The following is a 69,538-nucleotide window of genomic DNA, read 5'->3' on the forward strand; positions in this document are numbered from 1 at the left end:
GCACCAACACCGTTGAATGTGCCCCCCGTTCAGTCACTTGGGGTACACACACTCAGTTCACACACTCAGTTGTGTCCTACTCTTTGAGACCCCATGGACTGCAGCACACCAGGCCTCCCTGTCCATCACTGACTCCCAGAGTTTACTCAAACTCATGTGCATGAGTCAGTGATGCCATCCAACCATTTCATTCTCTGTAGTCCCCTTCTCCTCCCGCCTTCAATCTTTCCCAGCATCAAGTCTTTTCAAATGAGTCAGTTCTCTGCATCAGGTGGCCGAAGTATTAAAGCTCCAGCTTCAGCATCAGTCCTTCCAATGAATATTCAGGACTGATTTCCTTTAGGATGGACTGGTTGGATCTCCTTGCAGTCCAAGGGACTCTCCAGAGTCTTCTCCAACACCACAGTTCAAAAGCATCAATTCTTGGCCGCTCAGCTTTTTTTATGGTCCGACTCTCACATCCCTACATGGTTACGGAGAAAACCACAGCTTTGACTAGGAGGACCTTTGAGCAAACGTTATATTCCTCAGCTCAGAACTCTCCACCAGAACCACGCGCCAAGAAACTCAAACCAAGAGAAGCGATGGGTCCGCCATTTTCCCTCTCCCTTCCGGTCCCCAGCGCCCCGCCCCGTGACGCAAAAGGGCCGCACCAGGCCATTGCGTCATCGCCGCGCGCCGCTTGAGCCCGGGAGCCTAGGGTTGGTCATGGCTGAGGTTGGTAGGGTTGCGGTGAGCGACCCGGGTTCGCGGCTGCTCCCGGGCGGCTTTTGGGCGGCGGTGACCGTGTGGGTGGAGAGGCCGCAGGTGGCCAACAAGCGGCTGTGTGGCGTCCGCCTGGAGGCCCGGCGGAGCGTCTCCTTGCCCCAGATCGGGCACACCCACCCAGGGCCCAGTGCAGGCCCCGAGCCCGAGAGGCTTGCGGAGGCGGGGGGATGTGGGCCCGACGCGGGGCCGGGACCCGTCTGGCGTTCCCTCGACGCGGGCCCGGGGCCTGGACCGACAGCGAGCCCCGATCAGGGCCGCCAGGAGGCCCAGGGCCGGCGCCAGCCAGAGGAGGAGCCCGGGGAAGCCGCCGCCGCCGCCGCGACTCAGCTCTCAGGGACCCCCGGGCAACCCGGCAAGGCTGCAGCCCGGGAGGGCGACCTCCCCGCCGCCGACCTGGGTGCTCTCTGGGACGTCTTCGCTCAGAGCCTCGCCGGCGACAATCGAGAGGTGCTAGCCTTCCTCACCCGCTCCGGGGCAGGATCGCCGCCAGAGGGTCGGCGCGAGCTCGACTTGGTGCTCAGAACCGTCATCCCCAAAACGAACCTGCATTGCCCGCTTCGTGGTCCGAGAAGAGAAATGGTCCTGCAAGGTACAAAGAGTGTGTTTCCGATAGTGGCAATTTGTCAAGAGATTCCCCACAGAGGCAGGCACAAGTTACGGTGGCAGGGATGGGTTTTAATTGGTGATAGGATGTCAGGCGCTGGAGTGGGAAATGGCAACGTCCTCTCCAGGATCCTTGCCTGGGAATCCCCGTGGACAGAGGAGTCTGGCGGGCTATACAGTCCATGGGGGTCTCAAAGAGTCAGACACCGATTGAGCAACTGAGAAGGCGCAGGCTTGTCATGGTAGGGAGGAGAGTCCAGCGTGAACCTAACTCCACTCTGCTTAGTGCAAGAAGTGATGGGGCGTTTTACAGGGAGTGTGAAAGAAGAGAATGGGGCAGTGTTGTGAGGGAGGTTAAAGATTAACAAAAAGCAGGAAAGGTGGGGGATAGGTCATGCAGAGCCAACCGGGGGTTTGCTAACTGGTGCCTTCTGAAGTTAGGTCCTCCCCTCCCACAGAAGCTGGGGTCATAGCAACCCCATCTTCAGGTATGGGCTGGAACAGTCTGTTCTTCTGTCAGCCTTGCGTTTTCCCAAGTGGGCACTTCAGGGGGCCCAGCATCACGCTCGGGATGTGGCCTTGAGTTCTTGGGAGCAGTGACCGTGTTTGTTCCCGCCTTCATGGGCCATGGCTGAACCCTAGAGACAGAGGAGCATGCCTAGAGTTTGGTCCAGGAGAGCATCTTTGGCAGGGGATGTGACTGGGTTAAAAAGCAGTCAGTAAGTGAAAAGGACTAAAGGCACCTATTCTGCTTGTTTCCTCATGACGGCCTTGTTGTCCTTCAGTTACTAAGCCTTGTCCGACTCTTTGCCACCCCATGGACTGCGGCATGCCAGTCTCCTCTGACCTCCACTGTCTCCCGGAGTTTGCTCAAATTCATATGCCCTAGGGAGGCTGTAGATTGTTTATGGAGGGGGCACGTAGAAATGTGGATCCTTAACACAGAGGATGGGGTTGTTGACTGGAGTGTTGTCTGGAAGGCTTGGGGGAGAAGGTGAAGGAGGGCGGGACGATGAGCGGTCAGGAGGCGTCCAGTAGTGAAAGGGATGAGGAAAACGGCCTCCCTGCGCGCCAGAGCCGGCGGCCGCGCTGGATCCTTCTCGGGCTTCGAGCCTCGGTGGCCTCTCTTGCTGCTGCATCGCCTCTGCCTCTAGTTGGACACACTTCTCAGCTTTCTGGCGCCCTGCGCAATCCAGGGTGCCCTCTTTCTCTCCGCAGGGCCACACTGTAACCCTGGCCCGTGTGTGGGTCCCTTCCGCTGCGTAACACTGTGGGGCCACAGGCTCTGGGGTTAGGGTGTGGGCTGCTCTGGACGCGGCTCTGTCCAGAAGCCGTGATGCTGAGCCGCTGGTGGGTGCATACCTCTACCCCCGCCCCCCAGTACTGCTGGCCTCTTCCCAGGTGTCCCCTCATCCTGGAGACCCTCTCTAATCCTGATGATCACACTTTGTTTAGGAGCCCTCGGCTTTCAGCACCTTTTACAGTTCTGCTTTTGAACTGTGGTGCTGGAGAAGACTCTTGAGAGTCCCTTGGACTGCAAGGAGATCCAACCAGTCCATCCTAAAGGAAATCAGTCCTGAGTATTCATTGGAAGGACTGATGCTGAAGCTGAAACTCCAAGACTTTGGCCACCTGATGCGAAGAACTGACTCATTGGAAAAGAACCTGATGCTGGGAGAGATTGAAGGCAGGAGGAGAAGGGGACAACAGAGGATGAGATGGTTGGATGGCATCACCAATTCAATGAACATGAGTTTGAACAAGCTCCGGGAGTTGGTGATGAACAGGGAGGCCTGGTGTGCTACAGTCCATGGGGTCACAAAGAGTCGGACCCGACTGACAGACTGAGCTGAACTCTCCCGGCCTGTGGTATGAGCACATCCATGCTCACAAGGCCTTCAGACGTGGATGTCTGCATGCTCACGTGGGTCTCAGTGAAGAGCGGGGCAGGCTAGGCGTGGAGATACAGCCATGACCAGGATAGTCCCTGTGGTCGTCAAGTGGGGAAAAGCCCTGGGGGTTGAAGGCACAGTGATGGGGGTGGATTCAGCGCTGTGCTTTTAAGGCCACTTCCGGTAGCCCCTGGACTGAGCAGTTTGAACTGATCGTCCCTATCTTCTTTCTCCCCAGATGTCCTCAGTGGGGCTGTAACTTTTTTACCTTTGGAAGAGGACGATGAAGGGAATTTAAAGGTTAAGATGAGCAACGTGTATCAAATTCAGCTCAGTCATAGCAAAGGAGAATGGTAAGTACTGGATAACTGATTCCTCTTTCTCAATGATCTCTGGTTTCAGACAGTGATTTCTTTGGGCAGCTGAAAGATTCTAGGTCCCCAAGAAGCTACAGGGACTCGCCCTCAGGCAGATCGGGTTTGTGGGCTCTGCTCTCTGGTCGATGTTTCACCCTGATGCATCCTGGTGGGCCCAGCCTGGCTGGAGTCTTTGGCCCCTACTTTCCGGGTAGCCTTGATGCCTCACAGCACCTGGTTCTAGTACCGAATGCAAATAAACACAATCCTTCTGTTATTTTGTTATGTCTCACACCTTGGTAACGGGGGTAGGCGGAAGCATCCTTTTGTGTTTCCTGCTGAGGCTCACGTGGTCTTAGACGTAGTGAGCATTCAGTGACGTTTTATTCTAAACACAGCCGTTTAATCTGTTCCCTTAAATCCACATGGTGTTTGGCCCTGTCCGGAAAGTATGAAATTTGGTTTACTTCCACTTGGTACTTTTTAAATGGAAAAGTCAGAAGAGAGGGAGATCACGTGTTGCTCTTCTGCTCTTTTCCTGGAGATCTGCATGGGTCCCTTTTTCCCCGACAGCCCTTGGAGCGTGTCTGTTTAACCGTGAGCTGTGCGCGTGGTTTCACGAAGAGCCCAGAGCACAGTGGGAGAGCTGGGGTTGGGCGTCTTATAGACGTGGGCCCTCCCAGCAGTGCGACCTTGGGAGTGTCGTGGCTGACCCTGACCCTGCTCACCTCTGAAACAGGTCTAATACTTTGTGAATCCCTGGGGAGGGGGCTGGGCCGGGCCTCCCAGGGACCTGGTGGAGGTCAGACACTGGGTGGGATGCCCAGGTTCTGCCCCGGCGGGGAGCCTCCTGACGGGTGTTAAATGTTCCCTGAGGGCCCCTTCCTCTCCGCTGGAGAGTGTGGGCAGACCCGCGGGGAGAGCCGTGTGTGTCCCTGGGGGTTGCCTGGAGAGTGCTCATGCAGGCGCCGGGGGGTGAGCCCTGGAGCCTGCTGTCCGCCGGCCCCGGTGGGGAAGCCGGCCTGGGGCCTGGCTGCGGCAGGCGCCCAGTGCGGCTGACGTGGTGAAATCTGTCCCCGTCCCCCATGAGCTCTGAGTGCTCGGCTGGCCACCCCACGCCGTTACCGGCTGGTGCTTCCCGTTGCTGCCCCGCTGGGCACGGGTCACGGTGGGGCTGGATGTGTCCCTTCTCAGTGGAGCATGGATGGGCTTTGGTGGCCGCCTTCGTGGGGCCGGCACTCCTGGTCAGTGCCTCGTTTCAGCAGGATTTGTGGTCTCCCCACCATGTGGTCACACTGGGCCCCAGGGGTCAGCAAGGCCCAGAGACAGGTGGATGCACTAAGGCCAGTGCTGCCAATCGCAGAGGTAGAGGAGTCCCCTCGTTGACCAGGGAAGGGCTGTGCCCATTGTACCAGCGTGGGCAGGGGATGACCCCGAGGCCTGAGCAGGTGAGCGGTAGTGTGGCCCCGGGGTCACATGGGAGAGAGCACGAGGCCCAGGAAGAGCAGGGGAAGGGCCCGAGTGAGTCCAGAAGGATCGCTTCTGAAGGGCAGGGAGGAGAAAGGGGCAGCCAGGCCTGCTCCGCCCTCCCCGCCTGGTGACGCGCACCTGGTTGCGACTCTCAGTGGAGACGCGGCTCCTGGTTCTTATGAGAGTGAGCTGTGTCCTCTGACGTGCATGGTGGCAAAAGCCTGACAGGACAGATCACCAGACGGGCTGCATGACAGCGCAGCTCTCCCCAGCCGGGGACCCCTTGCCGGGCCTCCCCTCCCACCAGCCTACCCTGCACCCACCCAGCTGCCTGTGCGTCTGCTCCTTCTTGGGGGCCCCCACTGAACACCACCTCCTTTACCGTAGCCCGACAATCCTGACACTTGTCCCCTGCATGGCGCTGCCCGGATCACAGCCCCAGAGGGTATGTTGTCCTGACGTGCGTCCTTGGGTGCGAGCACCTGCCCTGGCCAGGTGCTACTGGGGCCGGGTCACGCGGCGAGCTGGACAGACCGGGCCGAGCCACCCTGCACACTGCTGGCGGAGGATGCACAGGGGTCCGCATGCACTGGGGAGCCCCAGCGACTGCCTGCATGTCCTCAGTTTGGTGACTGAGCATCACCTTTCTGGCCAGGAAATACTTGGTGAACCAGATCTGTGTATCTGGGTTGCCCGTGTGAAATGTATAAAACCTAGAAAAATTAAACGGCGGGCACGCGAGAATCTGGCTGGTTAGCATGTGAGTGGGATGTGAGAGGAGCCTTGTCGTTCAGCCCTCCTTCCAGCGGGCTTTGTTAAGATATGTAAACGCACATTTAACAACATTTGCAAAAGAGGAGGAATTCTTTTTGCTTTTTAAATGTGTTTTGCTCTAGAGGATGAAAATTCTGTAGCTAGTTGGAGATTGTTTTGTGTTTTGGGTACAATATTTGGTAATGATAGATAGCTACCTTAACTTCTGTCTTCTTTTGGTAAATAAATGTAGAGTTTAAAAACAAGACCTGAAACCAGCTCTGCTTATTCATATTTCTCTTATTTTCAAAGGTTCATATCTGTTTTAATTTTCTGTCCAGAACGATGGCATTCAGACGGCACTGTGTATCCCAAACCCACCTGGCTTGGAGAAGAGCTGCTGGCCAGGTTGGCCAGGTGGTGTGTGGAGAGCAGGCAGAGTGGGTTCAAAAGCACCCTGTCCCTCGTCTCCGTCATGAAGTACAGCGCGGCTTACCAGGCGCTTAAAGAGAAGTACAAGGACATGGTCAAGGTGATTCTGGGGAAAGGCGTCTGGGCCCCACCCCCACTTAAAAGAGGGGACGCACCAGACGACTCCAGCTAACGTCGCTTTTCCTGTGTGCCTTCCAGTTTCACAGAGACACAGATGTTAAGTCAAAATATACCCACCTGTGGCCCCCCGTTACAGCCTGTACTTTGACATACTAAACCATAAACACATTGGCAATTATGTTATGGAAAAGAATTTTTTTTTTGGCATGTTATTTTTTTTTTCAAGAGAACAAAAGGGAAGTCTTTTTAGTTAAAAATAATTGAATATTAAATTAATTACTGCTGCTGCTGCTGCTGCTAAGTCGCTTCAGTCGTGTCCGACTCTGTGGGACCCCATAGATGGCAGCCCACCAGGCTCTGCCGTCCCTGGGATTCTCCAGGCAAGGACACTGGAGTGGGTTGCCATTTCCTTCTCCAATGCAGGAAAGTGAAAAGTGAAAGTGAAGTTGCTCAGTCATGTCCGACTTTTAGCGACTCCATGGACTGCAGCCTACCAGGCTCCTCCGTCCATGGGATTTTCCAGGCAGAAGTACTGGAGTGGGGTGCCATTGAGTATAAAGAAAAAGACATTTGGAGAAAATATGTGAAAAAGTACAAAAGCACATACTTCCAAAAAGGAGATCAATTTTATAAAATGTTAAAACTTTATATCTAAAATGTGTGTGGGGGAGATAACAACAAACCTCCGTGTATTCACACCCCGCTTCAGAAAGAGAGCACTGCGAGCGTGTCTCGGGCACGCGCTCTGCAGGCACTGCGTTTTGCAGACTGAAGCTCCGTGGCGGCCCTGTGTGCAGTCGGTCTGCAGGCACTGCTTTCCAGCTGTACTTGCTCAGTTCGTATGTCTGGGTCTGTTTTTGGTAATTTGCCCAATATTTCTAACTCGTTCACTATTAATATATTTGTTATGATGACCTGTGATCATGGTGACCTTTGAAGTTAGTACTACAGCTCATTGAAGACTTAGATGAGGGTTGGCATTTTTTAGGAGTAAAATTTTTTTTTGGCTGCACCATGCCGCTTGTGGGGTCTTAGTTCCCTGACCAGGGATTGAACATGTGCCCTCGGCAGTGAAAGCATGGAGTCCCAACCACTGGACTGCCAACAAGTCCCAACAGTAAAGTATTTTTTAATTAAAGAACCTACTTTTTTTTTTTTTTGCGTAATGATATTACACGCTTAATACACGACAGTATAGTTTAAAGGTAACTTTCATATGCACTTGGAAACCAAAGAATCTGTTTGGTTCACCTTACTTCCCCTGGAGTAGGAAATGGCACCCCACTCCAGTCTTCTTGCCTGGAGAATCCCATGGACAGAGGAGCCTGGCGGGCTGTAGTCCGTGGGGTCGAAAAGAGTCAGACACGACTGAGCGCGCACTCGCATGGCGCCTTGCTGCAGTACTCTGCTGTGGGGTCTGGAACCGGGGCGCCTGTGCCGACAGTTGAACCTCCTTTGTCCTCTTCCTGGTGTGTCTCCCTCCCTTCTAGAAGTAACCACGATGTATCACTGCAGCGTTTTGTTTGTTTGTTTTTAATATGCTGTTGCTGCTGCTATTAAGTCACTTCAGTCGTGTCCGACTGTGTGCGACCCCATACACAGCAGCCCACCAGGCTCCCCCGTCCCTGGGATTCTCCAGGCAAGAACACTGGAGTGGGTTGCCATTTCTTTCTCCAGTGCATGAAAGTGAAAAGTGAAAGTGAAGTCGCTCAGTGACTTCACGACCCCATGGACTGCAGCCTACCAGGCTCCTCTGTCCATGGCATTTTCCAGGCAAGAGCACTGGAGTGGGTGCCATCGCCTTCTCCTTAGTATGCTGTTGCTGCATAACAAAGCATCTCCAAGTCTCAGGCTTGAGCAGTACCCGCTCATTCCTGGGGGATCACCCTCTGGTCCCGGGCTGGCTGACCTCACTGTGCCCCCCTCTTCCCTCCCAGGTCCTGGCCTAGTAGTCCTTCATTATCCTGCTATTTAGAACCTTCATGGAGGCACTCCTTTCTTCTTCCAACTTTTTAAATTGTCCTTGGTGAGATGGTGCGTGTGAGCTGTCTAATCCTCTAGACTGGAAACAGAAATCTGGACTTTTAACATTGGCCATTGGTTTCTTTCTCATCTGCAAGACACCTGTTCTGCACATTACTGGTGTTATAGTGAGACCTCACACTTGCACAGCCAGCATTTTCCAGGTTCAAGGAACCTGACGGGCATCCTGCATGGTCATTAGGTCATAATCTTTATCCCTGCTTTACAAATAGGGAGATGGGGACAAAACAGCTGAGGGACACTCCTGGCGAATGACAGCAAGACACCAACAGACCACAGGCTGGAGCTCTGACCCCTGTCCCCATGACCCCGCCCCTTGGCTTCCTTGACACCCCCACCCCTCGATTCCTTGTTTATCAGACTCAGTCTTTGAGGGTGGGGGGTGCAGGTAGCGTAGCTGAGCCTTTTCTTTTGATGTCCAGTGGCCTCGTCTAAGTGTCTTTATTCTGAAATCTTGCTTTGGACTCCATTGATCTCCATGTGTCCTGGTACACACAGATACGGTGAAAATTTACAGATGCTCTTGATAATTTTGTAGGTGTGGCCTGAAGTCACTGACCCTGAGAAGTTTGTATATGAAGATGTGGCTATTGCTGCCTACCTGCTGGTAAGACTGTGTGTGACCTGAGTGGGTGGAAGGGTGGAGGGTTGCCTGTGGCAGCTCAGGGTTTTTATAGTTCTGTTTGTCAAGGTTGGGCTTCCCTGATAGCTCGGTTGGTAAAGAATCTGCCTGCAATGCAGGAGACCCTGGTTCAATCCCTGGGTTGGGAAGATTTCCCTGGAGAAGAGAAAGGCCACCCACTCCAGTATTCTTGGGCTTCCCTTGTGGCTCAGCTGGTAAAAAATCCACTTGCAATGCGGGAGACCTGGGTTCAATCCCTGGGTTGGGAAGATCCCCTGGAGAAGGGAAAGGCTACCCACTCCAGTATTCATGGAGAATTTCATGGACTGTATAGTCCGTGGGGTCACAAAGAGTTGGACATGACTGAGTGATTTTCACTTGTCAAGGTTGGATACACGTGTAATTTTTTTTTAAGTTTTACATGGCGCTTTTGTGTGAATGTAGAACAAGTTTGGATTGTGAACCAACAGGAATTCGACTTTTTCCAAATTACTAGTCAACACGGAGACGCCAGCTGGCGTTGGGGAGCCCTTGGGGGCCCATCTGATGAGCTCCTGCCTTCCACCCTCACAGCAGGTGACTCAGGTTTGCGGCCTTCCTGGCCAGCTCACTGACCACCTGGACTTGGGCACACCCTTTAGCTTGACAGTCTGGGTTTCCTTATCTATGAAATATCTAGAAATGACTAGACTATCTCTGAATTCCTTTCAACTGTAATTCTCTCAGTCTTAGAAGTAATAAGGCCTCTCAAAGCGTACAAAACCAGAAGAACTTAAACAAGTCTGGAAGGAACTAACAGTGATGTGTAAAACTCGCCCAGAGCTGACCGCGCACGCGTGGGCTCGGGGTGGGAGACGAGGAGGTCCGGTGCGTGCCACCTCGGTGAGCGGCGGGCCATCCCCACCTCCCTCTGCTCACCTGGGCGACGCCTGTGTGGGGCCCCGGCCCCGGAGGCCTCTCCGCCTCTCCTGGGAGGGCACTGCAGTCTCACGTGGCCTTGTGTGTGAATTACTCCGGGGCAGAGCGCACCACAGACTGACCTTGTTTTTCCTGTTGACTTTAGATCCTCTGGGAGGAAGAGAGAGCCGAACGGGGAGAGACCGCCCGGCAGTCCTTCGTGGACCTCGGCTGCGGGAACGGCCTCCTGGTCCACATCTTGAGCAGCGAGGGGGTAAAGCACGCTGGGGGCTGTCTTTAGACCTTTCTAGGGCGTCTTCACATCCAGCACGAGGCCTTGCTCTACCAGCGCGACCTGGGTTTGGAGGCGGCTGGGCTGTCAGAGGTGCAGTGGCTGTTGGTGACGCCGTCGAGGAGGTAGCCTGTCCACGGGAGGGTGAGGCAGCCGCCTCGCTGGACGAGAAGAGGGTCCTCGGGGACAGGCGGCCTGCGGGTGACAGCCTTTCAGCAGCAGGGCTGTTCTTTTTGGTGCTTTCTTTGTAAAACCCAGCATTTCAAGGTGTGGGGAGGGGTAAGGGGCGAGGGCAGCTCTGCTCTCGAGGAGCCTGGGGTCTAGCTCAGAGGACGGGCCAGCGCCCGTGGACTGAACACACGTGTGAAACTGTGATGCTCAGTTCTGCAGCCATTCTCTTGGTTGTGAAGCAGAGGCCGTGAGAACCGGGAGCTGCCCTGGCCCCAGGAGAGGTTCCGGGCACACAGGGGGCAGTGCCCACTGCCCCCTGCCCCCAGGGCCATACCGTCTTCCCTTGTGGATGAACACGCGTGTCCTCGCCTGCGGGACTTTGGGGTGAGGTTGTTAGGGCCACCTTCTGAGATACTTGATAGAAAGAGTCTGGGGGCCCTGGGACAGCCTGTCTGTGGTGTTAGCACATCGCACGGTGACTGGGAGCCGGGGGTGGGGCCTGGGGAGAGCTGGGGGTGGTTGGGGTGCGCTGGGTGCTCGGGACCCCGGAGCAGGGCTTGTCTGGGCTGGACGAGCAGGTGGGCCCGGAGCTGAGGTTGGCTGAGCGCAGAGGCGGCGGCTCCCTTTAAGGGAGGCGTGTCCCCCGGGGCTGCGAGTGAGCCTGGTGGTGTCTCCAGGCCTTGCCTCACGAAGGCGCCGTAGCCGGGGTTGTGTCTGGGCCCCGGGCCGAAAGCGTCTGTTTCTCAGCAGCTCAGGGTCCTGCGCCTCTCAGGGAGTGGTCCCTGCAGCGTTTGATTTGTTCTCGCTCGTTTCTAATGACGTTCCCTCCTTAACCTTTGGTTCCTGAAATTCATCGTTTCAGCATCCAGGCCGAGGGATAGACGTCCGAAGAAGAAAAATCTGGGACATGTACGGACCCCAGACCCGCCTAGAGGTACTGGCTCTGTCCCTTCGCTTGACTTCAGCAGCCGCTCCCCAGTGCGGTTGTTTCCAGGAGAGAGTCTGTGTGGGGGGCCAGTCAGAGGTGCCAGTAACGCAGCAGTCCACACTCGGCTTGCTGCTCGGAGGCTTGAACAGAGGACACCCCCTTAGACTTCCCTGCCTCCGGTTATACTGAAGGGAGGACGCCCCCTTAGACTTCCCTGCCTCCGATTATAATGAAGAGAGGACGTCCCCTGAGACTTCCCTGCCTCCGGTTATATTGAAAGAGGGACACTGACTTTAGACCTTCCCTGCCTCGGGTTATACTGAAGAGAGGACGTCCCCTTAGACTCCCCCGCCTCCGGTTATACTGAAGGGAGGGTGCTGGCCTCCGGAGTGAAGGTGCTGTCTTGGCCCCAGGTCTTCTGTGGCTGCTTTGGGGGCATCCATTCTGGAGCCTGCCGCAGGCTGCAGCTGAAACATTCCTTTGGCAGTGGGTGCCCTCCCTGCGGGGACTGGGTCAGGGCTGGGGGCAGCATGGGTACTCCTGCTCTGAGCAGGGTGGCCAAGAGAGGCCTCTAGGTAGGGACAAGTTGTTAGGGAGTCAGAGGAAGGGAGCACAGAGGTGCAGGCAGGGCTGGGCTGCGGATGTGCGGATGTCTCGTGGAGACAGCATGATGGCTTCCAGCTCTCTGGCGGCCAGGTCTCAGCTGTGGCCGCAGAGCTGCAGTCAGCCACACCGAGGTCCGGAGCAGGTCCAAGCTGTCAGACAGGGAGGTCACTCGGGGGCAGGCAGGTGGGAATCTCCCCAACAGCACCCGCCCGGCAGGTCTGGGCTCCAGCGTTTCCCAGCCTTGGCCTCTCATCCAGACCTCCAGGTCAGCAAGGGAGTGCCTGGCCCTGGGGCTCCGTCCTTGGCTCTGGAGTGCCGTGGGGGCTTCTGCTGCCCAGATACCGACATCGCCTCCAGGCCCTCGTCCCCGAGCTGATAAGATGCGTGGCATGAGGACAGGATGCTGACTGACAAGTGGGAGAAGCGTTTACTTTTCAGTGTGGAGGATGTCAGGAACCTGTAGAAGTGGAGAGAAGCTTGTAGTAAATCCCAGAAACTCAGGGGCCAGCTCAGCAGTGGTTCTTCTGCCTCATCCCCTCCCCCATAACCCCAGCATTAGCCTCACTGTGTTTGAAACAAATCTCCCAATATATTATTTCACCTGTGAATAGAAAACAAAGTTTTCAAGGCTCTATTTTCTCTTCGCCTTTCTTTTAAAGTTGAGAGTAGTGTTGCCAAAAATGAAAAAGGTTGGAGGAAGTGACATTGATTGCAGCTGCCCGACACCTCTTTACTTGCTCAGGTTTTCATTATATATTTACACTCTGCTTTATGATACGAGGGTTTGCACTTGCTCATACAGTCAAACAGGGCTTCCCTGATGGCTCAGTGGGCAAAGAATCTCCCGCTCTGCAAGAGACGAAGGTTTGACCCCAAGGTCAAGATCCCCTGGAGGAGGGCACGGCAACCCACTCCAGGATTCTTGCCTGAAGAATCCCATGGATAGAGGAGCCTGGGAGGCTGCAGTCCATGGGGTCGCAAAGAATCAGACGTGACTTAGCAACAGGGATATGTTCATACATTACAACACGAGAGCATCTCAAAAGCCTCAGGTTTGAAGAACTCCGGTAAAGCAGGGAACGGACTCCTGCTAGGGGTGGCTCTGCAGATACATACACGGACCACGTATTCTTACACAGGTCATGAAGTTGGGCTCTGAATTCAATACGAGGCTGATGATCAAAGCTAAGGGAGTAACATGGTTGATTTCACAATCCCATGTATCCCAGGTGAGGAAGCAAGATAACTTCTTCACGTGGGAAGTTCAGATAGCAGTTGAATAGGCTCTCTGTTCAAGTCCTGTCTCTATGGGAGCTGGCTGGCATGCTGTGCCCCTTGCAGGACAGGTAGAGGATTCTACTTCTTTTTTGACTTTGGGGGCCTCTTTTTTCAAGTTGAAGTATGAAAGTGTTAGTTGCTCAGTCATGTCTGACTCTTTGCAACCCGTGGGCTGTAGCCCACCAGGCTCCTCTGTCCATGGGATTCTCCAGGCAAGAATACTGGAGTGGGTAGCTATTGCCTTCTCCAGGGGATCTTCCCAAGCCAGGGATCGAACCCGGGTCTCCTGCATTGCAGGCAGATTCTTTACTGTCTGAGTCTCCAGGGAAGTGGTAATGTTGGGTTAGTTTCTTTTGTACAGCAAAGGGATTCGGTTATTCCTGGTATGTTTTCCACGTCCTGTTCCGTTATGGCTTACTGCAGGGTGCTGCGTGTGGGTGCCGCAGGGCCGTGTTGCTTCTCTGCTGTGTGCACAGGGGTCTGTACACGCTAATCCCAAACCATAACTTACTGCTCCCCCCACCCCGTTCCCCTTTGGTAACCATAAGTTTGCTTGCTGTGTCCGTGAGTCTCTCGGTTTTAGAAGTAAGTTCATTTATGTTGTATTTTAGGTACTACATGTAAGTGGTCCCACCTGATGTTTGTTTTTATCTGACTTGCTGCACTGACTATGATAATTTCTAGTTCCATTCATGTTGCCGTAAATGGCATTATTTCAGTCTTTTTATTATTATTAGCTATTAGCTAATGCCCCATTGTGTGTGTGTGTGTGTGTGCGCGCGCACGCGTGTGCGTCCATACACAAGTGCTCAGCGCTTGTCTGTTTCCTAGTAAACAAGTGATCTCCATGAACAGGTGCAGTCTGGACATTCAGAGGCCAAGTCTGCGATACAGCTCTTTTTTTTTCTGATGCCTCATTTGATTGTAAGCTAGAGATGGTTAAGGAAAAAACATGTGCTTTTGATAACAGCAGTGTGATGATCACAAAATGTCTTAATTTTGTTTGTAAAACTCTGTTTCAAAAGAATTATTGCAGTTTTCTATATTCAAATTTTCAGTTAAAGCTTTTTGCTGAAACAGGTGGGGCTTTGCTTGCTTGCCTTGGGGGCTGCGTTCTTCAGTTTTAAAATTAGGAGGATTTTGAGTGGCTGTATAGACTCTTTTGTCTCTCCAGTTCTTACTGACAGATTAATTATTGAGACTGTTGACTTTAGTAATTAATGAAGGCCTGCTAATTAACTAGCAGAAGGGATAGATGTTCACTGAAAGTTCTTCAGTCATAAAAACAAGCTGTTCCCAGCTTAACCACAGAAATCGTCCCAGTGGTGACCATGCTTGTTCCATGGGTAAAAAAGCTTGCTGTCCGAGTGTTCACACAAGATCGTATTTTAGTAGCAAAGGCTGGTGTACACTGTGTCTATAAATTCTTACTGTGCTTTCTCTTTTCATTGATGCGCTTCAGACTGTGGGTTGACTGACTGTCGAGGTTGTGTAAATGCATCAGGCCATGCGTCACGTCAGCCTCAGACCTCCCTGCTTTCCGCTCACTCTGCAGGCCATTTCTTGCTCCCGTGTGTGCACTCCTGCTAAGTCGCTTCAGTCGTGTCCGACTCTTGCAACCCTGTGGACTGCAGCCCTCCAGACTGCTCTGTCCTGGGGATCGTCCAAGCAAGAATGCTGGAGCAGGGTGGCTTTTCCTCCTCTGGAGCTCTTCCCGACCCAGGGGTCAAGCCCACGTGTTGTCCATCTCTTGCATTGGCAGGCAGGTTCTTTACAGTTAGCGCCACCTGGGAAGCCTTCCCTGCTTCCATCTTCTGCCAAAAGTAAAGCAGTCCTCATGTCCCCCATCTCCTTCATGTAAAAAGGGTGTTTTTAATTATGAGCAGCTGATGCGCACTCAGAAGGGTGGTGTTCACTCCTCGGGTAATGATGCTCAAAGTTGCCATTTCCCATGCCCTCAGGCGGGTCTGGGCTGGGCACACGCCTTCCTCACTCCTGGCCCAGCTTTTTACCTTCTGCAGGTGAAGACCCACAGCCCCAAGGGGCTGAGACCTGCTCCGGGCAGCTGTGGTTCTGCAGGGGGCTGCAGCCTTTGTCTTCTCCCATGCTCTGCTTTCATGGACTAGACGTTCAGTCTTGTTGTGCGTCTTTCTTTTAGGAAAGTGCAATCACACCAAACGATAAGAGCCTTTTCCCTGACGTCGACTGGCTCATCGGTAACCATTCTGATGAGCTGACGCCATGGATACCAGTCATCGCGGCCAGGTGAGCTGGTGGGCCTGTTGGCACCATGGTGGCTGGGGATGTCCCGTTGCCTCAGTCTCGCTGTCCAGACCCATAGCTTCTGGCTGCTCGTGGCTGTTGAGCACTTAAATGTGGCTAGTTCACCTTGTCGAGATGATGGCATACTGCTGCTGCTGCTGCTAAGTCGCTTCAGTCATGTCCGACTCTGTGCGACCCCACAGATGGCAGCCCACCAGGCTCCTCCGTCCCTGGGATTCTCCAGGCAAGAACACTGGAGTGGGTTGCCATGTTGGCTGTATTTAAATTTAAAAACATAAAGTAACATGAGTGGCTCACACGTTCACGTTGTATTTTTGTTGTGATTCGTTCTATCGTGTTTGTACCCAGTGTTGCGATGTTTTTTCCTGGGACGTTTTCTCATGCAGGAGGGGTGCCTGTCGGTATGAAGACGCTCTTCGGGGTCAGCTGACGTACAGTGTTGGTTTCAGGTGTACAGTGTGGCGATTGAAAACTCACTGGTTGAACTCTGTAGTTATCATAAAATATATGATAGAAAATATATAAATATAGAATGCTGCTGCTAAGTCGCTTCAGTCGTGTCCGACTCTGTGCGACCCCATAGACGGCAGCCCACCAGGCTCCCCCGTCCCTGGGATTCTCCAGGCAAGAACACTGGAGCGGGTTGCCATTTCCTTCTCCATAAATATAGATTATTTTATATCATAAACTATCATGAAATGCTGTGCTGCCCAGCGTATCCTGTGTCTCGTTTAGCTTACAGAGTCGTCTGGATCTCTTTTCTCCCCCACCCCTGCCTTGCTCCCCCCGCCAACCCCCGCTTTCCCCATGGTGAACACTGCTTCATTCTGTACATCTGTCAGTCTGCTTCTTTGTTATTTTCTGCTTCTTTGTTATCGGTTTTTTTTTGATTCAGCATACAAGTGATAGCACACAGTATTTGTCTCTGTCTGTCCGACTTTATTTCACGAAGCGTAATACGGACTTTTTAAGAATAGCATAGGCCCAGCAGCAAACCGTGACCTTGTGGTGCCTGCCTCTGAGATCCGTGTCCACAGCCGCAGTCTCCAAGTGCATCAGGAAGTGTCAGGTTCCAGCTGATGATCACAACTGCAATAGAGAAAATATTTTTTATAAAAGTAATTACACTCATATTTTATTGAAAAGGTACTGTGCTACGTTGTTTCTAGCATTTAACCTGAGGAAAGCTGGGATTCCTTTTTTTATATAAAAAGCACCGTTAGCCAGGAGCACACCATTTGCATTTTGCCCCACACACCACCGCCGTGCGGCTCTCCACGGCATTTTCCTCACCGAGCCTGTTCGGGACTTTGAGCGTCCGTGTCGCCGGTTGTCTCTGAAGGTCTTCCTACAACTGCCGCTTCTTCGTCCTGCCCTGCTGCTTCTTTGACTTCATCGGGAAGTTCCAGCGGACGCAGAGCAGCAAGACGCAGTACCGAGGGTACCTGGACTTCATCACCGAGGTGGGCTCGGCCTGCGGCTTCCACGTGGAGGAAGACTGTCTTCGGATCCCTTCCACCAAGCGGGTGTGTGCCGGCCACCAGGGCTGTCCTCTGCGGGCATGTGTGGCATTTAGATGGAAAGCGTGGGGCCATCCTTGTCACAGACCTGTAGACGAGTCGGTGATGCCCAGAGGTGTGGGTTCTGACCGGCGGCCCCCAGCATGGCGCTGGCGGCTTCCGGGGCTCACTGCCTGCCTGTGGTCCCTCCCGCACAGGCATTCTGGACCGCCGTCTCCAGGCCAGTGGCCCCCGCAGGAGCCCTCGCCTGGTCCCCATCTCCTCCCCAGAGGCGGCGACTGGCCCTTGGGCACCTCCCAGAGTCAAGTCAGCTTAGCTTTGGTTTGTGGGCTCGGTGCTGCCGGAGGTTGAACGCTTTAAGTTCTGACTTCAGTTCAGTTCAGTTGCTCAGTTGTGTCCGACTCTTTGCAACACCATGGACTTAGACTCCCAAATAATGGGCTGAAATTGCTTCCAAACTTCAGAATGATTTCAACTTTTCTCTTTAAAAGCCTCATTAATTCAGATTTACTTGAAATGAATTTGTCCAGGGAGATATTGACCCTTGCACTGCCTGTCACCCTGCCAGATGGTCGGGGCTGACCTGCTCACCACTCAGGAGGCTTGAACCTCTGGGAGTCAGGGCAAGTGTTGACATCAGATTTATGTTAACCTCTGATCACTTTCTTCCGTGAGACTCTAGGTTGTCAGTGCTTTTAAAAAAATACGCGCACACAAAAGCCCGTTACCCAGATCTCAGCTTCACGGCCTGACAGCGGTGAAAGGTGGAGATGGAGCTTAACTCGGGCCCTGCCACTTGCTGTAAGCACACTCAGGGCCGGCACAGGCGCTGCCAGCCCGGGAGGAGCAGCAGCCCCCAGGCGGTGCTGGGCTCCTCAGTCGGCTTCAGGCACACCACTGCTGTCGCTGCTCAGAATCATTTTGGAAACGTCCTTTAGCACTCACCTTAGAGCCTTCGTGTCATCCTGTCAAATGCCCTCTATCTTGGCAAGTCACAGCCTTCTGAGGTTGGAATTGAATTTGGCTAGCGTTTGGGCTTCCCAGTTGGCGCCAGAGGTAAAAGAACCCTCCTGGCAATGCAGAAGACATGAGAGACCCAGGTTCGATCCCTGGGTCGGAAAGATCCCCTGGAGAAGGAAACGGCCACCCACTGCAGTGTTCTTGCCTGGAGAATTCCACGGATAGAACCTGGCGGGCTACAGTCCGTGGGGTCGCAAAAGAGTCGGGCACAACTGAAGCGACTTAGCACGCAAGCACACGGAGCTTGGGTCGTGTGTGCAGGGATCCTACAGTTTGCATTTGCCGTTACTGGGAGCTGGAGACTACAGGCCCTTGGCTCAGCCTCTCCGAGCCTCAGTTTTCATATAGATTGTCTGGTTCGGGGGTTGGATGCAAGCATCGGTGTCCACAGGCAGCAGCCGTTAATCAAGGACTGAACACGGGTCCGGTGCTCTCACTCCATGCACACGGAGGTCGTCCCCTGCCCGGGGTGGCACAGTCAGCGGGTGGCGCGGCTGCAGAGCCGTGATGGGCTCCGATGTGACCGGAGGCACTTCCGTCAGGTTCAGGCCCTCGGAGGACTTCCAGAGACACCGTCCCCGCGGCGGCATCTGCAGACCGGGCCTCTCGCTCCAGGGCAGCCCACGTCTGGCCGCACAGGGGGGACGTGCCGTGTGAACAGGGCATCCATGCAGTGCCCGGCGCTCTGCTGGGGGCACACATGGTCCCCCCACCAGCGAGGCTGCCCCTCGAGGCTCTGGGGGTTCCGTCAGGGTCTGTGTGTGGGGCGGGGGGTGCGCAGCGAGGGCTGACACAAGCAACGTGTTCAAGATGGGGCGAGACCGGTTGGCTCAGTAAAGGCGACCTTGGCCTGTATGTTTGTTAGGAGCCGTGGGAGTCTGAGTAGTGAGGTTTTCTGTGGGCTTTTGCTGTTAGTTGCTTATTTTGAGGTCACTGATGCTGGTATTCGTTTGTAAAATAAGGATTCCTGTCAACATAGGTCCCTAAGCCTTGAGGAGTTTGTTCTCCAGGATGAGAGAATTACGTGGGGAAATAGCGCTGGGACCTCTTAAAGCCCTTCTCTGCTCTCCCTGTGCAGGTCTGTCTCATCGGGAAGTCCAGGACATATCCGCCCACCAGGGAGGCTTCCGTGGACGAGGAGAGGACCCGCTACATTAACAGCAGGCGGGGCTGCCCCAGGAGCCCCTGCAGCGGGGGTCCTGCCCTTCCGCCCCCTGGGGCGGCTCCCAGCAGCGCCCCTGGCCCCAAGGGGCATGGAGCCCTGGACGCCCGGCCCGCGCACACAGCGGAGGCTGGAGCCGGCCAGCAAGGGGCCGGAGCCCCGGCAGAAGGACTCTGGATGTCCGGATTTCAGCCCCGGGAGAAAGCTGAGCGCCTGAGGAACTGCGCCGCCCTTCCTCGAGAGTTTGTGGACCGAGTGATTTTGCAAGTGGCGCACTTGTTACTGGGAAGAAGTCCTGCAGGCGGGAGTGCGCAGGCCTGGAATCGAGGAGGTAACCGCCAGCCTGGGCTTCCCCTGGGTGCTGGGCAGGAGCTCCTTCCCTTGTTCTCTTCAGACCGAGCTTGAAACTGTATGTACATGTGTACATCTGCTTAGTCGCTCAGTCATGTCTGACTCTTTGCGACTCCATGGACTGGCCCGCCAGGCTCCTCTGTCCATGGGACTCTCCAGGCAAGGATACCGGAGGGGGTTGCCATTCTCTTCTCCAAGGGGTCTTCCTGACCCAGGGATCGAGCCCACGTGTCCTGCATTGCAGGCAGATTCTTTATCATCTGAGCCACCTTGAAACCGTATGGTCTTTTTAAATTAAGTGTGTTTTAAGGAAGCAGTGAGACTTCTCACAAGCTCGTTAGAAAACCCTCTTCCTTGTGGCTCTATTAACACACAGAACTTCGGTGCCTCAGAGGAGGGAGCTGAGGCCACGGGGAAGTCTCAGGGTCCAGGGCTCCTTGTTGTCTATTTATTGAAATGATCCAAACAGAAAGCCAGGTTGCTGGCTGCCAGAGGTGAAAGGGAGATGTTTGTATCTGATTGCTCTCATAGGGTGAGTAGCGTGCTGGAATCTGTGGCTCTCGAAAGAGCCAGGGGGCTCCCTTTGTAGCTCAGTCGGTAAAGAATCTCCCTGCAGTGCAGGAGACCTGGGTTCAGTCGCAAAGAGTCAGGCACGACTGAGCGAGTAACACTGACTTCCTCACTTAAAGAGCCAGGGATCAAGTTATCAGGAGTGTTCAGACGGGCTGATGGAAGGCGCCTGTCGCCACTGGAGGGTTCTGTGAGGCTGCCCGGGAGCGGGGTGCTCACCCTTCGGGGAGGAGGCCGAGGCCCCGCCGTAAGTCGGGGCTGCTGCCCGCTGGCCCCGTGGTTGGGCCAGACCAGTGGTGGTGAACAGCGGGTCTCCCCCGGCCCCCGGCGTGGAGGGCGTAGCCCCGAGTTTCTTCCTTTGCCGCCACACCCCTCCCATCCCCCGTGTCTGTGCAGTGTGGCAGCACCATCGAGCCTATCCCCTCCAGGGATCCCCGATCCTGTGGCTGTCTGGCCGGGAGAGCCTCTTGGGGGCCAGTTTAGGTGGCTGATTGCCAGGTAATTATGGACGAGGCCCGGGGCCTCTGAGGAGTTCTGGGGGTCAGCACCCCCTTTCTCGGGGCACCCTGCAGAGGCAGGCCAGGCTGGGCAAGGAGGAAGCAGGGGACGGGCTCCACGTGGGGCCTCGAAGGGCCCAGAGCCTCCAGGCCGTGCTCCATGGAGGGGCCGACTGGCCGTGTGCTGCAGAGGAGCTGCGAGCTCAATTACGGCTCTCATGTTTGGGGGCAACCCCATCTCGCACAGGGAGCCTGTCCTTGGCGGAGGTGGCCGGGGAGCTGGACCGGGAGACGCTGCAGAGGCTGAAGCGGGAGTGCGGGGGCCTGCAGACGCTGCTGAGGAACAGCCCGCAGGTGTTCCAAGGTGAGGCGCGGCTGTGCACCCCAGCGCCGGCCCTGGGGGCCCCGTCCCCTTCCCGAGGAATGACTCTGTCTGCCCTGCGCCCCCGGCTCCGGCACTGGGGGGCCCCGTCCCCTTTCTGAGGAAGTGACTCCATCTTAGAGGAGTCTGGAGCCAGAGCGTGGCTCCCTCATGTACATCTCACGCGGGGATGGTGCGTGGGTCACACCGCTGTCTCTCTGATGCCCCCCAGGCTCAGCCCCACCCCGTCCAGGGTGCACCCCTTCACCCTCGGAGGGACGAGCCTGCTGGTGGGGCCTCCTGTCTTGGAGCATTTCCAGTGGCGCTCGGGTACCTGCTTTGCTTTGGCCTCTGGCTACCTGTAGACTGGAAGCACCCCGAGCTCCCAGCCAGCCCTGCCCTGCCGCCCCCGGTTCTAGGCGAGCAGCAGGAGGGCCTGGGCCCGCACTCTCCTCCACGCCGGCTGCGGGCTCTGCAGGGTGGGGAGCAGTCCCCGCCCTCCCTGTGGCCTGCTGGGGGTGTGTCACAGACGTGTACACGGCACTGGGGCTCAGAGGAGGCCTGTTTACCTTCAGCCGCATGAGGGGCTTCTGCGGACCCCTCCGCCAGGGAGTCCATGGTTGGTTGTGTGCACTTCCTTTTTTCTGGAAGCATCTTACAGCACACCGCAGCTGGCGTGCTCTTCACTCCTAAACACGTCGTGTGTGGCGTTAAAGTCAGTGGCGTCTCCTTCGTTGCCCTGTGTCGGGGGTGACGTCCCCGCCCAGGGAGGCCTGTCAGGGACGCTTGCGCTCGGGACGCAGCGTCTGTGCTGGTCGTGGCAAGCGGGACAAGGAGAAGCATGTCGGGCAGAGGGAGCAGCGTGTGGGAAGGGGCAGGGGGTGGGCATGGTTGGGGCTGGCGGGCTGTGGCCCCGGGCCTCTGACCGGCGGGGGCGAGGTGACTCCCCTGTGACCCTGTGGAGGAGGGCCCGGCTTCCCGAGACCTCTGCACACAGGGTCCTGAGCTGAGGGGGCAGGGCCCGCGGATCCCAAGCGGGAACACAGGCAGCCATCCGAGCCCCAGGGGTGGGCGAGTGCCCCTCCCAGCCCACCTTTGTGGTCCTCCCATGGGGCCGGCGGAGAAGGCAATGGCACCCCACTCCAGTACTCTAGCCTGGAAAATCCCATGGACGGAAGAGCTTGGTGGGCTGCCGTCCATGGGGTCACGAAGAGTCGGACACAACTGAGCGACTTCACTTTCACTTTTCACTTTCATGCATTGGAGAAGGAAATGGCAACCCACTCCAGTGTTCTTGCCTGGAGAATCCCAGGGACGGCAGAGCCTGGTGGGCTGCTGTCTATGGGGTCGCACAGAGTCGGACACGACTGAAGTGACTTAGCAGCAGCATGGGGCTGGGGTGGGTGGGGGGAGGCGCAGGGCTGGAGCACAACCTCCAACCCCTCCTGCAGCCCGTAAGCACCCCCAAGAGGAGCGCGTGGGTGGTCACGCCCGCGGTGCCTCTGGGTGGCCTGGGTGGCCTTCCGGGGCTGTTTTCATCTCCACTTGGACTAAGCGCTCCTGCTGCAAGCTGGGGGCGGTGGGGGGGCTGCAGAGGAGCTGTGGCTCCAGGGGGCTTGTGGCAGGCAGCCCACTGGTGAGCGGAGATGCGGGGGGCGTCCCTGCTGGCCGGGCTCTGCTGTACAGAGCTTCAGCGGCTTAAAAATCACCGTGCCGGGCGCTACTCTGCCCTCTGCTGTTCCTGGCGCATTTTTGGTTTGAGTTCATGAAATCATGTCTTTTTTCCCCCATCATAAATACACGTGTGCGTGATTGCTTTCTGTGTGGTTGGCATTGAGGGGCATATTCATTTATTTTTGGAAACACTTTTGAGTCAGAGGCCTGGGCGTTGAGTGCCAGTAAACACGCTGCTCCCAGTCACGCAACAAATATGCCTGAGCTCAGGCTTTTCTCTGTAGATTTGTTTTTTAACTAACATGGCTGGTTTTCTAGTCACGGTTACACAAGTGAGGAGGTGAAGGCAGTTTCAGACCTTTCAGTTCCGCCTGCGCTGAGCCCCTCGTGGGCCGGGCTGGAGTCCTCATCCAGCCTTGAGGATGTGGACCCAGCTGGGGAGGGCAGTCCCCAGCCCAGGGTGTCCGACGAGTTGGGGGCGGGGCTGGTCACCTGGCCGAGACAGACCCCAGAGCCAGCGCTGCCGCACGCACCCCAGCACTCGGTAAATTTACCTCTGCAGAGAGTTTCTGGGGCTTTCCTGGTAGCCTAGCTGGTAAAGAATCTGCCTGCCATGCAGGAGACCCTCGTTCGATTCCTGGGTCGGGAAGATTCCACTGGAGGAGGAATAGGCTACCCACTCCAGTGTTCTTGCCTGGAGAATGCCATGGACAGAGAAGCTTGGCGGGCTACAGTCCATGGGGTTGCAAAGCATCGGACACGACTGAGCGACTAAACCACCGCAGAGAGTTTCTGGGAGACCCTCCTGCCGCTTCCTCAGGACACTTTGGTCCAGGCGACATCTGTGGTCAGAAATGGCGGAGGGGCAGAGCCGTGGGTTCGTGAGTCCGCGGGGCTCACACTCGTGGTAGGCGATGGGCTCAGGTGGGCAGAGAGTGACCTGGCACGGCGCGTTTCCTGCCTGTGACGCCCTGAAAATCAGGGCATGTTTCCACCCGGGGAGAGGCTGCTTCTGGCCCGAGAGCTGGCTAGAGGGGCGCACACGCAGGGCACAGGCCTGCCCAGGCAGGGGGTGGGGGGCACAGAGGCGGCCGTGTCCTGGGGAATGGAGGGGCCGTCAGCCATCCCGGCCCCGGGGCGCCCTGGCCTCTGGCCTCTGCCCTCTCGGGGGCCGCCCCTCGTCCTGAGCGCCCACTCTCCCGGCCTTACGAGTCCTGGCTGGACCCCTTCTCCCGACCCTGCAGGGATGGCTCCGGAAACGCGGTCAGTGGAGGGCTGCTGCAAGCCTGCCGGCCTGAGGGGCGGGGACCAGCCCCCTGCTGGGCTCCAGGGTCTGTCCCTGCTTTCGGTCCCAGCAAACCCCTCACCGTCTTCCCCCAAATTTCTCTCGAGCCTGTCCAGGGATGGGGGCGGGAGGCTGCCTTTCGGATGCACACTGCTGGAGTTTGGGGGCCCTCTCACCCTGTCCAGGCAGTGAGGGGCCCCCCGTCTTTCGGATGCACACTCCTGGAGTTTAGGGGTACCTTGCATCCCGTCCAGGCAGTGAGGGCCCCCCGTCTTTCGGATGCACACTGCTGGAGTTTGGGGGTGCCTCGCACCCCATCCAGGCAGTGAGGGGCCCCCGTCCTTCGGATGCACACTGCTGGAGTTCTGGGACATCTCACATCCCGTCCAGGCAGTGAGGGGCGCCCCGTCTTTTGGATGCACACTGCTGGAGTTTGGGGACATCTCACATCCTGTCCAGGCAGTGAGGGGCCCCCGTCTATCAGATGCACACTGCTGGAGTTTGGGGGCGCCTCGCTCCCCATCCAGGCAGCTAGGGGCCCCCGTCTTTCGGATGCACACTGCTGGAGTTTTGGGGTGCTTTGCATCCCGTCGAGGCAATGAGGGGCCCCTCATCTTTCGGATGCACACTGCTGGAGTTTGGGGGTGCCTTGCATCCCGTCCAGGCAGTGAGGGGCCCCTTGTCTTTCAGATGCACACTGCTGGAGTTTGGGGACATCTCACATCCTGTCCAGGCAGTGAGGGGCCCTCGTCTTTCGGATGCACACTGCTGGAGTTTTGGGGTGCTTTGCATCCCGTTGAGGCAGTGAGGGCCCCCCGTCTTTTGGATGCACACTGCTGGAGTTTGGGGGCGCCTCACCCCAGGGCTCCCCCTGCGTGCGTGGAGCCGAGGGCGCCCCGGGCACCCTGCTCTGGCCGGCCGTGTCATTCCCGGCTGTGCCAGGAGGGGCTGCTGTGGGCACACCATGAAGGCCGTGGCTTCCTGCCCGGCTCTGAGGCCAGGGAGCCAAGCTGTCTGTTCCGCCCCGCCGAGAGCAGGGCCTGCCTGGCCCTTCGTAGGTGCTTGTCGGCCGCGCCGAGGCTGAATCCCTCATTGTGTCCTCCACACACACAGGCGCCTCTGCGCTTCCTTCCTCTGGCTTCGAGGGTCAGTTTTAGTAAATCATCAGTCTCCAGAGACAGGCAGTCCCATTATTGCCATAACAGGAGGCAATCTGCAGGGGAAATTCAAGCTTTCATTCCCACTTTGAAGTTTTCCCTAGAAGTAGGGTAGCCAGATTTGTTCAGTGAGCAGCCTTTATTTCTCCCAGAGCCGTTGTGTCTCCACGTGGTTTTAGCTCTTCCAGGGGAAACCACCAGGGCTTGGCTACTTCAGCCCATTTCCGTGGGGATGTTGACTTCTTGGGACAGGGTGACGGCCATTGGAAGCCCTTGGAGCAGCTTCTGCGAGTCGGGGCACCAGCTCAGGAGGCTGCTAGGCAGTGGTCAGCTGACGGGTGCACCCCTCCCCGGGGCCTTTGAGCCGCCCAGCTCTGCGGTCACTCCGCCACCCAGCACCCGCCCCGCCACCCAGCGCCCGCCACCGGGGCTGCCTTGAGCCCCCACTTTTCTCTGGTTGTAAACCTCACCCCTGGTCTTCACCAGCCAGAAAGGACCCCACCCCGTCTCACTCCGCCTCCTGTTTGTGATGCGGCCGCGAGTCCTTGGGGCCAGGGCTGCCTCGCAGATGTCCCGATGTCCTTCCCGTATCAGGACCACGCTCGTGGTCGCCCGATCCTTAGCCCCGTCCCTCGAGCTGGTGGCTGTGCTGCCCAGCCCTCTGTGGTCACTCTGGTCTTGTCATCACCAGGGCCTCAGGCACAGGCTCCTCGCCTCTCCCCAGTCTCCCCAGGGTGTCTGGCAGCTCCTCCTGACCACCCCCAGCTCCGCGCTTCCACCCTGCCCTCCTTCCCCCTCACCCCTGCCTCCAGCTCCATTTTAGGGGGGACTGCAGGCCTCGAGCGGGTAAGGAGCTCGATCTGCCTCCACTGCCATACCTCCTGGGGGCTGTGCCCCCAGCCTGGGATGCCTGCACTCACAGAGCCCTCCCCACCCGCCCCCACTCCCCCACCCCGGGAGCCCACGGCCCGCAGCTAACTGCCCCGTCTCTTCTCTTTGTTCCAACCCCAGTTCTGCATGGTCGCGTGCGCATCCGTGACTGGAGGGAGGAGAGGCCGCGGAAGAAGGAGGAACCGGAGGCGAAGCGGAGGCCGTCCTCCGACACCTTCAAAACCCGCATCTGCTGGTTCTTCGCTCATCACCCGGATGGCTGCGTCCTGCCTGCAGACTGCTGCCCGTTCGCCCACGGGCCCGGGGAGCTGCGGCCGGCGCCCCGCACCAAGAAGAAAAAGCCGGCTCTGTGAGGGGCCGAGCCTGAGGGCCGAGCAGGGGCTTGCGTCCTGGCCGCGGTGGAGGTCATGGGCCCCGCCTTCCTCCAGGTTCTGCCGACCACGCCCTGCAGACCCTGCGATCCTCCCCCGCCCTCCGCCCCAGTGCTGGCTTCGCTCCTGCTCTGCGTCTTTACAGCAGGCAGAGCCATGGCCTCCGGAGAAGGCAATGGCACCCCACTCCAGTACTCTTGCCTGGAAAATCCCATGGACGGAGGAGCCTGGTGGGCTGCAGTCCATGGGGTCGAGAAGAGTCAGACACGACTGAGTGACTTAGCAGCAGCAGAGCCATGGCCTCAGGTGCAGGAAGGACTTTGAGCCGGCCCTTCTCGACTCCCGCGCCCCCACCACTAGCCGCCTGGGGGCTGGCTTCCTCCTGCTCTAGGTCTTCGCCCCTCAGATACTGTTGACTCTTGATTCCAGGAGAAAAAAAAATCCTGATGATGTGCTTCTGTTGTAAATTGTTGACAGTTTTACACAGAAGGCCGTGTCAGTGACGCTTTTGCGCCCCCTGATTTTCAGGAATGTGTCCACCGGCCTTTCCCTGTGGAGGGTTCCTCCTGCGGGCGCCCTGGGTTCATTCATGGGTGATGAGAAAGAGCCCATTCCTTTCTGCTCAGGGCAGCCTGAGGGAGCTGCCGAGAGGTGTGAGGCCCCGCTCTAAGGAAGACCCCCAGGAGGCCAGGGCCCTGCCCCCCACTTCCCACACCATGGTTGTGGTAGTCGGGTCAAGGACAGGCCAGCCAGCAGGTGCCCGGCCAGGCTCCAGGAATGGGCGGAGTTGGCTTGTTGGGAGCCCAGGTCCTCGGAGTCTCTGAGCCCCGCTCAGCCTCTGAGCTGTTGTTCCCAGAGATGAGGGGTGTCCATCCTTGAAGCCACAGAGCTGCAGTTCCTGGCACATCTGGGCAGCTTTACCCGGGTGAGAGCTGCTGGGCATTTGCCCCAGATGTGGGGCCTTTCTGCTTCTTTCCCTACACCTAGGCATCGTTGGCCAGATATACCGTCCACCAGAGAGGCAGAGGGCACAGGCTCAGGGCACAAAAAGGCAGCCAGCTCAGTGTTGAGAAAACAAAACGCCCAAGCAGACCTTTGTCTGAATGTGGGCCCCCTCCTCTGAGGTCTGTGCCTTGGGCAGGCTGGGAGTCTCAGTTCTCTTGTCTGTGAGATGGGCATGTGAACACCAGCCTTGCGAAGGTGGGAGGCTCGCGTGGTCCACCCGGTGCGGGCCCAGCCTCCATCCACCTGAGACGCGGTACTCCACTCCTGCTGGCGGTAAGCCTGGTGTTGTCCACTCGTGTCCACCTCTTGGCGACCCCATGGGCTGCAGCACACCAGGCCTCCCTGCCCCTCACCGTCTCCCGGACTTCACCCAAGTTCATGTTCATTGCATCGGTGATGCCGTCCAGCCATCTCATCCTCTGAGCCCCTCTTCTCCTTCTGCCCTCTCTCTTTCCCAGCATCAGGGACTTTTCCAATGAGTCGTTCATATCAGATGACCAAAATATTGGGGCTTCCGCATCAGTCCTTCCAGGGAGTATTCAGGGTTGATCCACCTTAAGATTGGCTGGATTGGTCTCCTTGCTGTCCAGGGGCCTTTCAGGAGTCTTCTCCTGCACCACAGGAAGAAGGCATGAGTTCTCCGGCGCTCTGCCTTCTTTACAGGCCGGCTCTCACAACCGTACGTGACCGTCGGCCAGACCGTAGTCTTGACTGTACAGACCTTTATTGGCAGCGTAACGTCTCTGCTTCTCAGCACACTGTCTAGGTGTGTCATAGTGTTCCTGCCAAGAAGCAGTCTTCTGATTTCATGGCTGCAGTCACCATCTGCAGTGATTTTGGAGCCCAAGAAGAGGAAATCTGTTACTGTGTCCACCTTTCCCCCTTCTATTTGCCATGCGGTAAGGGGGCTAGGTGCCATGATCCTAGTTGTTTTCTTTTTTTAGTATTTAGTCTTAAGCCAGCTCTTTCACTGTCCTCCTTCACCCTCATCAAGAGGCGCTTTGGTTCCCCTTTGCTTTCTGCCATTCGAGTGGTGTCAGCCGCATATCTGAGGTGGTTGTTTCTCTGGCTCATCTTGGTCTCCCGCACTGCAGTCAGATTCCTGCCTGTCTGAGCCAGCAGGAAAGTGCACCTGATACAGTTCTCCCTTGAAGTCCCAACCTCACACCTGCCCGGCCCGCAGCCCATGGGACCAGGCCTGAGGGTCTGACACTGGGGAACCAGCCTGAAGCAACAGACTCACCGGTGGGACTCTGAGCAAGGGATGTGGGGGTTGGGGGTCCCTGGGCAGAAAGGCTGGCAGCGTCCTGTGCCCACTGCCGAGGGGCAGGGCACGTCTCTGCTGCCCAGGAAGACGGGTCGCGGGTGCTTGCCCTGAGTGGGGGTAGCGGCAGTGCTGCAGGCTCGGCTTGTCAGGCGTGGGGGGTGGAGACCCCCCAGGGCTCCTCTGTGGCCCTGGAGAGGCAGCAGTGTGGCGGGGCATGGTCACGGGGTGAGATGGAGCTGGCGCAGAGGAGGAGCAGGGATCTGGCCTAGCCGGGTTCTCATCCTCCCAGGGCTGTCCTTGTCATCACTCTATATGTTGACAAGACGTCAGAGACAGAGAGGGTGAGACACTTGCCAAAGGCCACACAGGAAATAGCCGCACCGAGGCTGGCTGGCTGGAGTGCGCACAGGTCATGAAAAGAGAGGGCTCCCTGCCCTCACAGGCACTTCACAAGGAGAGGGGCGCCCAGAGGGACGTCCAGGAGCCATGGGGGGAGTGGGTCACAGAGCCAGACAGCCCATCCCTGACTCTTCAACAGCAGGGGTTGGAAGGAACTTCTGTATCCTTAGTGCCCCAGATTTTTACCCAAATTCCCCGTTTCTTAAAACAGTCTGTTTAAACCACGGGGACTCGACGCCACTAAAAACAAAGCGGAGCCCAGCTCTCAGCCTGCCCGGCGGCTGCCTAAGAGCGGGAAGGACCGCCAGCCATCCTTGGCCAGCGCCCCAGGGCGCTCAGCACTCCCTTAGCCTGGTTTAACCTCAGGTCCCTCCCCCTGCTGGGGTCCCTGTGAGCGTGCCCAGGGAAGCGGGCCAGGCGCTTCCTCTCTGAGCCTGCCCGCCTCCCCGTGCTCCCCAGGCGCCAGCAGGGGCCCAGCTAGGGGTGTTGGGAGCCCTTCCCTGGCACAAGTGAAAACCCCAACTCAAGGGCTCACTGAGGGCCTGGCTGCAGCCTGGGGGTGGGGGTGAGAGGGGTGGGCGGGCCTTGGTGCCGGCGGCTTCCCCTTACAGCAGCCGGTGGAGCTGCCTTCAGAGCCCACCCGGCGCCCAGTCAAGGGGTCAGCCCGGCAGGACTGGAGCTGTGACCACACCGGTTCCCCCAGCCCAGCCTGGGGACAGCACACCCCTAACACCGCCCACCTGCCTCCAGCACCAAATGCCTGCAGTGGAGCCGCACGGGGCTGGGAGAGGCAGGAAGGTGACGTCCTGGTAACTCAGGCTGCTGCTGACCCACGTCCGGGGGCTGAGGGGACGGGGGGCGCTGCAGGCTCTGCCTGTGGCCTTGGGTTGGCACTGGGCGGGTGAAGGCGGCAGGAGCCCTGGAGCCCCCTCGCCAGTCGGGGGTGAGGCCTCCGACATATCTGAAGGTGGCTCCAGTCACTGGCGTGCAGGCGGACACTCGGGCCCCAGGCGCACTGGGTGGAGGGGAGGCCTGTTTGCACCCCGCCAGCCCCGAGCGAGGTCGAGGTCACACAGTTTCAGTAGATGGACAGCCACTGTGATGTGACTCCCAGCAAGGTGCCCACAACACAGGCTTCCCGGGGCCCTGAGACTCCGGTCCGCCGGGTCTGGGGCAAGTGTCCCTTCCCCTCTCCGAGCCTCAGTTTGCTCACCTGTAAAGTGGAGGGAAGAGCCCCTCTCCAGGCCAGTCACTTCTAGGGCCTTGGGCTGCCCAGGTCCCCCGGGGCTCTTGCCCCTTCCCAGCCTAGGCGCTGGCCTGCCAGCCTCGCAACCCATCCTGCAATGCCCTCAAGGGCTGGCAGCCGGCCGGCTCAGAGGGAGCCCAGACAGCTACTTCTCTCCCCAGCACGTGACCCAGAGCCTTTGGAGTTTCCACAGAAACCAGAAGGCAGATAAGCCTGAGGTTTTTGTGATCACACCTCTCCTGGCGTTAACCAAAGGAGCACAAAGCAATCATAGATGAACTCTAGCCTTAGCAGCGGGGTTTCTGCATCGTCCTGAGTACCAGCACCTCCCATGAAGGGGGCCCAAGGAGGTGAGGAGGGAGGGGCGCCTGCGGCTTGAGCCTGTACTTCTCAGTAGATTTTGCCCCCCATCCTTGCGTGTCCCAGTGGGCAGGACAGCTGAGGGCCGCAGCCGCTGACCTCTGGGCCACCCAGCGCAAGGGGCACATGGTTAACACCAGACAGGCCCTGGTGACCTCTACACTCAGCCTGGGCTTAGCAGGGGTCTGGGTCCCTGAGACACGGAGCGTGAGGCGGGATCCTGGTGATGTCAGGACTGGGCAGGGCCAGGGATCAGGCAAGAGAGGGGTCTCGGGTGGGCTCACATGGGAGTCCCAATCCCTCGGGAGCTGTGGGAGCAGTGCCAGCCAGCCAGCCAGCCCAGCTGGCAGCAAGGGCCCCCTTTGTACCCCTGGTGCCCTGGGCTGGACAGGGGAATGGACTCCCCAGGGGAGGCCCTGAAAAAGGGCAATTCCCTCTGAAAGAGGCAGAACGGGGCCTGCCCTGCCCTGCCGTGAGCAGGGGGCCACGGCGCCCTGAGCCCCGTGCAGGCTTTGCAGTCGCCAATAGTCAGACACAGCTTAGACTGAACAACAACTCAGTGGAATGCCTGCTCCGGGCGGGGTCCTCTTCTAGGCTCGGAACCAGGAACCCGTGAGCCAAAGATGGAGATGTTCACAGAACTTACGTGGGACCAAAAAAAATCTGCATCTAGAATAGAGAACAACCACGAATCATGAAGGAAGAAAGCAGATAAAGCAGACACACAAGACACCTGAGCAAAGAGGATATTCAATTGGTGAGCCTGAGCAGGCGCTCAGCTTGTTCATCCTCGGGGAAGTACAGATCGAACCACGCCGAGGGTCAGTAACCGTCCCCCCGGAAGGAAGACCTGAGATGTGCAGACAGGTCACCGCTGGGGGAAGCTGGTTCTGGTGCTCTGAGCCAAAGTTTGGTCGCCCCGTCTGGCAGCATCTGCTGGGCTGTGACTCGGCACGCCCACGCCCAGGTGGACACCCAGCGCTGGGCTCTGACTTGGCACGCCCGTGCCCGGGTGGACACCCAGCGGAAACACACAGGAGCCACCCACTGGAAGCCCCTTGAGTGGCTCCCAACGGCGAGCAGCCGACACACCTGCGACAGGACCGCGGAGGAGTTTAACGTGGCACCCCGAATGGCGCGGGTGGGTCCTGGGCACAGGGCCACGTGGGCAGCCGGACGGAGGCTCGTGTCGCGTGCTGCCTTCGCGAAGGTCCCGCCCAGGCAAGGCCGTCTGCGGCAGGAAGGACACGCTTACTGCTGGGGAGCCATGGTACTACCGCGGGAGGCGGGCGGAGGCCTCAGAGCTCCGGTCTGCGACTTCCGATCTGGGTGGTGGCTTCAGGTGTGTGGCCTCTTCATGAGACCTCATCCAGCTGTTCAGTCAGGAAGGGTAGGTCCACAAAGGTCCATCTAGTCGAGGCTATGGTTTTTCCAGTAGTCATGTATCAATGTGAGAGTTGGACTATAAAGAAAGCTGAGCGCCAAAGAATTGATGCTTTTGAACTGTGGTGTTGGAGAAGATTCTTGAGAGTCCCTTGGACTGCAAGATCAGTCCTGAGTGTTCATTGGAAGGTCTGATGTTGAAGCTGAAACTCCAATACTTTGGCCACCTGATGCGAAGAGCTGACTCATTTGAAAAGACCCTGATGCTGGGAAAGATTGAAGGCAGGAGGAGAAGGGGGACAACAGAGGATGAGATAGTTGGATAGCATCACCGACTCAATGGACATGAGTTTGGGTGGGCTCTGGGAGTTGGTCCAGAGTGGGCTCCGGGATGGGCTCCCTGTTGGACAGGGAGGCCTGGCGTGCTGCAGCTCATGGGGTCGCAAAGAGTCGGACATGACTGAGCGACTGAACTGAACCGAACTGAAGAAATGGACCAACCACACCCCCTAGCTCAGCCTGCACGGTTACCAGACCCTCCAGCACACAGGTGTGTCAGGAGGACCACGTGAGATGCCTGTCCACGCGCACCAGGACTCCAAGTTCATTTCTTCAACAAATGCAGAACTCCTGAATATTCACGGGAAGGACTGATGCTGAAGCTGAAGCTCCAGTACTTGGGCCACCTGATGCGAAGAGCCAACTCATTGGAAAAGACTCTGATGCTGGGAAAGATTGAGGACAGAAGGAGATGGTTGGATGGCATCATAAACTCTGGGAGATGGTGAAGGACGGGGAAGCCTGATGTGCTGCAGTCCCTGGGGTCACACAGAATCAGACATGACTTAGCAACCAAACAACAACAACTCAGAACACCTACCCTGGCTGGGTCCTATTCTAGGCTCAGAGGAAGCCATCTTGAAGAATCCGAGCTGAACCCTGCCAAGCTGACCATTAGGAGCTCACCAACCAGTGAGGGGTGCCTGGTGGCTGGCAGCTCCAGGCTCGGAAACAGTACTGCAGACGAACCCCTGTCTCCAAGCTGCTCCCAGGCTGGTGGGGACTCAGAGACAAAGTAACAAGAGAACACAGAGCTGTGGGAGCCGGAGGAGCGCCTGACCCAGGCGGAGGAGGGATGAATCAGGGAAGGCTTCCAGGAGGAGGTGACCGTGGAATGAGCCTCAAGGAGGCTGGGGCTGGGCTGGGAGTTGGTGCTGCCGCATTCCTTTCCCCAAAGTACTCAAGCTGCTCACTCTCTGCTCCCCTCAGCCTTGGCTCAAATATCCCCTCCCTGGGTGGGATGGTCTGAGCTGGTTCACTTTTGGTTCTGGAAGCAGGACGGTACCCCAGGGGTCCAGCCCAGGGCCTGGTATGTCCTGGCGGCTCAAGAAATATTTGTCCAGCTGACGCTTGATAGACTGGCTGGCGTCGCAGCCAGGACCCCCACGCTCTGGGCCGGCTTTACTGTGCTTGTGAGAGGGGCCTTTTGGCTAAAAACACGAAGATTTTGCCACCAGCACTGCAAGTCCCAGTCTCAGCACTAAGGCTTGTTCAGTGCTCTGTGATTCGGATAAAAACACATCTCCTTCCTGAGCCTCGGGTTCCCCGGTGTCTCCAGGGCGCTACACAAGCTCCCCCACCCCGATCAGAGCCCGGCACGCGGCAGGGGCTCGGAGGGTGCAGGAGACACTGTGGCTTTGTTGTTGTTGCTCAGTCGCTGAATCGTGTCCGACTCTTTGCAACCCCACGGACTGTAGCCACCCCACGGACTGCAGCGACCCCACGGACTGCAGCCACCCCACGGACTGCAGCGACCCCACAGACTGCAGCCACCCCACGGACTGCAGCGACCCCACGGACTGCAGCCACCCCACGGACTGCAGCCACCCCACGGACTGCAGCGACCCCACAGACTGCAGCGACCCCACGGACTGCAGCAACCCCACGGACTGCAGCGACCCCACGGACTGCAGCGACCCCACGGACTGCAGCGACCCCACGGACTGCAGCCACCCCACGGACTGCAGCCACCCCACAGACTGCAGCACACCAGGCTTGTTTTGCACGAGACCATTTATTGACAGGATCGGGCTGTCTTGACTCTCAGAGACGAGCAGGCAGGACTGTGGCCACCGCCTGCAGGGGACCAGTGCGCCCCTGGGGGCTGACACGCTGACCGGCACAGACGCTTGTGCGGCCTCGGGTCTCGTGACCATGAATACAGTGCAGGCCACCCGTGTCTCCCCACCCCCACTCCACTCGGCCGCCATCTGCACCAACATTATCTTCTGTTTGTAAACAGCCTGCTTTTCTTCTACTGAAGTCGAGTGAGTGGTGGAGAGGCTGGCTCCTCCCCTGCAGACAGATGGGCAGACCCTGCCCCCGCCTCTGCTGCTGACGCCTGGCCTCCACGCCCTTCTGACTTGACTGGGCGAGGGGGCGGTCTCTTGCACGGTCATCATGAAGGTTTGCTGGGGCTTCTGAGGTCACAGGGAGCAGCTGTTAAGGAGGACTCTTGATATAAGCTGGGTTTTATTTCCAGTAAGTCCTGGAGCTGGGAAGTTTGGGAATGGGGGAGGGGTGGGCCGACAGGAAGGAACCTGGCTCTGTTTGAGAATGAGAGACCCTGAGTCCCCATGTGGTGGCTGGAGGAAAATAGACCCTCAGGAAGACCCTCAGGAAAATAGATCCTCTTTCCCCTATACGTTCAGATCAGTTCAGTTCAGTTCAGTTGTTCAGTCGTGTTCAGCTCTTTGCAACCCCATGAACCACAGCACGCCAGGCCTCCCTGTCCATCACCAACTCCCGGAGTCCACCCAAACCCATGTCCCTTGAGTCAGTGATGCCATCCAACCATCTCACCTTCTTTCATCCCCTTCTCCTCCTGCCCTCAATCTTTCCCAGCATCAGGGTCTTTTCAAATGAGTCAGCTCTTCACATCAGGTGGCCAAAGTATTGGAGTTTCAGCTTCCACATCAGTCCTTCCAATGAACACCCAGGACTGATCTCCTTTAGGATGGACTGGTTGGATCTTCTTGCAGTCCAAGGGACTCTCAAGAGTCTTTTCCAACATCACAGTTAATCAATTCTTTGGCACTCAGGTTTCTTTATAGCCCAACTCTCACATCCATACATGACCACTGGAAAAACCATAGCCTTGACTAGATGGACCTTTGTTGGCAAAGTAATGTCTCTGCTTTTCAATATGCTGTCTAGGTTGGTCATAACTTTCCTTCCAAGGAGTAAGCATCTTTTAATTTCATGGCTGCAATCACCATCTGCAGTGATTTTGGAGCCCAGAAAAATAAAGTCTGACACTGTTTCCCCATCTATTTGCCATGAAGTGATGGGACCAGATGCTATGATCTTAGTTTTCTGAATGTTGAGCTTTAAGCCAACGTTTTCACTCTCCTCTTTCACTTTCATCAAGAGGCTTTTTAGTTCCTCTTCACTTTCTGCCATAAGGGTGGTGTCATCTGCATATCTGAGGTTATTGAGATTTCTCCTGGCAATCTTGATTCCAGGTTGTGCTTCTTCCAGCCCAGCATTTCTCATGATGTACTCTGCATATAAGTTAAATAAGCAGGGTAGCGGGGTGACAATATACAGCCTTGACGTACTCCTTTCCCTATTTGGAACCAGTCTGTTGTTCCATGTCCAGTTGTAACTGTTGCTTCCTGACCTGCATACAGATTTCTCAAGAGGCAGGTCAGGTGGTCTGGTATTCCCATCTCTTTCAGAATTTTCCACAGTTTATTGTGATCCACACAGTCAAAGGCATTGGCATAGTCAATAAAGCAGAAATAGATGTTTTTCTGGAACTCTTGCTTTTTCGATGATCCATCGGATGTTGGCAATTTGATCTCTGGTTCCTCTGCCTCTTCTAAAACAAGCTTGTGTCCCCACGCGGTGGCCGGGAGGAAAATAGACCCTCAGGAAAATAGATCCTCTTTCCCTTATACGTTCAGATCAGCCCTTCTCAAATGATCTGTAGGGAAGAACCATTTTAAAAAATTCCCAATCTGTCAGACCGATACTTTAAAATATAATAAACTGTTAGAAAATGAAATGAAAAGAGAATCATTCAAAAGGCAGGCCCATTTAAAGATCATTATTTAAAAAAAAATTAGCAACAGGGCTTCCCTGGTGGCTCTGGAGTAAGGAGTCCACCTTCTCGTGTAGTGGGGGGTGGGGGTCATAGGTTCCATCCCTGACTCGGGAAGGTTCCACATGCCGCGGAGCTACTAAGCCCGCGCACGACAGCTACTGAGCCTGCGCGCCAGAGCCGGAGCCGCGACTGCCGAAGCCCACGTGCCCGGGGTGCCCTGCTCCACAACAAGAGAAGCCAGCTCGATGAGAGGCCCTCGAACCCCGAGTCGAGAGCAGCCCTTGCTTGCCGCAATGAAAGGCTCTTGGAGTGACGAAGACCCAGCAGTTAAAAGTGGATAAAATTATTTAAAGGTAAAATTTAACAACAGACATAAAATCGCTTTGTCAAACTGTCACAAACGTTTCTATCGACTCTCGATCTCTGCGTCTTTTTTCCCGACCAGCAGCAATGGTCTGCAGATGGCTCTGAGCCAGGGCCAACTCAGAGTCACGCTGGCCCAGTGGGGTCAGCCTCAGGAAGATGGCTCGTCCCTGGCAGAGGACGGCGAGTGGTCCGGAGTTGAGAGGCCTGAGCGTCCCGGAGGCTGGGGCTCCTGCGAAGCTGCAGGCCTAGTACAGCTAAGGTCACTGAGCGCCCGGGAGCGGGCTGGGGCCGTGTCCAGAGTGACCCTGAGAGATGGGGGAACGCGGGCAGAGGTTTGCAGGTGGAGAGGCTGCCTCCGAAGATAAAAGAGTGGGAAAGAGGGCTTAGCTTTGGGAGGCGGCTCCCCTTGGACCACGTGATATCTGGCTGATCGGACACGTTTCAATTCTCTCCCTTTGGCCCTGTCCTGTCTTTCGGTTTCTGAATCTTCCTTTTAGTTTCTGAGCCTTCTGAGGGCGTTTCATGACTCTTTACACCTTGGGCAGGAGGGCCAACGCGAGAAATGATGGGTGGGGAGAAAGGGGGAGCAGGGTTTGCTTCTCGCCCCTCCAATAGCCCAGGGCAGCCCAGCAGCATGAAGACAGCAAATTGCAAGCGATTGGGTGGTTGCTGGGGTGGGGGATGGGACGGGAAGGGGGGCCTGGGGGCGGGGGGTTCATGACAGCCCTGCAAATGGGGACAGTTACTTCTATGGGCTTCTCTGATAGTTCAGCTGTGAATCCCCCTTCAATGCAAGAGACCCCAGTTCGATTCCTGGGTTGGGAAAATCCACTGGAGAAGGGATAGGCTACCCACTCCAGTATTCTTGGGCTTCCCTGGTGGTTCAGCTGGTAAAGAATCCACCTGCAATGTGGGAGACCCGCGTTCGACCCCTGGGTTGAGAAGATCCCCTGGAGAAGGGAAAGGCTACCCACTCCAGTATTCTGGCCTGGAGAATTCCAAGGACTGTATGGTCCATGGGGTCACAAAGAGTCAGACACGACTGAGTGACTTTCACTTTCACTTCCACGATATAGGTGAAGAAACTGAGACCAAGAGAAATGAACTGACCTGTGCGTGCTATACAGTAGGTAAGCATCAAAGCGTTGATTTAACCTGATCATCAAAGCGTTGATTTAACCCAGTCAGACTCCAGAGCACTGGCTCCTTCTAGCACACCACGCTGCCTTTTGTTACAACTGATGATGGATGAGTGGGTGGACGCATGGGTAGATGGCTAAACAGGCAGATGAGTGGATGGGTGGACGGATGGACGTTGGATGGCTGGAAAGATGGATGACTGTGTGGATAGATTTGTTCATGACACAAATGTTGATGAATTCAGTCAAGGTTGGATGTCACTGGCTTATGTAAATGGGAAACTGCCTTCTACATTTCTTCTGTGGAAATGGAGCCTGACTTCTTATTCCCCTTTTGGCTCCAGGCTGTGAATTCCAGAAACATAGACACAGTGTCTGTCTTTCCTGATTATCCCTGCATCCGCAGCGTTTGCAATGGATTTGGTACTTAATAGGTATTCAGTAAATGTTTGTATTAATGGAATGAGTGACTGAATGAACAAATGCACACGTTGTGGGAACACAAGATCTATCCACACAGTTATCCATCTTTCCAGCCATCCAACATCCATCCATCCACCCATTCATCCATCTACCTACCCAGCCATCCATTCATCTGCCTGTTTAGCCATCCACCCACGCGTCCACCCACCCATCCACCCACCCACACATCCACCCACCCACTCATCCACCCACCCACCCGCTCATCCATCCATCCTTTTATCCACCCATCAGCCGTCCGTCCACCCATTCACTCTCCCTCCCTCCCCTCTCCCTTCCTCCCCTCTCCCTCCCTCCCCTCTTTCTTTCCTTCCCTCCTCTTTACCACCCTCCCTGCTTTCTTCCTTCAGTTCAACAAGAGAGAGAGAGTGGGACAGAGAAAGTAGCATCGACACATGCATGACACATGCACGTCAGCACATACACCAGGCGCAAGCTGGACAGCTGGTGGGAGTTGCTGTGTAGGGCAGGGAGTCCAGACGGATGCTCTGTGATGACCCAGAGGGATGGGGTGGGGGAGGGGAGGGAGGTGAGGAAGGGAGGGGCGTAGGTATAATTATGGGCGGCTCGCATTGTTGTATGGCAGAAACCCACACAATGTTGTAAAATTGTTTTTGTAATATTTAAATAAATAAAATTTTTTAAAAAGATTTTGAACCAGGAACATCTCACGTACTGTGCACTGTGTTATTCTTTGTGGGGTCCCTAGTGACATTTGCGATAATGTAACCTCGCAACTTCTCAAGAAAGTGCTCAGTCGTGCTGGTTACTGAGGTTGAGATGGTTGGGTGGCGTCACCGATTCAATGGACGTGAACTTGGGCAAACTCCTGCAGACGGTGAGGGACAGGGAAGCCTGGCGTGCTGCGGTCCGTGGGGTCGCGAAGAGTCCAGCACCGCTTGGTGACTGACCGATAACAAACCTTGCAACAGTGTAACCAGCACACCGAGCGATTCCTTGAGAAGCTCTGCCTCCCTCTCCTAGCAGATTTTAAGCACTGCACAAGGGGGTTGGCGTGAGAGTGGAGCCTCTTCTTGACGGCAAGGCCCCGTCACCCGGTTCGTTACCGTCTGGGAAGAGAACGGACTTGAACAGCAACTGCAGAAGGTGCTGAGTCCTGGGGGCTCAGCCATCATTACCAGGAGCCTTCTGCGCGGCTCTACAGGTTGGGTGGCCCTAGCGCTGTAGCCGCACAGCGTTTTTTCCAAATGGACCATTAGCAGAGAGTTCTTTCCAGGATTTTATAAGGGAGACAGCAGGACAGAGCCTTCAGCAGACATGGGCAGTTTTCGAGGTTTCCTGGTGCAATGATTCATCCAGAAATGTATTTTGAAATTCATTTCTCTCCAGTAGTGATCAGGGCCAGGCCCTGGAGAAGTTCTCTCCCTTCCCCTGGCGTCAGGAAGGGAGCAGAGGGAGGGGCCAGCCAAGTGCAGGGTCTCCTGGGTTGGAAGTCAGTCAATGGCAGGCAAGCCCCAGCCCTGCCACCAACCTGCTGTGAGAGGCAGGGTCCCCCAGCTTCTCTGGGCCTCCGAGTCCTCCCCTGAGGACCATGCAAGCCAGGGGACTCTCTGGTTCTTCTAGCTCAGGTATCCTCTGATGTGGACACTCTCCTGGGTTCCTGCTCCTTCAGAGGCTGTTTTCAGCCCCCAAGAGTCCACAGCTGGAGAGGAAGCAAGCCCGGGGATCAGACACCTGGCCTTGCCATGCACTCTGAGCAACCTGGGTCAGACCCTCTGCCTACACCTGCACAGGTGGGTGCCAGGGCAGCATGCCCCATCGGCAGGGAGGAGGTGGGGGTAGGCAGGCCTGCTGGGGGTGGGCGCTGGGGTGGAAGTCTCTGCAGGGTCTGTGCACCCCTGGAGCCAGACAACAGAGGGGAGCCGCAGCTGCCACTGAGGGGGTCTGCCCTGCTCCATCTCCAGCTTCCCCAGCCCAGAAAACCCTCAAAGACATGCCCGCTGGAGGCTGGGCCAGGGCAATTTAGCTTCCCCCTGCATGGGCTCTCTCGCCCTCCTGGCGGTGGCCAGGCTCGGGGGCCACGTCAACAGCAGGCCCATGTTGGGAGGCGGCTCCATGGCTCAGGGTTTACATGAGGCACAGGCGTTTGGCAGGACATGAAGAGGGCGGGTGCCTGGGGAGAGGGAAGGAAAAAGTGACTTCCAAGAACTGAGCCGCATTCAGGAATCTCTTCGCCTTGACAGCGCCCTTTTCCTGCGCTGGCCTCTCTGGCCTGACTCTGTCCATCCAGGCTACAGCTGGGTGTTAGGGCAGAAGGGGAGCAAGAAGCCTGTCGAGGTCCTCCTGACCCAGGGGGCGGCGAGGGGCGCTCGGGCGGAGAGTGAGGGTTCTGGGCGGGACAGCAGAGCTCAGGGTCTGAAGTGCCTTCTAGAACTTGTACAAGTTCTCATCTGCAGAGTGAGGAAGGGCCTTCCCCAGGTGGGGAGGCCTGGAGACGACCAGGGGTGCAAAGTAGTCCTTGGTGTGGACGCCTCTCTGCTCACAGAGAGGCCTGTGGCCACCTCAGCATGGACAAGGTGTTTCTGGGACGCTCAGTCTCCTTGCCTGTGAGCAGGGGGCTGGGGGTGGTGGCAGAAGGCGGAGGGGCCACTGGAGGGTCATCCAGGACTTCCTCCAGGTCTTTCCTGCCCGGCGGCCCGAGGGTAGGACAGGATGGGCCCATGCTATGGGTCGTTTGTCCCGGTGTGCCCTCAGCCCAGGAGACGAGCAAGGTCAAGGGTCAGCAGCTCCCACCCTCCGCTGCGTTGGGGACTAAAGCACTGTCCCTTTGCTGAATCCCCATGCTCGGCACCATGTCTGGCCTGTGCTAGGGGAGTGGTTGAGAGAACCCCCGTGGGCAGCAGGACCCAGGCGCGCCTGGCATCCTCCTTGAGATGACTCATCCAGTCGTTTACTGGGTGGCCCTGGACCCTGTAACCAGTCTCTTGGAATGTCATCTTGAGAGAGCCAGGTGGATGGAGGCAGCTAGAGCTCTGCATGGGAATAGCTGCTGGGGAGGTCACCCTGCTGGGGCACCAACTTTGGGAGACCCTGGGTGAGCCTCTTTTCTTGGGGCCTGTAGAGTGATGGGGAGTGAGGATAATCCTCTGAGCTTCTGGTGGGAAGGAGATGGGGTGCAGAAGTCTGGGGTGGAGTTGAGCTGAGGAATGAGTGGGCTTGGTTGGGACCCCAGCAGACAGGCTGAAGGGAGAAGCAGGTCACACTGGAGCTGCAGGTGTGGCCATGAAGTAGAGTGGAGCTACCCAAGTAGAACTTTAGGAATGTTCTAAAGGGGACAGACAGCAGGTGCTCACCCCTTAACCTCTGCTTTTCCCTTCTTCTTGGCTGGAATGCAGATGTGCTAGTTGGAGCTGCAGCAGCCAGACTGTGACTTTGAAGACAGATACCACACACTGAGTATGTTGAAGCAGAAAGAGAGCAGGCTCTGGGATCTCTGCTGATCTCATGCCTCCTGACATCTTCTACCTGAGAAAGTAAACTGCTGATTTGTTTAAGCCATTTAATTTCATCTTTTGGTTAGTATGGATGTGAGAGTTGGACTATAATGAAAGTTGAGCACGGAAGAATTGATGCTTTTGAACTGTGGTGCTGGAGAAGACTCTTGAGAGTCCCTTGGACTGCAAAGAGATCCAACCAGTCCATCCTAAAGGAAATCATTCTTGAATATTCATTGGAAGGACTGATGCTGAAGCTGAAGCTCCAATACTTTGGCCACCTGATGCGAAGAGCTGACTCATTGGAAAAGACCCTGAGGCTGGGAAGGACTGAAGGCAGGAGGAGAAGGGGATGACAGAAGATGAGCTGGCTGGATGGCATCACCGGCTCAATGGACATGAGTTTGAGTAAACTCTGGGGGCTGGTGATGGCTGGTGATGCAGGCCTGGCGTGCTGTAGCCCATCGGGTCCCAAAGAGTTGGACATGACTGAGCGACTGAACTGACTGAACTTTGTTGAACGCAGCCATACCCGGTCCTCCCTTGCTCAGCCATCCTAGGGGCCCAACTGGGTGAAGGACCAGATGGTACAAGCAGAAGGGAAGGATGGGAGATGTTAGGGGTTCCAGAGAGAATGTGAAGTAGCTACTGGAGAAGTCGGTTCAGCATGTCTTTACTATTTTGTAGGAGATAGTGTTTGGGCAAAGCCTGTCAGTACTACCAACATCAGGAATGAGAGTCGAGACACCACTACAGACTCCACAGATACTAAAAGGAAAACAGGAAATGGTATGGATAACGTCATGTCAATAATCTCAACAACCTGGCTACAAAGGACAGATTCCTTGAAAGACATGAAATACCAAAGCTCAAGATGAAAAAGACTCTCTTTTCTGAGTAATGTCCTCTATCTAAGAGAGAAACTGAATTGAAACCTCTTCAAACGGAAAATTCAGGCCCCGGTGGCTTCACTGGAAAATTCTACCAAAAATCTAAGGAAGGAATAATACGGATTATACCCAGACTTTTCTGGACAATAGAAGAGGAAGGAATATTTTTCACTTCACTCTAGCCAGCATTATCCTGATACCAAAACCAGACACAGACATCACAGAGAGGAAGTACAGATTAACCTCTCTTATGAATAGGTGAAAAGGCTTTAAACAAGAATTTAGCAAATTGCATCCAATAATATGTACCTAGAATCACATATTATGACCAAGGCAAACTTATCCCAGGAATGCAAAGTTGGTTTAACGTTTTAAAAGCAATTGATGTAATTTATCACGTTAATAAGCTAAAAATGAAAAGTCACACGATCATGTCAATAGAGACCAAAAAAGCTTTGATAAAACCCACCATGTATTTTTATTCAGTTCAGTTCAGTCGCTCAGCCATATCCGACTCTTTGCGACCCCATGAACTGCAGCACGCCAGACCTCCCTGTCCATCACCAACTCTCAGGACTTACTCAAACTCATGTCCATTGAGTCGGTGATGTCATCCAACCATCTCATCCTCTGTCGTCCCCTTCTCCTTCTGCCTTCAATGTTTCCCAGCATCAGGGTCTTTTCCAATGAGTCGGCTCTTCGAATCAGGTGGCCAAAGTATTGGAGTTTCAGCTTCAGCATCAGTCCTTCCAATGAATATTCAGGACTGATTTCTTTTAGGATGGACTGGTTGGTTCTCCTTGCAGTCCAAGGGACTCTCAAGAGTCTTCTCCAACACCACAGTTCAAAAGCATCAATTCTTCGGTGCTCAGTCTTCTTTATAGCCCAACTCTCACATCCATACATGACTATTGGAAAAACCATAGCTTTGACTAGACAGACCTTTGTTGGCAAAGTAATGTCTCTGCTTTTTACTACGAAGTGATAAAGCTGATGCTTTATTCCCAGCCCCATCTGCCAGATTTCTTTGTCCCCCGTTGGCTCCGGTCGTGGGCAGAGCAGACAAGCGCAACTGTGAAGACCTCCTTTCTCCTGGAGGCAGTCCACACGCCATCCTGTGGGGCAGGCACGATCACTGTCCTCACGTTTCAGAATTGGAAGCGCAGAGAGATGGATGAATGAAGGAACGAATGAATGAACAGATGGAGGAATGGATGAAGGACACTTGGCCGCCACACCTGGGCTCCGCTGGAACTGTCCTTTGACATGAAGAGCTGGGTTTGGTTGAAGGCAGGTGGGTAGCTCAGTGTGGACATGCTGAGTGGAGAAGACAGACCCTCTGGGGCTGGACAGCGGCAGCCCTGTGCCGTGTTGCTCTGAGTGTCTGGGTCTGGCCCCCTCCTCTCTCAGCAACGGAGTCTTGGCCCAGGACGCGGGTGGGCTCTGCCGCATGGAGGGCGGGGGCCAGTCTCCATCCTCTCTCGCCCCTCTCCTATCCCAGGCTGGACGCAGAGAGGACAGGGAGGTCTTGTTGAAAGGAGCAGTGGGTTTGAAACTTTTCAGCTTTCCCGTTTCGCCCTTCAGTGCAGGAGAGGAAGTCAGCGTCCTGGGTCCCCATGCTGACCCCGTGTCCCCAATGGGCCGACGGGCATGGTGGGGGTGGGGGACGGGGAACAAGCGGGCAGGGGGCAGCCCACCCTCTGCTCCAGGCTCAGGGCAGCCGCCGTGGGTGGAGAGCGGTCTTGGCAGGAATGTAGAGGCAGTGCCTGGGGGCCATCTGGAGAAGTGTCTCCAGGGCCCTCCAGGGCCGTGCCTCCAGCGGGGAGGGCGCCAGGGCGAGTTTCCACTGTGAAGAGACTCTCTGGAAGGAGTCAGGTGGCCACGTGGACTGGAGCCCCATTCCCAGCCAAGCCCAGGCCGCTCTTCTTTTAACCATCTCCTCCCCACCAGGATGGCCGAGGCCGCGTCCCATCATTTGTCCCAGGATGCCAGGCTGTGTTCTGTTCAGCAAACGCAAACCACACCCTTTATGGGGCAGATCCAGTTCCTACCCCCAGGAAGCGCTCTGTCTACTAGGGGAGACAGACAAGGAAAGAGGTGGGTATAGCATCCACAGTCAGCACCGCAGCCATAAAGATCATTTATGCGGCTTTTCTAATTCCTGGAAGCTTATAGAGATGACCTTATTTAAGACTTGGGACAAACCTGAAGGCATGTATTATTACCCTCGTTTTAAGGACTTCCCTGGGGGCTCGATGGTGAAGAATCTGCCTGCAGTGCAGGATGCAATGCAGGAGACCCGAGTTCGATCCCTGGGTTGGGAAGATCCCCTGCAAAAGGGAATGGCAACCCTCTCCAGTATTCTTGCCTGGAGACTCCCACGGACAGAGGAGCCTGGTGGGCTAGGGTCCATGGGATTGCAAAGAGTTGGACACGACTGAGTGACTTTCACTCACTCACTCACTATAGACAAAGAAACTGAGGTAAGAGAGGTTAAGGAACTTGTCCAAGGTCACACAGCTGAATGAGGAGCAGGAATTCAACCTTTTATAACCAATCCCAGGTGGTCAGACTGCATTTCCCAGTGTTTTCTGCCATGGCAGACGGAAGCAGAGAGGTTGCGGGAGCCTGGAAAGAGGCACCAAAGCTAAGGTGGCATCAGAAAAGTCTGCCTGGGAGCAGTGGGCACAAGGCTGGGTATTGAGGGATGAATAAGAGTTGGTCGGGGGAAGGGGGTGAGGGAGGGCACTCTAGACCCCAAGTCAGACAGCTGGTTTTGGCTTCCCTTTGTCATTCAGGTGTGGAAAGGGCAGGCACTTTGACAGACGGGGCCCAAATGATCACTTATCTGTGTGAGCAGGAAAGACTGTAAAGCCCTATTTTACAGCAGGCACAGAAGCAAATTCTAGATGCATTCAAGGTCGGCATGGGAAAAGCCAAACTCCACGACACTGAGAAGAACATCCAGGAGATCTTGGATTAGGGGAGGATTTCTTCACCAGGACGGGGAAGCCAGACCGAGAGGGAGCACAGCGAAGCACAGTGCAGCGTGGCAGGGCGCAGACACACGGGGAGGGGCGTCCACACTGCACGTGACCCGGAAGCGCAACGCCCAGCGCTCCCGGCGCCCTTCCGGAAGCCGAGAGCCTCCCTCCTCCCGGCACTGGCTCCTTCTCCTGCCTCTTGGCTCACGTGCACTCATGCGTGCTTTTTTTTTTTTTTTTTGCGTATCTATTTTTTAAATTTTTTAATTGAAGGAAATTGCTTTACACAATTTTGCTGTTTTCTGTCAAACCTCAACATGAATCAGCCATAGATATACATATAGCCCCTCCCTTCTGAACCTCCCTGCCATCTCCCTCACCATCAATGCGGGTCGTGGCGCCCACGCTCCCTGGGGTGTCTCACGCTGGGATCAGGACACAGCAGAGCTGGGAGTCCCCAAGGGGCGATTCTGCACAATTCACATTAGGGGCTGTGAATGCTTGTCCCGTGTCCTTGGCAAGTATTGGGAGACTTTGCCCAGCAGCACGTGCTCATCGAATGGCATCCTGATGCAGACACGTCAGTTGCCCTGGCAGAGCCCAGAGGCGTGGCTCCACGCACACGCACAGTAGGACCTGTAGGGTCCACCTTGGGATGGGGTGGTTCTTCCTCACAGACAGCTTGCCTGGGTGCTTCCCCCAGGGGCTGGAGTGCTGGTCAGGATGGCTTCCTGGGGGACGTGTTTCCCGAAGGGACACAAGGTTCAGGCTCCGTCTCCATGGAGGCTCGTGGGACCCACGGAGGTTGAAAACTCACAGCCTCTCAAATCAGGCCCTTCCAGGGAACCCCGCTCAAAAGGACGCAGGCCTTCCCGTGAACCAGAGAAGTTTCTGGGCCACAGCAGAGAAAGCAGGACAGACGGAAAATGCATTTCAAAAGAGGCTCAAGAATTTGCTCCTCAGGAAATAATTTCTGGAAAAGTTCAATGGGGCATTGTGTGGAATCTCAAATATTCCCAGTTTAAGAGGAAGGAAGGATTGTGTTCCCAGAGTGTGAGGGCTGGGGAGGCCTTCGGAGCTGGCTGGGGAGGGACTCGAGGAGGGCAGGGCGGGTGTCTGGGGAGGGCGGGGGATCAGGCTGGAGTTGAGCTCAGAGTGGGACCCTCACTCACCCTGCTTGTGTGGAACTGCAGGGTCCATGGCCCTGGGCCGGGACTTTGGTCTTCAGTGAACCCCTACCCCCCCGCTGGCTTACTGGGGGACACCCAGCAGGCTCGCTGCCCGTGTCAGCCTCAGGAGTAAACCACCAGCACATCCCACTGAGACTGAGACACGACCACTGTGGGACGCTTCCCCTTTTCCCTGCTGCTAACAGAGAAAGATGGAGAAGGTAATGGCAACCCACTCCAGTACTCTTGCCTTGAAAATCCCATGGACGGAGGAGCCTGGTGGGCTGCAGTCCAGGGGGTCGCAAAGAATCAGACACGACTGAGTAGTCCGACTTCACTTTCACTTTTCAGTTTCATGCATTGGAGAAGGAAATGGCAACCCACTCCAGTGTTCTTGCCTGTAGAATCCCAGGGACGGGGGAGTCTGGTGGGCTGCCATCTAAGGGGTCGCACAGAGTCGGACATGACTGAAGCGACTTAGCAGCAGCAGCAGCTAAGAGAGCAAGAACACTGCCCAGGAAACCAGACACAGCACTTTCATCTCAGTGCCAGACATCTCCTTTCTGAAGACACGTTTAATGACCATGAGCTGAGGGGTCCGGGTGGCTGCCTGGCTGAGCTCGAGGGGAGGGGGTGCAGGTGGACACGGTGAAGTGGGGACAGGCAGTGAGTGTGATGGTCTCGTTCCCCAGGCACCGGAGTCTTGGCACCTCCTGCTTCTGTATCTTCCTGTGGCTCCTTGGGGAGCTGGTGCTGGCCTCTCCATGTGCCCCCCAGCTCCTTCCTTGATCCATGCGGTGCCCACACGTCAGAGGTTAACTTTCAGCACTCTCCCCTCCTGGGAGCTGGGACTTCCTCTCCTCCGCCCTGTGGTCCGGTCAGCCACTCCAGAGCTGCCTGTGGTCCCCCCAGTCCTGAGCTTTGGCAACCAGTGACCTGCTCTCCATCACCACCTCACGTCTTTTCCTGAATGTCTTATAAAATGGAATAAGACCCTGGGATTATCTGACAAAGGCCTCCAAGCAGCAACTTGGAAAGAAAGGGGACAGGGAGACCTGGAGGGTTTCCTTCCTCAGTGCCACGCCTTGGGGGCCAGACAAGGAGGTGCCTGTGTCGGAGAGAGGTCCCTTCGCGTGCCGGGTGGTGCTCCCTCTTGCAGATGCAGCCTCGCTCTTCATCTCTTTACCGCCGGAGGACCTTTGGGTTGTCTCAAGCTTGTGTCTTTTGCCAAATTTGGGGAGTTTTCAGCAATTATTTCTTGAGATTTTTTTCCGTACTCCCCCCTTCCTCCTCTCCTCCTAGGACTCTGACGACACAAGCATTTCACCTTACTTTGTTTCCTCGTAGGTCTGTGAAACTTTGTGCATTCTCCCCCCTTTTTTTAAATTGAATTTTTTAATTGAGATACAATTCACATAACACAAAAGTCACCGTGTTAGCCGTTTTCAAGTGCGTGGTTAGGTGGTTTTGGATATGTTCACAATGTTATGCAGTCAGCACTGTGATCTCATTCCAGAGCGTTTCTGTGATCCCCAAAGGAAACCCCACACCTGCTGATGGTCACGCCCCCTCTTCCTCATCCCCCAGCACCCTAATCCTCTGTCTCTCTCTATGGATTTCCCCTTACAGAGATTTATCAGTGAAATCACACAGTGTGAGGCTTTTGCGTCAGACTTCTTTCTCTTTGCTGTTGCTGCTCTTCAGTCGCTAAGTTGTGTCCAACTCCTCGAAGCCCCATGGGCTGCAGGTATCTGTTGGCTATTTCTGTGTCTCTTTGGGTCAGTGTCTATTCAGAACCTTTGCTCATGTTAAAGTTGGGTCATTTGGGTTTATTGTTATAGACTGGACACCAGGCAGTCAGCAGACACATCACCCCATTCTGTGTGCTGCCTTTTAGCTTTCTTGAGAATGTCCTTGGCATCAGAATTTTTAATTTTGATGGAGTCCAGTATATATTTTTTCCTTTGATTGATTATGCTTTTGGTTTCTTATCTAAGAAACGATTGCTAAATCTGAGGTCAGCAAGTCTTATATCTTTAGTTCCTTCTAAGAGTTTTGTAATTTTACTAATAGCTCTTACATTGAGGTCTTTGCATTAATTTTGAGGCTGCTGCTGCTGCTGCTAAGTCGCTTCAGTCGTGTACAACTCTGTGTGACCCCAGAGACGATAGCCCACCAGGCTCCCCCATCCCTGGGATTCTCCAGGCAAGAACACTGGAGTGGGTTGCCATTTCCTTCTCCAATATAGAGTGTGAGGTAGGGCTCTAAATTACCTTTTGCATGTCAGTTCAGTCGCTCAATCGTGTCAGACTCTTTGTGACCCCATGAACCGTAGCACACCAGGCCTCCCTGTCCATCACCAACTCCCGGAGTCCACCCAAACCCATGTCCATTAGGTCAGTGATGCCATCCAACCATCTCATCCTCTGTCATCCCCTTCTCCTCCTGCCCTTAATCTTTCCCAGCATCAGGGTCTTTTCAAATGAGTCAGCTCTTCGCATGAGGTGGCCAAAGTATTGGAGTTTCAGCTTGAACATCAGTCCTTCCAATGAATATTCAGGACTGGTTTCTTTTAGGATGGACTGGTTGCATCTCCTTGCAGTCCAAGGGACTCTCAAGAGTCTTCTCCAATACCACAGTTCAAAAGCATCAATTCTTTGGCACTCAGCTTTCTTCACAGTCCAACTCTCACATCATACATGACCACAGGAAAAACCATAGCCTTGACTAGACAGACCTTTGTTGGCAAAGTAATGTCTCTGCTTTTGAATATGTTGTCTAGGTTGGTCATAACTTTCCTTCCAAGGAGTAAGCGTCTTTTAATTTCACGGCTGCAATCACCATCTGAAGTGATTTTGGAGCCCCCCAAAATAAAGTCTGACACTGTTTCCACTGTTTCTCCATCTATTTGCCATGAAGTGGTGGGACCGGATGCCATGATCTTCGTTTTCTGAATGTTGAGCTTTAAGCCAACTTTTTCACTCTCCTCTTTCACTTTCATCAAGAGGCTTTTGAGTTCCTCTTCACTTTCTGCCATAAGGGTGGTGTCATCTGCATATCTTAGGTTATTGATATTTCTCCTGGCAATCTTGATTCCAGCTTGTGCTTCTTCCAGCCCAGTGTTTATCATGATGTGCTCTGCATATAAGTTAAACAAGCAGGGTGACAATATACAGCCTTGACATACTCCTTTTCCTATTTGGAACCAGTCTGTTGTTCCATGTCCAGTTCTAACTGTTGCTTCCTGACCTGCATATAGGTTTCTCAAGAGGCAGGTCAGGTGGTCTAGTATTCCCATCTCTTTCAGAATTTTCCACAGTTTATTGTGTTCCACACAGTCAGAGGCTTTGGCATAGTCAATAAAACAGAAATAGATGTTTTTTTGGAACTTCCTTGCTTTTTCAACGATCCAAAGGATGTTGGCAATTTGATCTCTGGTTCCTCTGCCTTTTCTAAAACCAGCTTGAACATCTGGAAGTTCACAGTTCATGTATTGCTAAAGCCTGGCTTGGAGAATTTTGAGCATTACTTTACTAGTGTGTGAGATGAGTGCAATTGTGTGGTAGTGTGAGCATTCTTTGGCATTGCCTTCCTTTGGGATTGGAATGAAAACTGACCTTTTCCAGTCCTGTGGCCACTGCTGAGTTTTCCAAATTTGCTGACATATTGAGTGCAGCACTTTCACAGCATCATCTTTCAGGATTTGAAATAGCTCAACTGGAATTCCATCACCTCCACTAGCTTTGTTCGTAGTGATGCTTTCTAAGGCCCACTTGACTTCACATTCCAGGATGTCTGGCTCTAGGTGAGCGATCACACCATCATGGTTGTCTTAGTCATGAAGATCTTTTTTGTACAGTTCTTCTGTGTATTCTTGCCGCCTCTTCTTAATATCTTCTGCTTCTGTTAGGACCCTACCATTTCTGTCCTTTATTGAGCCCATCTTTGCATAAAATATTCCCTTGGTGTCTCTAATTTTCTTGAAGAGATCTCTAGTCTTTCCCATTCTATTGTTTTCCTCTATTTCTTTGCATTGATCTCTGAGGAAGGCTTTCTTATCTCTCCTTGCTATTGTTTGGAACTCTGCATTCAAATGTGGCTATACAATTATTCCTCCACTATCTGTTAAAAAAGACTGGTCTTTCTTCCCACTGAATGGTCTCAGTGTCCTTGTAGAAAATCAGTTGGCTGTAACTTTACAGATTATTTCTGGTCTATCAATTTTATTCCAGTGATCCGTATCTTTACCTTCATGCCAATACCACACTGTCTCAATGGCACTAGCTTGGTTGTAAGTTTTGAAGTTGGGAAGTGTGCGTCCCTCAATTTTTTATTTTTATTTTTTAAAGGTTGTTTTGGCTATTTGGCCTTCCTTTCAATGAGTTTCAGGATTAGTGTATCCATTTCTGCAAAACAGACATTTGGAATTTTGGTGGCGATTGCACTGAATCTGTAAATCATTTGGGGGAGTATTGCCTAAGATATTAAGCCTTCCAATCTATGGACACAAGATGTCTTCACATTTATACAGGTCTTTAATATCTTTCAACACTTTTTGGTGGCTTGGTTAAATTTATGCTTGCTGCTAAGTCGCGTCAGTTGTGTCCAACTCTGTGCATCCCCATAGACGGCAGCCCACCAGGCTCTCCTGTGCCTGGGATTCTCCAGGCAAGAACACTGGAGTGGGTTGCCATTTCCTTCTCCAATGCATGAAAGTGAAAAGTGAAAGTGAAGTCACTCAGTCGTGTCCAACTCTTAGCGACCCCATGGACTACAGCCTACCAGGCCCCTCCGTCCATGGGATTTCCCAGGCAAGAGTACTGGAGTGGGGTGCCATTGCCTTCTCCAAAATTTATGCTTAAGTATTTTATTATTTTTGATGCTATTGAAGGAATTAATTTTTTGGATTGTCCATGGCTAATGTATAAGAATACAACTGATTTTTGTATGTTGATGGCATATTCTACAACCTCGCTCAGCTTTCTATTTACCTTGATAGATGTTTTTGTGGATTCCTGAGGTTTTCTGTATATAAGATCATGTCATACACGAATGGAGATAGTTTTACTTCTTCTTTTACAGTCTGGATGCCTTTTATCTTTTTCTGGCCTGATTGCCCTGGCTAGAACCTCTAGGATGATGTGCAGTGAAGGCGATGCGCTTGCTTTGTTGCTGATCCAGGGGGAAAGCATTCAGTCTTCACCACTGAGCACGATGATGGCCGTGTTTGCCTCAGACACGTCCTCAGGTGTGTCCCAGCTCGTTAAGTGAGTTCATCATGGAAGAGAACTGGACTTTATGTTCATTTTAAAATCTCCGTTATCTCTTTCGTCCATACTGGATACTTTTCATTGCTCTAATATCAGGTTAACTCACGTATTCTCACATCATGTCCATTCTCCTACTGAGCACGTGCAGTGAGTTTTTTATTTTGCAGATTTTTCTTTCGGCTCTAATATTTTCATCTAGTTCTTCTTTATATCTTCTATTTCTTTGTCTAGGTTTGTACTCTTTCCTTTCACTTCAGTAGTGTTCCTCTTTTCTTCTTGAGTTATTTTTTGCAATACTTGCTTTGAAGTTTTAATCAGACAGTTATGACATCTTGGAATCTTCATAGTCTGTCAGTGGTCTCTTCCTAGGCAAGCTGAAATTTTCCTGGTTCTTTGTATGCCAAGTAATTCTGGATTGTATGCTGGACGTTTAGAATACTATGTTATGAAACTCTGGGTCTTGCTTAAATCCTGTACAGAATGTTGATAATTTTTGTTATAGCAGGCAACGGGTGCAGCTGGGTCCAGCTCACAAGAATCCGCCAGCTTTCTGTAGGTCACGGTTTTAACATCAGTTCTGTTTTCAGTCTTTGCAGTGACTCACCCTGTGTGTGCACCGCCCAGTGGCCAATCCGGGACCTGAGAGGCAGTCAATTAGTCAGTTCAGTAGCTTAGTCGTGTCCAACTCTTTGGGACCCCCATGGACTGCAGCACGCCAGGCTTCCCTGTCCATCACCAACTCCTGCAGTTTGCTCAAACTCATGTCCATTGAGTTGGTGATAACATCCAGCCAGCTCATCTTCTGTCATCCCCTTCTCCTCCTGCCTTCAGTCTTTCCCAGCATCAGGGTCTTTTTCAATGAATCAGTTCTTTGCATCAGGCGGCCAAAGTATTGGAGCTTCAGCTTCAGCATCAGTCCTTCCAATGAATATTCAGGACTGATTTCCTTTAGGATGGACTGGTTTGATCTCCTTGCAGTCCAAGGGACTCTCAAGAGTCTTCTCCAACACCACAGTTCACAAGCTTCAATTCTTCAGTGCTCAGCCTTCTTTATGGTCCAACTCTTACATCCATACATACTGGAAAAACCATAGTTTTGACTATAAAGATCTTTGTCATCAAAGTGACAGGTCTACTTTTGAATATGCTGTCTAAGTTTGTCATAGCTTTCCTTTCAAGGAGCAAGTGTCTTTTAATTTCATGGCTGTGGTCACTGTCCATAGTGATTTTGGAGCCCAAGAAAATAAAGTCTGTCACTGTTTCCGTTGTTTCCCTATCCATTTGCCATGAAGTGATGGGACCGGATGCCATGATCTTTGCTTTTCGAGTGTTGAGTTTTGAGCCAGCTTTTTCACTGTCCATCCCATCCACCTACTACTTGAGGTAGATGGGCTCCACATACATGCAGTCTAGGGACGAGCCGGGGGTTCAGAAACAGTGTTATGGTGTCAGGATCGAAGTTCCTTCCTCTTCGTGATGCCTCTGGGCTTTCCTGGTTCCCTTAGGTCCCAGGCACGCAGCAACACTTGGAGCTTTCTAATTTCGTTGTGAGCCCTTGTTTGTAGCTGTCTGCACCTAAAACAACCTCAGTTGTCATGAGAAGCTGATTTGTAATTTCCTGGTCTGGGAAACAGAAGCCCGTCAGGTATTCAAACAGAAGGAGTTGAAGGCAAGGTGCTGGTCACTGTGTTGGAAGGGTTATAGGAGCTGGGGAGAAGGGGGTGATGCCTGGGATCAGAGGCTGGACTGAGCCCCGAGTCCCTGCCTGCAGTGGAGATGCCGTCACAGCCAGCTCTGGTCCACCGAAGAAGTGCTGCCTGACGTGTGCAAACCGCTGCTGAGGCTGTCGCTGCCGTCACCTCAGGTGCCCAGAGACACTGGGTGGAACCGGAAGAGCACAGAGTTGCTTCTCCACCTGCCCCTCCGCTCTCCACACGCCCCACTGCTGGGGCCTGCCTGGAGGCCTCCTGGCTTGGGGACCTGAGACGTGTCCCCGTCACACACAGCAGGAGTGAGACTGGGAGCAAAACAGCAAGTGCCCAGCACAGTGGTAACATACTATCAAAATATTCCATTTCCTAGCTTCCACAGGTTTTGGAGCAACAAAGCCGCGTGCCACAGCTGTTGAGCCTGTGCTCTAGAGCCCAGTTTGGGCGACTACTGAGCCCACGTGACATGACCACTGAAACCCTCACACCCTAGAACCCATGCTCCGCACCAAGAGAAGCCACCACGATGAGAAGCCTGTGCACCACAGCTAGAGAGTAGCCCCTGCTCTCTGCAACTAGAGAAAAGCCTGCACAACAATAAGGACCCACAGACAAAAATAAATAAATTTTAAAAGGGTACAGGCTATTTGTCTATATCTTCTTTCCTTCCTTTCCTCTTCTTTCTGCTTTCTGCCTGGAATCGGAATGCGATAGCTGGAGCTCCAGCAGTCATTTTGGGCCAGGAGGAGATTTGACGATGTAAGTCATTCTCTAAGGATAGCAAAACAAAGGATGGTGCTTGGGTCCCTGATGGTGACCATGGAGCTGCCTACTGCCCCTGATTTTTCTTCCTTCTGGACTTTCTTTTGGGATAGATGAAACCTCTCTCTTGTTGAGCTATTGACATGGGTTTCTCTCTTATGCAGCTAAGCAAAATCTAATTGGTGTCTTGACTTTCATTATCAAGTAAAAAACTGAGACACAACTTCCCTGTCTATAAAATGGAGGCGGTGTATGTCCGCTTAGCTCTTTTATTGGGAAGACTGCCTTGCTGGCGGCCAGCCATGCTTGGCTCCTGGCTTATGAATGCCAGTTCCTCTGGGAAGGGGAGGGGTGTGCATGCAGGAAAGCTGGCTATTTTCTGCTTGGGAATCAAAACTTGAGACTTTCTGTGTGGCTCTCACAGGGAGAATGTGAATTAATGATTGGGGTTTGGGGGGGCAGCTTGGAGCCTTGTATGGGGCACGGTGCTGTTAAGATATGAAGCCTGTGCCCAGAGTTTAGTGGGGAGCCTCGTGTGAGCAGGTGATTGCCTAGCAGTGACAGGGCAGGGGCGGGTGCCTGGGATTGTTGGCCAACGTCCTCTAGGTTGAGGAAGGGTCTGTGGTTTCCGGGACGTGAGACCTGAAGAAGGTCACAGCCAGTCCAACAGTGGAACCTGGAATGGACTGGCAGAGGGCCTGGCATGTGCAAAGACTTGAGGATAAGAGGAAAAAGTTCCAAAACATGCAAATTAGGGAGTGAGCTCCCTTATAGGTGAGTGAGTTCCCCACACCTGGAGGCATTCAAGTGAAAGCTGATGTCCAAGGAGAAGGGAGTGGGAGGAGCCACACACAGGTGCTCTGAGGATTCGGGGGTGGTGGGAGGATGGGGCTGCCCTGGATGGGAGGGACTCAGGGGAGCCTCTGGGGGAGCCTCAGTGGTGGCCACTGGGAAGGAGCCATGCAGGGGAGGTGGGAGGATGAGGGTCAGGGCTCAGCTGAGAAGTGCCATCTATCAAGTCCACTCCCGGCAGGGCCCAAGCAGGCTGGAAGTGAGCAGAGGCAGACTTCTGGGGGTCTTCACTCCTAGAGGTGGGATGGTCTCCAGGAAACACAAAGGACGAGATCTATCTGGCCTGCAGGGAACCGGATCTGTCAAGCTGGGGTGCCTTTTACCTCCAAGTGATGTACAGAGAGGTGCCCAAGTGGCCAGTGAAGTCTGGGGCTGCTCGTCGGCAAACCTGCTGCTGGTGGAGGGGTCCCTGGCCCTGCAGCCCCTCCAGCTGCACCAGCATTTCTGCTGTCAGTGCCTGAGGGTGGGAGACACGGTGGGTCTGCTCTCTGCCCAGGGCCCAGCCGTGGCCAGCCTGGGGGCAGTGCCTGGCCGCAAGTGAGACCCCGAGACTCACCAGTAACTCGCCCGAGGCCTCCACTCTCCCCATTGCCCCCAGGGGATCTGCTTTCTGGGGCTTGAAAGGGGACGAGTCCCTTCTTCCAGGGTGTTGGTAAAGATTGAGTGAGAAGTACATGTAAGGAAAAGACCCTCAGGCCCCTGTGTCCTGCCCATAAAACGAAGACGGGATTGTTTTATGGGCCAAAGCCAAGGGCACACCGTAACATCCAAAACCGCAGGACTGGGACCTGGCCCAGATTCCAGGGCAGCTGGGCTGGAGTGAGCCCCAGGGAGCCAGGCCAGGCTGCCACCTCAGCTGTCCAGTGGGGCCAAGCCTCCAGACCAGCTGTTTCCTGCATTAGCCACCCCTTCCAGGAGGGCCTCCGGCCCTTGAAAAATGGGAGAGGAGGGGTTCTGGGAGCCTTCCAGGCCGTCAATGTGGTCTCAGGGGTGCAGGTGGCCCGCAGTGAGGATCTTGGACCATGTTCTCCTCAGCCGGGGCCCAGGGCCCAGGTTCCTGCAATTACACTGCCTTCTGACCTCCTGGCCCTGACCTCCCTGCCTACCCAAGCCAGGTCAGCACTGGAGGCAGCTGCGTGGAGTCAGGGCAGCAGCCAGTGCTGCAGGGCCGGGCTAAAGATGAGCACTGACCACAGCCCTGCTGATCGTGCCTAAGTGGCTGAGAACTTGGGGAGGCCCTCCGGGGGCTGTGATCCCTGCCTAGTGCTTGGGGTGAGGACGAGGCTGCATGCGGGAGTGGTGGGTGAGGAAGGCAGAGTCCTGAGGTGGCCCCAAGATTCCACCCCTGGTGTGCATGCCAAGATCATCAACTCCCCTGGAATGTGGGCCGGGCCCATATCTGTTGGGATTTCACTCCTGACTTCAAGAAATGGAGTGCACCCAGCTGGGCTTGACTTCATCAAGGCTCCTCCTGAAGAGAGGGTTTCTACGGGAGGGATGTTCTGTGTAACGGGCTCTGGAGGTGGAGGACCACGTGGCCAGGATGGAGAGTGAGCCCCCTGGTCCACAGCCCTGTGAGCTCAGAAGAGGACCCTGTGTTCTAGGGGGGACCACATTCTGGCTGCATGAGACTCTGAGCCCAGGACCCAGCCAAACCCTGCCTGGACTTCTCATCACTGAGATGGAGATGATGAGGATACGAGCTGTGGTTTTCCCAGTAGTCATGCGTGGATGTGAGAGTTGGACCACAAAGAAGGCTGAGTGTCAAAGAATTGATGATTTCAAACTGGGTTGCTGGAGAAGACCCGAGAGTCCCTTGGACTGCAAGGAGATCAAACCAGTCAATCCTAAAGGAAATCAGTCCTGAATATTCATGGAAAGGACTGATGCTGAAGCTTTGGCCACCTGATGCAAAGAGCTGACTCATTGGAAAAGACCCTGATGTTGGGAAAGATTGAAGGCAAGAGGAGAAGGGGATGACAGAGGATAAGCTGGTTGGATGGCATCACTGACTGAATGAACATGAGTTTGAGCAAGCTCTGGGAGATGGTGAAGGACAGGGAAGCCTGGCGTGCTGCAGTCCATGGGGTCACAAAGAGTCAGACACGACTTAGCACCAGCAACAATTTCTTAGGCAGTGCAGGCAACAAGCATGTAACTAAGCAGAGCCTGGAAGCCCCTGTTTACATGAAGTCCCACTCACCCATCCTCGCAGGAGTCACCCCAGGGACCGGCTCATTTCCAGGCCACCCCAACCCCCACCCAGCCCGAGCTCTGTGGACTGAGTTTTCAGAACTGCCCAATTCTTGGAGCACTTCCCTCCCCGACCCCTACCCCTCGCCTCCCACCCCCAGGGCAGGCCTGCACCGGGAGGGGGCTGCTGGGAGAAACAGCCTTGGGCAGGGGCGTCTGGCCACCCATCACCTGGGCTGCAGAGGAAGCGACCTCAAGCTGTGCTTCAACGCAGGCGATAAAAGAACGGATGCATATTCTCCCGAGGCTTCTCTGTGGGTGATTTTGTAAAGAGTTGTTTTGAAAAGAACATTTTTGGTTTTGTTTTTAAATAGAAGTTTAAAAAAATAAGACGTTAAATGAAATGTATAGGAGATTAGAAAGGATTTTAAAAACCAGACCGTGTCCAGTTCCTAGAGAAATCAACATGAAAAACTTCCAGTGAACCTCAAACGTCAGTGTTCTCTGGGTTCAGACGAATCACCGCCCCCACGCACCTCTGCCTGCACCCACGCACACGGGCCTCGGGTCACAGTGAGATCCTGCCATAGTGTGTGATACTCGACCCCGCATCTTCTCTTCCTCCGAACGCAGAGAGAAGCCTGGACAGACTCCCAGAGCCCTAAGTGTCAGCCCGCACTGTGGTTTTCCGGCTTCCGGCCTCCACTTATGTGGGAAGGAGCATCTCCAGGTCCGTGTGGTGAACGGGACCTCTGCGTGTCTGCACCTCCGAAGCCACACCACTGTCTCCTGGCACTAAAAGCCTGGATTTCTGTGCCAAGGACAAAGCCTCTTTATAACCTCTGGTGGCACAGTTTCCCCATCCCTCTGGGAAGCGATTTTCCCAACCAGTGATGAGGAAGCAGTCTTTCCTCTTCCTTGTGTAAGTTTGTTCAGGAGGAAGTTGGGACAATGTTGCCTTGAGTTACTTTACTGGCGTTTGTGTTTGCATCTCCTCTCTCTCACTCCACTTTGTTTGCTGCCAGATTTTCTGAGTATTTTTCATCCCTTTGAAGCTTTCTGAGCGTGCCTCCTCACTAGGCTGGCTTTCAGGGTCAGAGGGCGGGAGCGATGGGAGCACTTTGCTGCTGGGTGGAGTCCGGGCATCCCTTCTCCTCACCGCAGGGCGGGGATGGCCACTGCGTTCTGTGAAGAGGCAGAAAGCGGGTTCCAGAAAAGAACTTCAAGTCTCCAGAAGGTTTTCAGAGAGTCAGGCCGTCTTGATGCATATAGAGAGAAACGACGTGTCCCAGAGCCAGTACGATGGAAAGGAAGCCAGGAGGGTGTGTGTGGGAGGGGGTCCTGCTGGCCTCAGTTCCCTCATCTGTGAAATGGGACTCATGACTTTCTTTCTCCACCAGCTCTCAGGCCCTTTCTTCTCACCAGCCAGGTAGGGTCACTTCTCACCAGCTTGGGTGCTCCCCTGTGCCCCTCCAACCCACCTTCGGCACCACAACTGAAGGAGCCCTTTAAAGCAAGACCCCTCCCAACTCTGGATATCAAGCCCGATTTCTGACAAGCTATGGGCTTCTCTGGTGGCTCAGAGGGTAAAGTGTCTGCCTGCAATGAGGGAGACACAGGTTCGATCCCTGAGTCGGGAAGATCCCCTGGAGGAAGAAATGGCAGTCCAGTCCAGTATTCTTGCCTGGAGAATCCCAGGGACGGAGGAGCCTGGTGGGCTACAGCCCATGGGGTCGCAAAGAGTCGGACACGACTGAGCGACCTCACGTTCACTTTATGGTGCCTCTCGGACAGTTTCTTGTGGGCACGCTCTGCCCTTCACTGAGAACACGCCTACGTCTTCACCTGGCTAAGCCCTGACCCAGATGCCCCTCCTTCTAAGGACTAGCCCTGATGCCCCGTCCGCTCCTCTCCAGCCGGCGCCTTACTGCATGGTTGGGATCTGTCTCTGCCCCTCCTGGAGGGAAGTCGGCAGCCACGGTTCTGTGATGTGTTGGTGTAGACCCCGAGGTCAACACTGCTGTGTAGACGCTGGGGCCCTGAGGGTGCCTGGCCCAGAGCGGGCTCAGTGGGTGGTTAGTCAGTGTGAGTGTGGATGGACGAGACCTTCCCGGAATTACTAGCTCAGCACAGAGTTTGGCTTGGTTTTGTTTTTTTTTTTGACCGAAAGGCAAACAGGCTGCTCATGTTGAGGAAGCGTGTCCTGGGGTATGTGATCAGCTTGTGCACAATCCTCTGACTGGTTGATGAAGAGGTACCTCGGGAATCTCAGGCATCACCTTCGGGTTCCAAACAGTCTGGGGTCTGCCGGCTGGCGGGCAGCCTGCAGTTCACTTCTTTCCCCTGGAGGGGTTTCAGCGTCTGCAGAACAGCTCAAGGATGCAGCTCAGGATGTTACCTGTGGCCCTTACGGAGGAACGAAAGGGCCGTTGCTTTCACAGCTAAACTTTTTTTCTTTGTCTTGCTTGACTCTGCCCCTTAGTTGCCGTGTCGTCTCACCATTTGGTTGAGTTTGCTGTTTGGAACTCGAGGAAGGCTGCGGCGGCTAAAGGTTTTCTACAAACAGGAAGGAGGGGGGGCTCTCTTCTTGGGAAGGCCTCCTGGGATCCTGACCGGCTGCAGCTCCGAGCCCAGCACCCACTCCACAGCTCAGGCTGCCGTGCGGGTCGGGACCCTGAAGCTCCCTGAGAAGGCAGACACCGCACTGGGACCCCGTGTTAGAAAGTGGGCGGGGAGGGCTCACGGGCGCTCTGCGTCAGCCGCCACTGAGGCAGGCACGTTTTGATGGGGGGATGGGAGGAAAAAGATATCACTGGAGCTCAGAGATGGATGGAGTGGTGCCACAGGGCACCTGGGAATATGGCCCACCCCTTAATGGGGCAATTAAGACAAATTAAGAGACCTGAGCTTCTCCCAGTTTGCTGTGGGTACTGGGGCCCCACCCAGAGCTCTGGGCCTGGCAGGTGCCACACACACATTTGAGGGCAGCAGTGTCTCCTGGAACCCCTCGCCTCCTAGAATGGAGGGAAAACCAGGTGCAAACCTCAGCCTCGAGGGGCTGGTCAGGGAGACAGTTGGGCCAACAAAGACAGTGCCTTGACTGTTCTGACTTGGATGAGGTGCGTGTAACCTCTCATCATTGGCTAAACTTGGTGTCTGTCGTGATGGTCAGTGTTATGTGTTGTCTTGGCAAGGATATGGGTTCTAGCTGTTCAGTTCAGTTCAGATCAGTCACTCAGTCATATCCAACTCTTTGCAACCCCATGAATCGCAGTACGCCAGGCCTCCCTGCCCATCACCAACTCCCGGAGTTCACCCAAACTCATGTGCATCGAGTCAGTGATGCCACCCAGCCATCTCATCCTCTGTCATCCCCTTCTCCTCCTGCCCCCAATCCCTCCCCAAATCAGGGTCTTTTCAAATGAGTCAGCTCTTCGCATGAAGTGGCCAAAGTACTGGAGTTTCAGCTTTAGCATCATTCCTTCCAAAGAACACCCAGGACTGATCTCCTTTAGAATGGACTGGTTGGATCTCCTTGCAGCCCAAGGGACTCTCAAGAGTCTTCTCCAACACCACACTTCAAAAGCATTAATTCTTCGGCGCTCAGCCTTCTTCACAGTCCAACTCTCACATCCATACATGACCACTGGAAAAACCATAGCCTTGACTAGACAGACCTTTGTTGACAAAGTAATGTCTCTGCTTTTCAATATGCTATCTAGGTTGGTTGTAACTGTCCTTCCAAGGAGTAAATGTCTTTTAATTTCATGGCTTCAATCACCATCTGCAGTGATTTTGGAGCCCCCCAAAATAAAGCCTGACACTGTTTCCACTGTTTCCCCATCTATTTGCCATGAAGTGATGGGACCGGGTGCCATGATCTTAGTTTTCTGAATGTTGAGCTTTAAGCCAACTTTTTCACTCTCCTCTTTCACTTTCATCAAGAGGCTTTTGAGTTCCTCTTCACTTTCTGCCATAAGGGTGGTGTCATCTGCATATCTGAGGTTACTGATATTTCTCCCGGCAATCTTGATTCCAGCTTGTGCTTCTTCCAGTCCAGCCTTTCTCATGATGTACTCTGTGTATAAGTTAAATAATCAGGGTGACAATATACAGCCTTGATGTACTTCTTTTCCTATTTGGAACCAGTCTGTTGTTCCATGTCCAGTTCTAACTGTTGCTTCCTGACCTGCATATAGGTTTCTCAAGAGGCAGATCAGGTGGTCTGGTATTCCCATCTCTTTCAGAATCTTCCACAGTTTATTGTGATCCACACAGTCAAAGGCTTTGGCATAGTCAATAAAGCAGAAATAGATGTTTTTCTGGAACTCTCTTGCTTTTTCCCTGATCCAGCGGATGTTGGCAATTTGATCTCTGGTTCCTCTGCCTTTTCTAAAACCAGCTTGAACATCAGGCAGTTCACGGTTCACATATTGCTGAAGCCTGGCTTGGAGAATTTTGAGCATTACTTACTAGTGTGTGAGATGAGTGCAATTGTGCAGTAGTTTGAGCATTCTTTGGCATTGCCTTTCTTTGGGATTGGAATGAAAACTGACCTTTTCCAGTCCTGAGGCCACTGCTGAGTTTTCCAAATTTGCTGACATATTGAGTGCAGCACTTTCACAGCATCATCTTTCAGGATTTGAAATAGCTCAACTGGGATTCCATCACCTCCACTAGCTTTGTTCGTAGTGATGCTTTCTAAGGCCCACTTGACTTCACATTCCAGGATGTCTGGCTCTAGGTGAGTGATCACACCATAGTGATTATCTGGGTTGTGAAGATCTTTTTTGTACAGTTCTTCTGTGTATTCTTGCCACGTCTTCTTAATATCTTCTGCTTCTGTTAGGTCCATACCATTTCTGTCCTTTATGGAGCCCATCTTTGCACGAAATATTCCTTTGGTATCTCTAATTTTCTTAAAGCGATCTCTAGTCTTTCCCATTCTATTGCTTTCCTCTATTTCTTTGCATTGATCGCTGAAGAAGGCTCTCTTATCTCTTCTTGCTATTCTTTGGAACTCTGCATTCAGATGATTATATCTTTCCTTTCCTCCTTTGCTTTTCACTTCTATTCTTTTCACAGCTATTTTAAGGCCTCCCCAGACAGCCATTTTGCTTTTTTGAACTTCTTTTCCACGGGGATGGTCTTGATCACTGTCTCCTGTACAATGTCATGAACCTCATTCCATAGTTCATCAGGCACTCTATCTATCAGATCTAGGCCCTTAAATCTATTTCTCACTTCCACTGTATAATCATAAGGGATTTGATTTAGGTCATACCTGAATGGTCTAGTGGTTTTCCCTACTTTCTTCAATTTAAGTCTGAATTTGGCAATAAGGAGTTCATGATCTGAGTCACAGTCAGCTCCTGGTCTTGTTTTTGCTGACTGTATAGAGCTTCTCCATCTTTGGCTGCAAAGAATATAATCAATCTGATTTCTGTGTTGTCCATCTGGTGATGTCCATGTGTAGAGTCTTCTCTTGTGTTGTTGGAAGAGGATGTTTGCTATGACCAACGTGTTCTCTTGGCAAAACTCTATTAGCCTTTGCCCTGCTTCATTCTGTATTCCAAGGCCAAATTTACCTGTTACTCCAGGTGTTTCTTGACTTCCTACTTTTGCATTCCAGTCCCCTATAATGAAAAGGTCTAGCTGTTCAGTTAAATGCAAATCTAGATTTTGCTGTGAACAACATATTTGCAGATGTGGTTAAAGTCTATGGTCAGTTCAGTTCAGTTCAGTTCAGTCGCTCAGTTGTGTCTGACTCTTTGCGACCCCATGGATTGCAGCATGCCATGCTTCCCTGTCCATCACCAAGTCCCGGAGTTTACTCAAACTCACGTCCATCGAGTTGGTGACACCATCCAACCATCTCATCCTCTGTCATCCCCTTCTCCTCCTGCCTTCAGTCTTCCCCAGCATCACAGTCTTTTCCAATGAGTCAGTTCTTCGCATCAGGTGATCAAAGTATTGGAGTTTCAGCTTCAGCATCAGTCCTTCCAATGAATATTCAGGACTGATTTCCTTTAGGATGGACTCGTTTGATCTCCTTGCAGTCCAAGGGATTCTCAGGAGTCTTCTCCAGCACCACAAAAGCACACCTGCTGGGAGCCCAATAAGTCCTTGTAAAGGAGTGAATGGCTTCTCTTTACATTATCCTGATGGGCAGAGCTCTCCTTCCTCACGTCTCATCTCCCAGGATTGACCTCCCTGGAATCTGGCTCTCCCTGGAGACACCAAGGGGACAGCAGTTGCTGAAAGTGGCTGGACTGGAGTCTCCCTGTGAACGTACCAATGCCTCTGCTGATCCACGGAGCCTCAGCTGGTCACTTGAGTCTGGAGGAGCCTGTTGCAGCTCCTTCCCTGTGCCCTTGACTGATGCCAGGGGTGGCAGAGCTGCCTGCTCTTCCCAGGAAGTCATCAAGGCTTTTACATTGCCATTCTTGGTTGTGCAAGTTCTCGTCTGGTGAAAACTCCTCTTGGGTTTGAAGGCAGGTTGACAGGAGGGAAGGGATGAGAGGAGGCTGCTCCTTTTAAGGGGTGGAGGCTGGGCATGGAGCTGGTTTGATGGCCTCTCTGGGCAAAGGGATGACAAGGGCGTTGGGATTGGAGCCAGATGGTGACTCCTGGCACCCCCGGTTTCCAGTTATGTGTCCTTGAAAAAGACATGGAACTTACCTGAGTCTTCCTTGCCCAATGGAAAGGTGGGGATCCTAACAGAGGCTGGCACTGTTCTGAGTGCTCACTGTGGTGTGCTGGGCACTATTCTAAGCGCTTTATGCCAATTTGTTAATTTGCTAATAATAGCAGCCACACAGTTCCATTCAGTTCAGTCGATAAGTTGTGTCCAACTCTTTGTGACCCCATGGACTGTAGCACACCAGGCTTCCTTGTCCACCACCAACTTCCAGAGTTTGCTCAAACTCATGTCCATCGAGTCGGTGATGCATCCAACCATCTCATCCCCTGTCGTCCCCTTCTTCTCCTGCCTTCAGTCTTTCCCAGCATCAGGGTCTTTTCAAATGAGTCAGTTCTTTGCATCAGGTGGCCAAAGTACTGGAGTTTCAGCTTCAACATCAGTCTTTCCAATGAAAATTCAGGACTGATTTCCTTTAGGATGGACTTGTTGGATCTCCTTGCAGTCCAAGGGACTCTCAAGAGTCTTCTCCAACACCACCGTTCAAAAGCAACAAAGCAGATGCAATTACTAGCTGTCAACACTCATTACACACCTGAGAAAAGGAAGCCCAGGAGGTCAAGTGACCTGCCGAGGTTAGGAGGTGGGGCGATGGGACCAGTCTGCCCTGCTGCTTCCTTCAGCCCCTGCTTTCTCTCCAGGCTTTACAGCACTGGCACCAGGGTCTCCCCCACGAGGGTGAGTCCCCTCCCCACTAGCCATATTTTGTTCTTCAGAAAAGGCTAAGCTGGCAGAGCCTTGGGATGAAGAAGGGTAAGAGGGGGTGGGGAAAGCTGAGATCAAGGTCTGGCTTCTGGCTCCTCAGTTGGAGCTGCCACTGCAGAGAAGCTGCCAAGAAGGTTCCTGGAGCCGGTGGCCTCCACACACCTTCCCTCATCCTTGCCCTGCTAACTGGCCATTGAAGTGATTGGAAGATTCCCACAGGGTGACTAGGTTCAGAAGCCGACAGGGGTCAGAGGAGATGGGGGGAGAGAAGGATCCCCCTCCCAGGGGCTCCAAGAGACACAGAAGCAGCTCCAAAAGTGTTTCCAGGTCGCAGGATGTGGGTGCCGCCCCTCCCAAGTTGTCACCGCCCCACCCCCCGCCTTTCTCTCCCTCCCCTCTCTGTCTCCTAAGGTCCTCCTCTTTACCTTCCCTTCCTCATCTCCTTCCTTCCCTCACTGCTCCTCCAATCCTGTTTCCACGTTTTGCCACGCTACTCGATTCAACAAGCAAGGGTGCAGTCTCTGACCCTGAGCTGGGTGGGAGTTGGGGAAGGAACATGACCCGGCCACTGAGTGCTTTCTCTAACTCCCTCCATGCAGCACCCTCTGCCCGCCCTGCACAGATCCCTGTCCCCTCATTCTCCCTAGCTCAGAGCACCCCACAAACGCCTCCAGTTTGGTGTCAGCTCAGAGGAGGGTGAGGCGCATGGTGACAGGCATTGGAGGAGGGGCTGACCGGCTGGCTAGCGCTTCAGCTGTGCGTGAGTCACCGTGGAGCCTCCTGTGAAGGTGTGACCACGGCAGGGATTCACCTGGTCCAGAGCAGACAGGCGCAGAGCCCCCTCCCACCAACTCCACGAGGGGAGGAGGAAAGACAAAGCAATAACCATGAGACTTCTGTGCCCCCTTGCATCCCGCGCCCTCCCGCCTAGCTTCAGCGCCCCCGAATGGTGCCAGGCGCGGGGATGGCGAGAGCGTTCAGCACCACGGACAGCGCCGCGGGCGGTGGCCAGGGCGGCGGCGTGTGCTCTCCGCCTCCCGGGAGGCGCCCAGCTCCGCAGCGCTGCTAAATCTTATGTTTCTTTTACATAAAATTTTTCTAGGCTTTTTTAAAACCTGACATCATGCTCCATATCTGGAAGAAGCAGATAAATTCTCTCTCTACAGAAAAGAAAAACAGAACAAAACCTCACAAATTTCATCTCTGGCAGGGTGCCACTCTGCTTGGACACTCCATCCACATGACGCAATACCATTAGTTACATTGGCTTTGTGTGTTCCAGAGAAGCGAGTGTCCTTTGGGCTGGGTTTTGGTGGTCACATCATGACTACGCCGCTTGCCGCCGCTCCAAGCGCGCGTCCATATCTTGGGACTCCCTGGGCGCTCCGGCTCCCTCGCCGCGCTTTCTCCGGCTCGCACAGGGTCGATCCCCTGCCGCCCTTGGCGCCTGCGGGTTGCCCGGAGACCTGCTAGCACCAAGGGCCGGGGAGAGGCCCTGCCGGCCGGGCTGCTGGCTCCGGTGTGGGCGGCACCGCCGCTGTCCAGCGCGCTGGTGCTGCTCTGCGCCTACAGAACCAAACTGCGGGCGCGCGCGCACCTCAGGCGTCTTCCTGGTGAGCCCGTTCTTGGGCCACCGGCTGCCGGCGGCGCTGGAGTTGCCCTTCCTGCTGCTCGGCGGGCTGCGCGGGCCGTCCCCGGTGGAGGCTGGCGCGTGCCAGGTCGTCGGCCTCCTGGACACTTTCTTGGCCTTCAAGGCGGCGCTGACCGTGGAGGCACTGAGCGCGGACCAGGGGCCGGCGGTGGGTTTCCAGCTGCGTGGCGCCCTGCGCCCGGTTCCGGCTGCTGGTCCACGCGTGGGGACTGCCGCTGGCCTTCGCGGCCCTCGCGCGCTCCCCCTGCTTGTGGCGGGGCTGCTGGAACCTTCACGTCCTGCTTGCTGCGCCTGCCTTCTGTGTCCCAACGCCAGCGGCGCTCGGCTTCCTCGGCCTCCTTGGCCTCCATGCCACCGACCTCACCCGCCGCTTGCTCCCGGTGCTCAGTCTTGCCTCCACCAAGGTGCTGCGGGTGGTGTGTGGCCACTTTCCCCGCAGAGACATCCTCGCCGCGCAGGTTAGGTGCAGAGAGCCGTGCTCCCCTCCTGGTCTGGATGGTGGCATCCGAACTGCTGTTACTCCCTTGGCAGGTGGCCCAGAGGAGCCTGCGGGCACCCTCATCAGCTCAGGCGTTGCAGAACCGGGCCTCCCCTGCACGCTGTTCACGAGTTTCCACACTGGCTTGTTTGTACGCTCCGTACACCCATACACCTAAAGTCTTCTCAGCACTGAGCCTGTGAAATACATATCTGAGGTGGAGAGGAGCTTTTGTGCCAAGCTGTGAGGTCTGTAGGGAGAGGGTGGAGAGGGCAGTGGGGAGGGGGTGCCTTCCTTCTGTCTGGATGTGGGGCCATCAGGATTCTCCTCCTGGGTGTGGATCTGAACAGGCCCCATTTCTGCTCTGCTGAGCTGATGCCTTTCCTGACCGTGGACTCGAGTCTTGGTCGGCCGGGGGGGGGGGGGGGGTCTTGCCAGGTTCTGTCTGTCTGCCCACTGCTTGGCATGTCCGCGCCCACTGACTCTCCAGCTGGGGTCACTGCTAGGGGCCACCTCTGCCTTCCCGTGCACAGAGCTCCCATAGCCCCTGCCGCACGCCACCCCTCCCCATGCCCCCGACAGTCCAGGAGGCTCCTCCCTCAGGGATCTTGACCTTGGTTCCCTCTGGGCAGAAGGAAGAGTAGGGTGGGAGGGAGGTGGGGAGGGGCTTTGTGGGGGAAGGGGGAAACAACGATTGGCCCCTCCTTTCTGCCCACCACCCCAAGCCTCCATTACTCCACCATTACAAAAGAAGCCCAGCTTTCTGTCAGGCTTTTCTCTCTAGTCCTGTCTCCGACCATGCCCTCTCTTTGCCCTGCAGGGTATGTGTGTGTGTGTGTGTGTGTGTGAGCTGCCTCCATGAGCAGAAGTGGAGCCTCCAGGGGAAGGTGCTTCCTCGGTGCTAGGAAGATGAGCATCACCTGCTTTGCCCCATATGTTGTGGGTCTAGGACAGGTTGGGCCCTGGCTATCAAGGCCCTGACCTGGGAGTTCCTGGGGGGAGAGGGAGGGGGCCCTCTGGCTCACCAGCCTCTGAGGTCTTCCAGATGGGGCCCGATGGGAAGCCAAAATCCACAGCCCCCTCCTCCATACCTTCCTCTCAGCTCTTGATGCAGGCCCTGGGGCTGGGATGTCACCAGTCTCCATCCAGGGAGACTGACCCAGGTACAGGCAGGTACAGGGTCTGTCTGAGCAGGCACCTGGCTCTTTCTCATCCTAAGAAGTTTTCAAACTCAGGCAAACTGGGAGCGACCCCAGCCTGAGACTCAGCATGCCTTGGTCATAGGTTTCAGGGAACAGGGTGGATGGCGGGGCTGGGACCTCAAGACTCTTCCGGTTGGGTGAGTGGTCTCTTTGCTCCTCCTCCCAGACTGTTCCCTGGAGACCCTGGCCTGAAGCTTGTAGGAGACTGGGGAAGAGATGTGTTTGGGGCCAGCTGGGGACCACAGTCACAGTCTCATGGTGAGGGCCGTGTGGCTCTGTGTTCTTGGGCTTCTTACTCTGAGGTCAGGCCCCTGCTGTGGTCAGACTCCCCGGGTGGTCCTCAAGGCCCCCCGGGAGGAGATGATGGTCCTCAGCCTCACGGGGCTGGGTCCCCCATGCCCAGGCTGCTGCCCCAGGGGAGACAGCAGGTCAGGGTGTGGGTCCCAGCTCCGGGCTTTGTTCACACGCAGTTCTCCTGGGATCTCCTGCAAGGTCAGTCCATCTGTCCAGGCTGACCGTCTCCTCAGGCCGTTCTGTTTGTGAGGCGTTGTCGGAGGAGGTAGACGTTCTCCACAAACCGGGGGGCTGTGGAGCTGCTGTGGCAGGCAGTGGGCTCTCTCCTCCCTGTCAAACTCCTAGTGAGAGTCCGTGCTCAGGGCTGAGTCTTGGGGCTCTTGGCTCAGGGATGTGGCGTGGGTTTCTCCTGGACCCCCGGCACTGTGCTTCCTCACAGGAAACCTGGCGAGGAGTCTAGTCTGAGGAGACTGCATGGGAGCCTTTGTGGGTGAAGGAGGCTTCTCTGGGTGTTAGCGGTTTATCTGACCCGGGATCATCTCTGTGCGTGTACACATGTGCATGTGTGTGCGTGTGTGTGTGTGTGCGTGTGTGCGTGCGTGCGTGCGTGCGTGTAAGCACATGTGTGCAGGTGCATGGGTGCACGCATGTGTGTCTGTGTGTGTGTCTGTGTGTGTGTGTGTGTGTGTGTGTGTGGGCTTCCCTGGTAAATCATCTGGTAAAGAATCTGCCTGCAAGGTAGGAGACCCTATTAGATTCCTAGGTCAGGAAGATCTCCTGGAGGAGGGCGTGACAATCCACCCCAGTGTTCTCGGGCTTCCCTGGTGGCTCGGGCAATGAAGAATCTGCCTGCAATGTGGGAAACCTGGGTTCGATCCCTGGGTTGGGAAGATCCCCTGGAGGAGGGCATGGCAACCCACTCCAGTCTTCTTGCCTGGAGAATCCCCATGGATAAGAGGAGATTGGTTACAGCCCATGGCGTCGAAAAGAGTCAGACAGGACTGAGCGACTAAACACAGGTGCTTGAGTTTCAACAGCCGGAGGCGGCAGCTCTTTCCAGACGCTAAGCTGTGTTGCTCGCAGACTCAGTCCCTCGGG

At 54.8% G+C, this 69,538-nt stretch overlaps 1 protein-coding gene across 2 annotated transcripts; it reads left to right on the forward strand.

Annotated features, from left to right (window-relative positions):
- The first annotated feature begins 663 nt into the window (after positions 1–663).
- On the forward strand, positions 664–26,827 carry TRMT44 (tRNA methyltransferase 44 homolog). 2 transcript variants are annotated; one of them, XM_070791885.1, is made up of 11 exons: positions 665–1,357; positions 3,502–3,616; positions 6,155–6,374; positions 8,976–9,044; positions 10,123–10,230; positions 11,282–11,353; positions 15,390–15,496; positions 16,857–17,040; positions 19,133–19,547; positions 20,882–20,998; positions 26,123–26,827. In XM_070791885.1, the coding sequence occupies exons 1-11, from the start codon at positions 709–711 to the stop codon at positions 26,353–26,355; spliced, it is 2,289 nt and encodes a 762-aa protein (XP_070647986.1). In that variant the 5' UTR covers positions 665–708; the 3' UTR covers positions 26,356–26,827. The 2 variants fall into 2 exon arrangements, with proteins under 2 accessions (XP_070647987.1, XP_070647986.1); XM_070791886.1 differs by lacking the exon at positions 20,882–20,998 and having other exon boundaries at positions 664–1,357.
- Positions 26,828–69,538: the final 42,711 nt, after the last annotated feature.

The sequence above is a fragment of the Bos indicus genome, chromosome 6, assembly GCF_029378745.1.
Source record: "Bos indicus isolate NIAB-ARS_2022 breed Sahiwal x Tharparkar chromosome 6, NIAB-ARS_B.indTharparkar_mat_pri_1.0, whole genome shotgun sequence".
In the NCBI taxonomy this organism is placed as follows: domain Eukaryota; kingdom Metazoa; phylum Chordata; class Mammalia; order Artiodactyla; family Bovidae; genus Bos; species Bos indicus.

Excerpts from the sequence above, each read along its gene's own strand:
- TRMT44 (XM_070791885.1), top strand. The coding sequence starts at position 709 with ATGGCTGAGGTTGGTAGGGTTGCGGTGAGCGACCCGGGTTCGCGGCTG. Across the intron at positions 11,354-15,389 it reads GACCCCAGACCCGCCTAGAG|GAAAGTGCAATCACACCAAA; the intron begins GTACTGGCTCTG and ends TCTTTCTTTTAG. Across the intron at positions 20,999-26,122 it reads CAGCCCGCAGGTGTTCCAAG|TTCTGCATGGTCGCGTGCGC; the intron begins GTGAGGCGCGGC and ends TTCCAACCCCAG.